Source organism: Indicator indicator, chromosome 26, assembly GCF_027791375.1.
Source record: "Indicator indicator isolate 239-I01 chromosome 26, UM_Iind_1.1, whole genome shotgun sequence".
Lineage (NCBI taxonomy): Eukaryota > Metazoa > Chordata > Aves > Piciformes > Indicatoridae > Indicator > Indicator indicator.
The window spans coordinates 15,186,958-15,257,488 of NC_072035.1; the positions used below are offsets into that span (position 1 = coordinate 15,186,958).

The 70,531-nt window shown below is 55.5% G+C and overlaps 2 protein-coding genes across 2 annotated transcripts; both read right to left on the reverse strand.

The window, feature by feature from the left end:
* Positions 1 to 941: 941 nt before the first annotated feature.
* On the reverse strand, positions 942 to 27,745 carry SCARF2 (scavenger receptor class F member 2). Its single transcript, XM_054392585.1, is given in 13 exon segments — positions 942 to 2,152; positions 2,549 to 2,701; positions 9,575 to 9,696; positions 11,618 to 11,735; positions 11,822 to 11,925; positions 16,664 to 16,792; positions 17,309 to 17,527; positions 17,650 to 18,169; positions 18,695 to 18,796; positions 20,290 to 20,348; positions 26,656 to 26,967; positions 26,969 to 27,175; positions 27,738 to 27,745. Coding segments are annotated over 13 exon segments (3,264 nt in total).
* Positions 27,746 to 30,317: 2,572 nt separating this feature from the next.
* PRODH (proline dehydrogenase 1) lies at positions 30,318 to 43,222 on the reverse strand. Its single transcript, XM_054392586.1, has 14 exons — positions 42,905 to 43,222; positions 42,048 to 42,256; positions 36,357 to 36,388; positions 35,874 to 36,017; positions 35,730 to 35,794; positions 35,252 to 35,368; positions 34,885 to 34,964; positions 33,892 to 33,973; positions 33,462 to 33,554; positions 33,214 to 33,360; positions 32,448 to 32,623; positions 32,243 to 32,341; positions 31,640 to 31,728; positions 30,318 to 30,505 (listed from the first exon to the last, which is right to left on the reverse strand). Exons 1-14 carry the CDS (start codon positions 43,220 to 43,222, stop codon positions 30,318 to 30,320), a joined length of 1,839 nt encoding a protein of 612 aa, XP_054248561.1.
* Positions 43,223 to 70,531: the final 27,309 nt, after the last annotated feature.

The following is a 70,531-nucleotide window of genomic DNA, read 5'->3' on the forward strand; positions in this document are numbered from 1 at the left end:
GGACTTGGTGATGCTGAGGCTCTTTTCCAACCTGAATGTTTCTGTGACGCTGTGATTCTGTGATCTGTCCCCTGCAGCTCGCTCAGGGGCGGTGCCCAGCACAGGGCCTGCCCGCGGGCAGAGGCGGGCACTGAGGTGGCACCCATTTAGAGAAGAAATACACATTTATTGGGGAAGCGCTCTGCAGAGGTGCCAGGCTCTGTCGTACCAAGGAATCCCTCCAGCTCCACTGGATGGGACGCGGGAACCTGAAGGGCGCCCAGCTCCGTGCTTTCCTCCCGGCCAGGAGCAACACCGGGGGCGAGGGGGAGAGGGCGGAGGGGAGGGAGGCATCGGTCGAAACCAGCTCGACCCCCACGCCGGGCATGAGACTGGCAATGGTTAGCCGTGCCCGGAGCCCAGGGTGGCTGGCTGTGGGGGTTTGCTGGTGGTGACGGGCGCAGGGCAGATCCCCGGCGATGCCCTGGGCACTGAGCAGCAGCCTCCTCCCTCTCCCGCGCTCCGTGAACCCGAGGCCGGGGCGGGGCGCGGGAAACGAGCGACCCCGTTACTGCAGGATATACCGGGGGGGAAGGGGGTCGAGTACAAGAAGCGCTGCTTATGCGGGTGATAATACTGCTAAAAAGGGGTGAGGGGGTTGGGGATGGGGGTGGTGCCACACATGCCTCCCCTCCCCCCCCCCGGCGGCCCTGCCCCTGAGCGGGGAGCGTGAGCTGCCAGACCTGGGCAGGGAGCAGGCAGCAGGGCACAGAATGGGGAGGACCAGGTCTTGCGGCGGGGAAAAGGGGATTGAGAGAGATGGAGGCTGGGGAAGTGGAAGCTTAGGGCTCTTCCAGTGCCCCCTGCCCAGTCCAGGCTTCCATGTCCGCTGGCTGTGCCAGCAAACGTCCTTCCTCCCAGTGCCCAGCTGGCCGGTGCGGGGCTGGCACCCAGCTCCCCGGTCACTGCACCGCCTGAGCGGGCACAGCGGCTGCCCTGGGCGGCTCCAGGCCGGCTTCTCGGCTCTTCTTCCTGGGAGGCTTTTTAATGGGGGTTTTCTTCACGGCTTGCTCGCTGGGCACCGCCTGCTCCTGGCTGGTGCTGCCGCTCGGCTTCTCCGCCCGCTTGGGCTCCCCGGCCGCCGGCTCGACTGCCGCGGGGATCAGTTTTTGCAGGTGGGGGGAGGTGGGCAGCAAGGGCTTGCCGGTCTTCTGCCCAGCGGCGGCTGGCGAGCGCTTGGCTTTCTGCGGAGGGGTGGGTTTCTCCCGCTGGGCACCCACGCCGTTCGCCCGGCTGCCCCCGTCCCCCTTGTTGAGGCTCTGAGTCTTTTCCTTCAGCTGGGCGGCCAGCTCGGAGGCCAGCTGCGGAGGGAGGGGCTCAGAGCGGGCTTTGCCGGCGCCGGGGCTGCGGGGAGCATCCCGGCTGTCCCCGGCGCGCCGCTCCGGCTGCTGGAAGGCTCCCATCTTGCGGAAGGCGCTCTGCACCGCCCCGTTGATGCCCTCCGTCGGTTCCAAACCGGCTTTACTCCTCTGCTTGGGCTTGGAGGGCGACTGGGGCTCCGCGCTGAGGCTGGCTTTGCCCTCCGGGCCGCCAGGCTCCTTGGGCTGCTTCTGCGCTTTCTCTTTGCCCCGCGCACCGCCCCTCTCCTCCGCCCTGCCCTGAACGCCGGCCGATGTCTCGCTCGGGCTCCTCTTCCTCTTGGCCAAGTCCTGCCCTTGCTCGGGGCTGCCGGAACGGGCAGCCGCGCGCTCCGGTGACCGACTGGGAGCCGGCAGCGAGTTGGACTGGCTGGAGCCGTACCTGCCGTGGATCCAGGAGACTTTGGGCTTTGTGGCCGGGTCCGGGGGACGAGGCTTGGTCCTTTCTGGGGATGGCGGCTTCCCGGGGCTGCGGGGGTCGGCGGCGCCCTCCTCTTCCTCCCTGGAGTGCTTGGAGTGGCGAGCGACGCGGGCGTAGAGGGCGGCGGCGGCGGCCGAGCCCGAGCCGCAGGAGGATCGTTCGCTGTCGGAGGACTTGAGCAGGGGCATCTCGCTGCTGTCAGCCGGGAAGGCTCTGACCGAGCCCGTCTCCTTCAGGAAGGTGTATTCGCCTCCTTCTTCCCCACCGGCTGGGGCCACCAGCTTGTCCCCAGGGCCGGCAGGCGTCCCCCTGTCCCTGTTGTCGCCCACGCTCTCTGTGGGAAGACGGCACAAAGGTGTCAGGCAGGGATGCGCCCCCGGGGAAAGGAAGGACTGAGGTATTGCCGCAGCAAGGTGGGACGGCATCCTACCTGCTTCCCCCCAGCACCCCAGCGTGTCCCCAGGACCCCTCGTTGCCCCTATCCCAGTCAGGGACCCCAGCACAAAGAGGGCTCTTAGAAACAACCCTGGAGCAGGAAGCACCAGAGGAAGGAGCTATGAAACTGTGTGGGAGGCCACACTGGGCACCTGCATCCCTTCCCGGCTGAGGAGCCAGAGTGACACAGTCTTACACCGCAGGGTGCAAGGGTGATGCCTCTCCATCGAGCAGGAGGTGGCCCCTGGTGGTAACCTGAAGTTGCCTGGGACAAGTGCCCCCTCCTCCTGCTCACCTTCGTGGGGCACGCAGTACACCGGCCCCTCGTCTGTGGTGTCGAAGGAGGAGAAGGAGCCGCGGGACGACCAAGATGGGGAAGGCTGCTCCACCACAGAGGGTGGCTCGATGAAGCTGCAGTTCAAGGTGTTCTCCAGGTCATGGTGGGCCACTGCAAGGCCAAGGAACTGCTGTCAGTGCCTGTTGCCCTGGGCCCTGGCAGCTTCCATGCTAGCCAGGAAGGTGGGAATGCTGCACAGCTCCTCCCTGGCCAGTGTGGTGGTGACTGCTGGGGTCATGGGCAGCAGCCCAGGTGTGGGGACAGCTCTTGCCACACATTCCTACCCACAGACAAGCACCCACAGAATGATAGAATCATAGAATTGTTAGGGTTGGAAGGGACCTCAAAGATCATCTAGTTCCAACCCCCCTGCCATGGGCAGGGACACCTCACACTACATCAGGTTGCTTACAGCCACATCCAGCCTGCCCTTAAAAACTTCCAGGGATGAGGCTTCTACCACCTCCCTGGGTAACCTGTTCCAGTGTTTCACCACCCTCATGGTGAAGAATTTCTTCCTAACATCCAGTCTGAATCTCCCCACTTCTAGATTTGCTCCATTCCCCCTGGTCCTATCATTACCTGAGACCCTAAGAAGTACCTCCCCAGCTTTCTTGTAGGCCCCCTTAAGATAGTAGAAGGCCACAATAAGGTCTCCTCAAAGTCTTCACCCATCAGTGATGGTGACAAATGGCTGTGGGCAGCAGGGCCTGTGCAAGCCTTCCATCCCCATTCCTCCCCCGCTCTCCACAGCAGGGCTTCAGTTACCCAAAGTGAGGATGAACATGGTGGAGGCATGATCCAGCCAAAACCCTGGGCCCCATGAGGACCTGGTGAGTGTCCTGGTGGTTATCCATGAGCTGCAAACCCCAACACAACCACCCCACAAAGAAAGCCTTGGCACTGTGACCATTCCCTTCCTGGGGAAAGAAATGAGCTGCCAGATTTAACTGCATGAATTCCCCCTTTAGCACCACCCCTGGTGTTTCCTCTTCCTCCCCCTTCTGCAAAAGCCAGTGGAAAAATGCTACAGAGATGCTGGCTCAGGGGAATGTCATTGCTGTTTAGAATCATGCAGTGCTTGGGGTGGAAAAGCCCTCCAAGACCATCCAGTCCAACCAACCCCCATGGCCACTAAACCACATCCACAAGTGCCATGGCCACAAATTTCCTGAACACCTCCAGGCATGGGGACTCTACCACCTCCCTGGGCAGCCTGTTCCAATCCCTGACCACACTTGCAGCAAAGAAATTTTTCCTCACCTCCAACCTAAACCTCCCCTGGCACGATTTCAGGCCATTTCCTCTCCTTCTAGGAGCTGATAGAGCCTCACTCCCCTTTCAGGTAGCTGTAGGGAGCAATAAGACCTCCCCTCAGTCTCCTTCACACTAAACATCCCCAGTTCCTCCTCACCAGCCCTGTTCTCCAGACCCTCCCCCAGTTTTGTTGCCCTTCTCTGTTCCTAACTGTGCCCCTTTCAACCCCTCTGCCAGCTCTTTCCATCCTGAAGAAGCTGCAGAGAAGCATCCCCCCTCATCCTGGAGCTGCTTGCCTTGCTGTGGGGACACCCCATAGAGAAGCTAAGAGGAAGAGAAAACCCAGGGAGGAGAAACTTCTTGTTCAAAGGACTTTCAGTTTCCATGGTTAAGAACCCAAAACTACAGAAGGTGAGCAGTGAAAGGCTGAGAAGTGGCAGTTGTCTGTGCCAGGAGGTTTTGCTGTTTGATTGTTTTGAAGGCTTTTTGCTGGCTAAGTTCATGTCCCAGCCCACCCCATGGGGATTCCCCAGGTGCCCACAGATTCAGCACTGCCCTCAGGTATGGCAGCACCTAGCTGGGTGGAGGGGGCTCAGACCTCCCAGAGAGCTGGGCACCACCAGATTGTTCCTGTGCCCTGGGATGGTGCTAAGCTGCTTCCAAGCCCAAGCAGAGCTTTGCAGCACAATCCCATGGCAAAGGCAGGATCCCCCTGCACCACACATGGGTATTTCCAGGTCTCCACAACCTGTCCTGCATGTCCCAACCATCCTGGAGTGACAGGACGAGGGGCAAGGGATTGAAGCAGGAGGAGGGCAGACTGAGACTGGAGATAAGGAGGAAATTCTTGAGAGTGAAGGTGGGGAGACACTGGAACAGGTTGCCCAGGGAAGTTGTGGCTGCTTCCTCCCTGGAGGTGTTCAAGGCCAGGCTGGATGAGGCCTTGAGCAACCTGGGCTGGTGGGAGGTGTCCCTGCCTGTGGCAGGGGGGTTGGAACTGGATGCTCTTTAAGGTCCCTTCCAACCCATTCTATGAATCTATGAAGCCATGCTGCAATTTCCTGCTTGGACTGTCTGGTTCTTGCCCCACATCCCTGTCTGCCAACAAAAACAACCCCAGGTGTGGGTGGGGGGATGCCCAGCAGAATGATTTTCCTTGCTTGGGGTGACGAGGCTGATGGCAGCCAGGACCCACCAGGCATGCACGGTTTGGAGAGAGGGAGGCCACATGAAGCTGTGATATTTAAAGAACAAAGGTTCTTGGAGAGGGGGGAAGCAGCACTTTAAACCTGGCTTTTCCCTTTGTAATGGAAACCAACATGGGAAAATGAAAAGCAGCCCACTGGAAGCAGATGAAGGGAGAGATGATTCCTGTGAGGGGGCGTGACAGAGTGGCTGGGACCTGGCCACAAGGCACCTCCAGGACTTGCAGGAGACCCAGGGCATGGCCAAAGGAGAAAGAAGGATGTGCAGCATTCCCAAAGCTGGGCTTGAAAGGTCCTGCATGGTCTCCTGGGATTTATCTCCCCAGGGCTTGATGGGGCTGGGAGAAGTGTGGCTGCTTCCCACAGGTCCTCTCCTACCACTGCTCCCAGGGTGCCAGCCCCAGGGTGCCAGTCCCAGCCCTGCCTGCACGGAAGCTGGTGGGTCTCAAGATGGATGAAACATCAAGGGGATGTGGGAGGGTGGCCTGAGAGCCTCTTGGCTGTCCCCTCCTGCTTATCCCAAGCTCCCTGCTGTCAATATTATGTTCAGGGCTGGTTAAGCTTCGCAGCTTGGAGGGGATAGGTGGTGGTGGGGTGCAGAAGCCCAGGTTAGCCCCAGGGCAACATGCAGCCAAGAGCCACACTGGTACCACTGATATCTCTTGGAGCAAAAGCCCTGTGAAACCTGCTCACACAGGGATGCCCAACCTCTGGCACCAGGAGGTGGCTGGCTGGGGTGCCAGCTTGTGTGCAATCCCCGGGGAGATGCTGCTGATCCAAAGCTGGTGCCAAGGCTGGACAGCAGTTTTCAAGGAGGGCACCTACGTTTCCAGGTACCCAATGGGCTTTATTGTGGCTTCAAGGCCTGCTCTCCCACATGGGCCCAAACATGATCATCCTCACCACGAGCAAGCACAGGCCCAGTGCTAGCAAATGCATGGCTTTGGAAGAGGCTCTGCAGGCTGTGACCAGCTACCAAGAATCCTCTGCTTCAGCCACCACCACCTTCACTATGACATCCCCACAGGGTCCTGAGCACCACCAGTGCTGACTTGGCACTTGGCATGGGGCATTTCAGCATCCCCTGAACCTTCTTGCCAGGGCAGGACCAACACAGGGAACAGGCAGCCTCTGCCACCGTGTACCTGTGACTGTGGCTTCCAGGCAGTGCCATCAGGGATGCAGCTTGCCTGATGGGTCCCCAGCAGGTCTCCCTTGCCCAGCACTGGGCAACGGAGGCATTGCTGGGACTGGGAGGTCATAGAATCATAGAATTGTTAGGGTTGGAAGGGACCTCAAGGCTCAGCCAGTTCCAAGCCCCTGCCATGGGCAGGGACACCTCACACTACAGCAGGTTGCTCACAGCCACATCCAGCCTGGCTGCAAAGACCTCCAGGGATGAGGCTTCCACCACCTCCCTGAGCAACCTGTGCCAGTGTCTCACCACCCTCATGGGGAAGAATTTTTTCCTAACACCCAATCTGAATCTACCCATTTCTACCTTTGCTCCATTCCTCCCAGTCCTATCACTCCCTGACACCCTCAAAAGTCCCTCCCCAGCTTTTCTGTAGGACCCCTTAAGATATTGGAAAGCCACAAGAAGGTCTCCTCAGAGCCTTCTCTTCTCCAGACTGAATAGCCCCAACTCTCTCAGTCTGTCTCCAGAGCAAAGCAGCTCCAGCCCTCTGCTCATCCTCATGGCCCTTCTCTGGACACCTTCCAGCACCTCCAGATCCCTCTTGGAACAGAGATGCCAAAATCCACACCAGTTCCACCATGCAGGACAACACCAAGAACACAAGGCAAGCCCTGGCCAAAGCCTTTCCCTCCAGTGAAATAAGAGCCCCCAGCCCCACAGCTAGGGACAGTCCCAACCCTGCTGGTACCTGGGATCATCCTGAGCATCCCTCTGGCACAACAGCCTTTCCTAGAGCTGCTGCCACCCTGCGTACACAGAGCAGCTGGGTGGGTGCCAGCTGCCCCTGGGCCAGTGTGGGGAAGGTACAGGCAGCCCCCTTGCCCTTGCCACACTCTGGCACCCTCTGTGCTCCCCCAAGCCCTGCTGGGCCCCTTCCACACACACGAGCCTCTGCTGTTGGCTGTTATCCTTGCAGCAGGAATGTTCATCTGGCCCCAGGGCACGTGGCACAGGGGCAGGGCTTTGCCATGTCCCATGCAGTGAGGACTCTTCCCTCCTGCTTTGATTAGGTTGTGGAGGCTCCTTCTCTGGATCCAGACTTTCAAGCCCCATCTGGATGTGTTCCTGTGTGACCTGTGCTGGATTCTATGGTCCTGCTCTGGCAGGGGGCTTGGACTCGATGACCTTCAGAGGTCCTTTCCAACCCCTAACATGCTGTGATGCTGTGATGCTGTGATGCTGTGATGCTGTGATGCTGAAGCTCAGGCATGGTGTGCCAAGATGGGGGTCACCTTCCTGCCCTACCTCTGCATCCCGCACAGAATGGGGGATCTGGCCTCATGCCGAGCTCCTGTACACCACAATGGGGCTGCTCAGAGCATCCCACCATCATCTTGATGCCCAGGGAGGTGCTGGCCTTGGGAAGCAGGGCACAGGGCTGAGCCCCAGGCCAGCAGAGAGTGGGGAGTGCTGCCTTCCCCCTGGGTTTATCCATCGAGGTCCTCTCCAAGGCAGCTCCTCGTAGCAGGACAAGCATGGGCAGGGCTCAGAGCGTGTGGGGACTGTGTCTCCCAGCTACACAGATGCAAGGAGTCTCCAAGCACAGCAACAGCTCTAGGACAGGGGCTTTGCCAGGTGCAAGCATGCCCCTACAAGCCCACTCTTTGCCCAGGCAGTGTGGGGAGCTCACCCACTCTTCGCCCCTCCACCCTCTGCTCCGCTGTGCTCAGTGGGGATGAGCAGGCTGTAGGCAGAGCCAGGGCAGGCTTAGCTCAGGACCAAAAGGGCAAATGAGGTATTCTGGTGTCTTGACAGGGACTGTTCCCCTACCCGGGGAACCTAAACCCCTCACAGAGCAGTTCAGCAGAGCTCCAGGCACTAGGTGCCCCACCCTTGCCAACACCAAGGAGCTGCAGACTGAGAAAGGGCTGAGGCAGCTCACACCAAGTACTGAGGTGGTCCAGGGGACCCTGCTCTGTGTTTGGGGCTGGAAAGGGTATTGTGATGACACTGATGAGGGGACAGAGAGTCTGCTCAGCAAGTTTGCTGATGATACCAAACTGTGAGGCTTGGCTGAGACACCTGAAGGCTGTGAGGCCATTCAGAGAAACCTGGAGAGAGAGCTGGGCAGAGAGGAACCTAATGAGGGTCAAGAAGGAGAAGTGCAGAGTCTTGCATCTGGGGAGGAAGAATAAACTGCCCCAGGACAGGTTAGGAGGGGATCTGCTGGAGAGCAGCCCTGTGGAGAAGGACCTGGCAGTGCTGGGGGGTACCAAGTTCTGCATGGGTCAGCAATGTGCCCTGGTGGCCAAGAGGCCAATGGCATCCTGGGGGGCATTCAGAGGAGTGTGGCCAGCAGAGCCAGGGAGCTTCTCCTCCCCCTCTACTCTGCCCTGCTGAGACCTCACCTGGAATATTGCATCCAGTTCTGGGCTCCCCAGTTCAGGAGGGACAGGGACCTGCTGCAGAGAGTCCAAGAGAGGCTCCCAGGATGCTTGAGGGACTGGAGCAGTGCCCTGTGAGGAGAGGCTGAGAGCCCTGGGGCTGCTTAGTCTGGAGAAGAGAAGACTGAGAGGGGATTGAAGAAATGTTTCTAAAGAGCTGAGGGCTGGGGGGCAAGAGGCAGGGGCCAGGCTCTGCTCACTTGCCCCCTGGGATAGGACAAGGGGCAATGGAGAGAAAGTGCAGTACAGGAGGTTCCACCTCAACAGGAGGAGGAACTTCTTCCCTGGGAGGCTCCCAGAGCACTGGAACAGGCTGCCCAGAGAGGTTGTGGAGTCTCCTTCTGTGGAGACCTTCCAGCCCCCTCTGGATGCATTCCTGTGTGACCTGTGCTGGATTCTATGGTCCTGCTCTGGCAGGGGGGTTGGACTCAATGACCTTCCTTCCAACCCCTAACATCCTATGAGCCTGTGAGCAGCTTCTGGGTAGTTTGGTGCCCACCAGAGCTGCCAGCATGCTGCAGATCCATCCAGGTCCTGCACCACCCTGCCTGTCCCAGCATGGAAGGTTGGGTTGGTTCTTCTGACACCCAGAGTCTGGTTGCTTTGGGATGTATTTTGTGTGCACAAGCCCTTGATTGCTTGTGGGTTGGTGCCTGTTTATGTACGTCCCACCACCTTGGTGACACTGCCAGGGAGGTCAATTTAATGGTGTGGGGGCAAATTGAGGTTCAAAAGGCCAAGTGTAAGGTCTTGCATCTCCTGCAACCCTCAATATCGATCCAGGCTGGGGGATGATGAGATGGAGAGCAGCCCTGCAGGGAAGGACCTTCGGAGGTCCCTTCCTTCCAACCCCTAACATCCTGTCACCCTGTGATCACCTGCCCTGTCAGGATTAGAGCCCCCAGATCCTGGCCCTCCTTCCCCAAGCCCAGCACCTTACCCACAACCTTGGGTAGCTTCTGGCGGCGCAGGGGGATGCGTGGCAGCTTCATGCCAATGCGGCTGAACCGCCCACACAGGCATCTGGGAGGCTTCTTGGCTGCTGCTGGGTCCTGGCTGGAGCTGCAAGTGGAGGTGACAGCCCCATCAGAGAGGCACTGGCCCCCTGCCCTGCTGTGGGGGACGGGGGGACAGGCCTGAGAGTCAGCACCTCAGGGATGCTGTGAAAGCAAAGGGGTTTTGGGACAGGTGGGGCAGCGCCAAATCAAGGAGGTGTCCATGGCACAGAGGGCCTGGGACCTGCTGCCAGCCCTGGGCACCAGGTCAGAGCAGTGCCAAGGGGTAGTGGCAAGGTCAGATCCAGCCATGGCTGTTGGGAGCACTGCTCCGAAACAGCCACAAACACCCAACTGAGCCCAGGAATCCTTGACTGAAATAAAAATCATCCCAACCCCAAAACAAACACGTGGCTTCTCTTTATTTGCTCTCTGGTTTTGAAGCCTCCTGGGGCTGAGGTTTGCAGCAATTATCTGCAGCCACAGCAGTGAGCAGCTCCCTGTGCTGATGCCAGGCAAACTGTGATGTGCTACTCCCTTGGATCCTGGCTTCAGTTTTGTGCCCCTCAAACCAAGAGGGACACTGAGGGGCTGGAGCAGGTCCAGGGAAGGGAAACAAAACTGGGGAAGGGCCTGGAGAACAGGGCTGGGGAGGAGCAGCTGAGGGAGCTGGGGATGTTCAGTCTGGAGAAGAGGAGGCTGAGACAAGACCTCATGGTTCTCTACAGCTCCCTGAAAGGAGGCTGGAGCCAGGTGGGGGTTGGGCTCTTCTCCCTGGTCTCAGGTGCTAGAAGGAGAAGAAATGGTCTGGAATTGTGCCAGGGGAGGTTCAGGTTAGAGAGGAGGAAAAATTTCTTTGCTGCAAGAGTGGTCAGGGATTGGAACAGGCTGCCCAAGGATGGAGTCCCCATGCCTGGCAGTGTTCAGGAAATTTGTGGCCACGGCACTTATGGCCATCGTTTTGGTGGCCATGGTGGTGTTGGGTTGCTGGTTGGCCTGCATGATCTCAGAGGCCTTTTCCAAGCCAAACAATTCTGTGATTCTATGCCCACTGCCACCACAGTCCCTCGGGATGCTCTGGCAAGGGCCTGCTGCTGGGACCCAGCTCTCTGGGGACACTGCAGAGGCCCAGGAGTTTCAGCACCTCCCCTCTGGCTGTAGCACAGCCCAGCAGTCAGGGCTGCTGCCTCCCTGCTTCTCTCTGCAGGGTAAGGACACCCCAGGCTCTCCCAGCCACGTGTGCCAGGCTGGGATCAAGCTGGCAGGACCGCAAGGGAAGGCTTCTGGAAAATTCCTCTGCAGCAGCTGGCAGCATGAGGGAAGGCTTCCTCTTCAGCCAGAAGAGCTCCCGGGGCTGTTGAGCCCTTGCTGAACAGTGCCAGCCCTCCCCTCGCTGCAGTGGGGCTCTCTCCATCCTTCCACAGCAGAGGTGCTGCCAAAATACTGCCAGCATCCCAACCCTGCCTCGGGAATTTGTCCCCCCGTGCCCCAGTCACCCTTATGCAGGACACCTGGCAGTGCTGCAGCCCATGCCCCCCCCCCTCCCTCCCCAGGTCCCACCCCATGGCCCAGGGGTTTGTTCTGGGGGTCTTGTCATACCTTGATGCCCTTACTGTGTTTTAGGATTCCCTGTGCAGATCATCTCCAGCCCCCTGGAGACTGGATGAGTCTCTCTCATGAAGTGATGGCTCACAAGAGGGAAAAGGGGGAAGGCGGTCCCCAGGCAAGGCTCATCCCGAGCCCCCCCCCCCCCCATCAGCCCCCTCGGTCGTGTACTGCCCTGAGGATTGCAGTGAGACCTGCTCAGACCCCGGGGACCTGACGGTGCCAGTCAGGCAGGGCTGCTCTGCCTGGTTCCCCAGGGTGGCCTCTGCGTTCCCTTACTGGTCCCAGCCCTGCAGCGGTTCTGGATGTCCCTCGCTGTCCTCAGACCCACAGGTGCCCCCCGCCCTCTGCCTGGCAAGAGCTTGCCCGGCCCTGTCACTCACCCGCGGGCTTCGTCCTTCTTGCGGCAGAGGCAGCAGCAGCATAGCAGCGACAGCAGGAGAGTGAGCAACAGCGCCAAGAGTGCTCCCGCCCCGATCACCCCCATCCGCTGGTTGGCTTCTGCAAAGGCAAAGCAGGCGGTCAGACCCGCTGGCAGCCCTGTGGCAGGCCCTGGCAGCCCGGCCCGTTCCCCTCCGGGCACTCACCCATGTGGCAGGCGCCCGTCAGGGGGTCGCAGGCACCGTCGTGGCAGCTGCAGGCTTCGGCGCAGTTGGCTCCGTAGCGGCCGGGCGGGCAGGTCAGGTTACAGCTGGGGGGAGGGATGGGCTGAGTCGGAGGGCACCCGCAGGCTGCTGCTCCTTCCCAGACCCTCCGCCCTCCAGGGAACAGTGAGGTACAATTCTTCAGGCTACTCCGACCCAGCGGGACTCCCTCATCCCCAGGGAGCAGGAGGACATTGCAGCTCAGAGGCTGCTGCTGCTCCCTGCACAGGGCTTTGCTATTACAGAAATCACAGAATTAACCAGGTTGGAAGAGACCTCCAAGATCATCAAGTCCAACCTATCACCCAACCCTATCAAAGTGCCTCATTCAGGCTCTTCTTAAACACCTCCAGGGATCCTGACCCCACCACCTCCCTGGCCAGCCCAATCCAATCACTCTTCTAAGCTCAAGTCTAAACTTCCCCCTGCACAGTTTGAGACTGTCCTCTTGTTCTGCTCCTGGTTGCCTGGGACAACCAGGAACAGCAATTAGGAAAAGTCATTAGCCCAGCAGCTTGCAGCTGGGGACACCTCAGTGGTACACAAGCGATGCCCAGCGCAGCATGGCAGGGATGTGGCTGTGGCACCCCCAAGGCCTCCCAATGCCCAGAGGCCACGAGCTGGGAAGGTGCCCACATTGATTTTAATTTGATTTCTTTGGCCTCCAAGAAAGTAAAAAATGGAGCGGACCTGAAGCATCTCCTCTGTCAGAGCAGACCCTCCTGGTGTGCTAAGCCTGACATCGAATCACAGGATCAGAGAAGGCACTGGGTTGGAAGGGACCCTCCAAGGGCATCCTGGCCAACGCCCCTGCAGGCAGCAGGGACACCTCCAGCTAGAGCAGGCTGCACAGGGACACAGCAAGGCTGAGCTTGGATGTCTCCAGGGATGGGGCCTCAAGCACAGCCCTGGGCAGCCTGTTCCAGTGTCTCCCCAGCCTCACTGTGCACAACTTCCTCCTCATGTCCAACCTCAATCTGCCTGCTCCAGTTCCAAACCATTGCCTCTCTCCTATCCCCACAGCCCCTTCTGAACAGTCCCTCCCCAGCCTTCCTGCAGGTCTCCTTCAGATCTTGAAATGCAGCTCTGAGGTCTCCCTGGAGCCTTCTCCTCTCCAGCCTGAACAGCCCCAACTCTCCCAGCCTGTCCCCACAGCAGAGGTTCTCCAGCCCTCTGATCATCTCTGTGGCCTCCTCTGGACCCTCTCCATCAGGTCCATGTCTCTCTGCTGTTGGGGGTCCCACAGCTGGACAAAGCCCTGCAGGTGAGGTCTCAGCAGAGCAGAGCAGAGGGGCAGGATCTCCTCTCTCCAGCTCTGGCCATGCTGCTTTGGATGCAGCCCAGGCTGCCATTGGCCTTCTGGGCTGCCAGTGCACATTGCTGGCTCCTGGCCAGCTTCTCTCCCACCAGCACCCCCAAGTCCTTCCCTCAGGGCTGCTCTCCATCTCATCATCCCCCAGCCTGGATCGATATTGAGGGTTGCAGGAGATGCAAGACCTTACACTTGGCCTTTTGAACCTCAATTTGCCCCCACACCATTAAATTGACCTCCCTGGCAGTGTCACCAAGGTGGTGGGACATACATAAACAGGCACCAACCCACAAGCAATCAAGGGCTTGTGCACACAAAATACATCCCAAAGCAACCAGACTCTGGGTGTCAGAAGAACCAACCCAACCTTCCATGCTGGGGCAGGCAGGGTGGTGCAGGACCTGGATGGATCTGCAGCATGCTGGCAGCTCTGGTGGGCACCAAATTACCCAGAAGCTGCTCACAGGCTCATAGGATGTTAGGGGTTGGAAGGAAGGTCATTGAGTCCAACCCCCCTGCCAGAGCAGATCCAGAGAATCCAGCACAGGTCACACAGGAATGCATCCAGAGGGGGCTGGAAAGTCTCCACAGAAGGAGACTCCACAACCTCTCTGGGCAGCCTGTTCCAGTGCTCTGGGAGCCTCCCAGGGAAGAAGTTCCTCCTCCTGTTGAGGTGGAACCTCCTGTGCTGCACTTTCTCTCCATTGCCCCTTGTCCTATCCCAGGGGGCAAGTGAGCAGAGCCTGGCCCCTGCCTCTTGCCCCCCAGCCCTCAGCTCTTTAGAAACATTTCTTCAATCCCCTCTCAGTCTTCTCTTCTCCAGACTAAGCAGCCCCAGGGCTCTCAGCCTCTCCTCACAGGGCACTGCTCCAGTCCCTCAAGCATCCTGGGAGCCTCTCTTGGACTCTCTGCAGCAGATCCCTGTCCCTCCTGAACTGGGGAGCCCAGAACTGGATGCAATATTCCAGGTGAGGTCTCAGCAGGGCAGAGTAGAGGGGGAGGAGAAGCTCCCTGGCTCTGCTGGCCACACTCCTCTGAATGCCCCCCAGGATGCCATTGGCCTCTTGGCCACCAGGGCACATTGCTGACCCATGCAGAACTTGGTACCCCCCAGCACTCCCAGGTCCTTCTCCACAGGGCTGCTCTCCAGCAGATCCCCTCCTAACCTGTCCTGGGGCAGTTTATTCTTCCTCCCCAGATGCAGGACTCTGCACTTCTCCTTCTTGACCCTCATTAGGTTCCTCTCTGCCCAGCTCTCAGCCTGTCCAGGTCTCTCTGAATGGCCTCACAGTCTTCAGGCCAATCAGCAGCAGCCTGAGCAGAGCAGCTGCAGCTGTGAAGAGCCAGCAGGCTCTAGCCCAAAGCTGCTCTCCTGGGCCCACAGCTGTCCCCAGCAGTTGGCACCGTGCCCAGGGCTGGCTCAGCCCATTTCATGCTCCGGTGACTTTCAAGGTGCCGCTGCCGATCCTCGTGCCCAGCACACCCCCTGTGCCAGCCGGGACACACGCCGAGCCCTGCTGCTCCCTGCAGCAGGATGGCAGCTGGGATGTCCTCTGGGCAACCCAAACCTCCTCACCCCACGGTTTAGATCCAGATCTTTGCCCCAGGCTGAAATTTTGGAAGAGTGGAGGAGGCTGAGTTTTCCCAAGAGGATCCAGGCACATCTGGGAGTACTGAGGGGCGGATAAGGGCTTTGGGCACCCCACAGATGCTTCAGCAGCTTCTCCTTTATCATTGGGGAGGGACTTTCCATGAGGTTGTCTAGAGACAGGCCAAGGGGGAATGATTTGAAGCTGAGGGAGAGCAGGGTTAGAGTGGAGCTTCTTCAGTAGGAGGCTGGTGAGACTCTGGCATGGGTTGCCCAGGGAGGCTGTGGATGCCTCCTCTCTGGGGGGTGTTCAAGGCCAGGCTGGATGAGGCCTTGAGCACCCAAGTCTAGTTGAGAGGTGTCCCTTTGAACCTAAGCCAGCCTAGAATTCTATGATCCTCCTGGTGCAGAGCTGAGAGGACAACCCCTGCATGGTGAGGACATCCCCAGCATGCTGAGGGGCCTGAAGCATCTCTGTGAGGAGCAAAGGCTGAGAGCCCTGGGGCTGTTGAGCCTGGAGAAGAGCAGCCCCAGAGGGGAGCTGAGCAATGCTCAGCAGGAGATAAAGGAGCTGTGGGGCGCAAGAGGCTGGGGCTGGACTCTTGGCAGTGGGGGCTGGCAACAGGACAAGGGGCAATGGGCACAAACTGGAACCCAGAAGGAGAAACATATTTGGTGTGAGGGTGCTGGAGGCCTGGAGCAGGCTGACAGAGAGGTTGTGGAGTCTCTTTCTCTTGAGAGCTTCCAACCCCACCCCAGCCATTGTGATGCTGGGCAAGCTGCTGTGGGTGCCCTGCTTTTGGGGGCAGGTGGGGGGGTGGGTGTTGGACTGGATGAGCTCGAGAGGTCCCTTCCAACCTCCACCATGCCTGGCAGGACCTGGGGGAGCTGCCTGTGTGCTCCAGCTGGGTGGGAAATGCTTTTCCTCACCTTTGCAAACAGCAGTTCAGACCCACACTGGAATAACACCTGGGGATGTGAGTAGGAAGCTGATGATCCTTGTGCCCCCTCCTTGGACAGGAGGAAAGGGGGAGGCCTGGCTGGCAGCAGGGGCACCTGGCAGATGCCATGCCCATGAGACAATTTGCTGTGCAAGGATGTGGCTTTCTCCCTCCTTTCAGGTAAAACTCCACACTGCACTTCAAAAAAGTAAACCCAGCAAACCCTGGTTTGTTGATGGCGTTTGTGTTTGCCAGAGAGGCAGTTCACAGAAAATGGAACTGCTGAGGCTGGAAGAGACTTTTGAGCTCACCAAGTCCAACAACTCCCCCAGAGCTCCCAGTCCCACCCCTGCTGCTGAGCCACTGCCACTAACCCAAGTCCTTCAGCACCACATCCACACAGCTTGGAAACACCTCCAGGGATGGGCACTCCACCACCTCCCTGGGCAGCCTGGGACAGAGCCTGAGAACCCTTGCTGGGAAAGAATTCTTCCTAATCCCCAACGTGAGCTTTCCCTGGCACAACTTGAGGTGCCTTCCTCTTGTGCTGTCACTTGGTGCATGTCAGAAGAGACCAACCCCCAGCTGGCTCCAGCCTCCTGTGAGGGAGGTGTGGAGAGCAATGAGGCCTCCCCTCAGCCTCCTCTTCTGCAGACTAAACAATTCCAGTTCCCTCAGCTGTTCCTCACAGGACTTCACCTTGGTTACTCTTCTTTGGTGACACCCCAAAGCAGGTGTCCATTCCCTAAAGCCCTTCCCTCCTCTCCCCCTCAGGGTCACCTTACTGCTGATGGCTCCCCCCAGCCTGTCCTTTCCCCTTGGCTCTAAAACCCATCTGAGTTACAAATGCCCACGAGCACTTCTGCCATGAGAAACATCTCAGCTGGCAATCACGCAGGACCCAAAGGAGCAGGAGGTGCCTGAGCACCCTGAGGGTCACTCACTAGGTGCCATGGGAGCCGGGGTGGCAGAGGCAGCGGCCGGTCTCGAAGTGGCACTGGCCGTTGGCGCAGTCGCTGCAGACGAAGGCACAGTTCTCCCCGTACGTCCCGTTCCGGCACTTGGTTTCACACCTGGGGAAGGAGGGAGGGAGGAAGAGCAGGTGGTTTGGAGCTCCCACAGCTCCTGAGGGCCTTTGGCACCCCCTCGGCCCTCCTGCCTGCTGTGTGTGCAGTCATCAGCCCTCTTGGGGTGCTGCAAAGCACCAGAAGTGATTCTAGGCATGGGAGTCTGTAGGGCAGCCTCCCAGCTGTGAGCACCCAGTGTGAGGCAGGGGCCCTGCAGGTTCTCTCTGACCCTGTGGCCATGCTAAGGGACTCAGCCTATCCCTGCCTTCCCCTCCTGGCTGCAGAACCTCCTAGGCATGAGAGTCTGCAGGACAGCATCCCGCAGCTCAGCACCCAGCGTTACCCAGGAGTGTAAGGCAGGGGCCCTGAAAGTTCTCTCTGACCCTGTGGCCATGTCAAGGGGCTCAGCGCATCCCTGCCTTCCCCTCCTGGCTGCAGAACCCCCTAGGCAGCCAGCCAGGAGCAGCAGGGGGGCTGGGCATCACTCTGCCCGAGCCCAGCCCAGTGCCCAGCCCCACTCACCGGTCTCCGATCCAGCCCGGATTGCAGTGGGAGCACTTCCCGTTGATGTGGTTGCAGGTGTGGCCGTCCTTGCAGGGGGGGCAAAGCTTCTCGCAGCCCTCTCCATAGAAGCCGGGCGAGCAGGGCTGGTCGCACTTGGTACCGTTCCAGCCCGGCTCGCAGGTCAGGCAGCGCCCATCTGCCACGGTGCACGGCTGCAGGCTCTTGCACTGCCCGCACCTGCAACGACCCCCGAGCGGGGCAAGCGAGTCACCCCCCGCTGCTGCCACCCCCTCCCGTCGCCAGCGACCCCGGAGTGCCACGGCGGGGCCGGCAGTGCTCCGCCCCGCCCGGCCACTCACCGCCTCCTGCATCCTTGGCCGTAGAAGCCGGCGGGGCAGGGCTCCCGGCAGTACTTGCCCCGGTAGCCCGGCTCGCAGGCGCAGGTGCCGTCCAGCGGGTTGCACTTGCCCTTATAGCACTGGCAGTAGCGGTCGCAGCGGGGGCCGAAGGTGCGCTCCCGGCACTGGCAGCGCCCCGTGAACTGCTCGCAGGGCGAGTTGTTGCAGGAGCATTGGTTGTTGCAGCCGCGGCCCCACCAGCCGGGCTGGCACAGGCAGTTGCCCGTCTGCTGGTCGCACTGGGAGTTGTGGCTGCAGTAGCAGGAGGTGGAGCACTGGGGGCCCCACCAGTTGGGCTCGCAGGCGCATTTCCCCGTCCGCTGGTCGCACTTGCCGTGCTTGCAGAGGCAGAGGCTCTCGCACTTGGGGCCCCAGCGGTTGGGGTTGCAGGTGCACTGGCCCGTCACGTCCTCGCACTGCCCGTTGGGGTGGCAGCTGCACATCTCCTTGCAGTCGGGACCCCAGAACTGCCGGGGACACTCTGTGGGCAGAGCTGTCAGCCCTGGGCACCGCCCCGTCAGACATCCCCAACGCTGGACTTCACGGAGAACCATCCCTCCCACCCCTCCCCACCTCCTCATCGTGGCAGCTGCTCATCTCCCTGCAGTCGGGACCCCAGAACTGCCGGGGACACTCCGTGGGCAGAGCTGTCAGCCCTGGGCACCGCCCCGTCAGACACCCCCAACGGCTGGACTTCAGTGGAGAACCCTCCCTCCCCACCCCCTTCTCTCTCCCCACCCCCTTCTCTCTCCCCCTCCTCATTCTCCCTACCTCCTCATCCTCCCCCACCTCCCCTTCCTCCCCTCACCGCCCCCAGTCCCAGTGGGATCTCTCAACCACAGCGTCCCCCCACTAAGCTCCCGGTACGTTGGATCTTAGAAGAGACTGCCCCCGAAAGGGACAAAGACAGAAGGATGGGCACGGGCAGAGCTCTGGAATGAGCCAACAGCCCGGGGTGACCCCGGGGAGCCCCGCCGAGGACACGCGGGTGGCCGCGGGTACTCACTGGTGTCGCAGGTGGCACCGAAGTACCCATGGCGGCAGCGGCACTCGCCAGGCCGGACACACACCTCGTTTTCCTTGCAGGTGAAGTTGCCCTCGCACACAGCTGGATGGACAGACAGACAGACAGGTGGCAGGCATGAGCACAAGCACCGCTGGGCTCCTTCCTGCTCCTTCCCAGTCCCGCGGAGCAGAAGGGGAGGGGGCATGGTGGCACTCCAGGTGCTGCTGAGTTGTGGCACTGTGGCCGCCCTGGCAAGCGGCCGAGGCAGGCTGGATAGGAGCCTTGCCAGAAAAACTGTCACCAGCCTCCTGCCCACCCCTCTCAGCTCCATCCTAGCCACCAGCCTCCCACAACCCAGCCCGGCCCAGTCCCTGGCACCAGCCGTGCCCAGGAGCAGTGTCCCTAACTCAGCTCCATATCGCTGGCAGAGGCAGCTCCAGGGAAGCACAGGGACATGAGGTGAGGAGGCTGCAGGCAGCAACGAGCACAGTCCCCCTGTCCCCTTCCCTGCTTTCCTTACAGCATCACTGCCACCCACACATCTCCAAGCCCTCTCCTGATGAGGGGACTTGGTGCTGGGGTCAGTGCCCAGAGCAGGGCAGGAGGTTGAACTGGCAGCGCTGGCAGATCCTGCGTGGCCCTGGGTGAGCCTCCTTAGCCATCAGGAGGAGAGGGAGAGCAGAACCACACCACACCACCCCTCCCCCCATCCACCTTACCTGGGAGTTCTTAGACCTACGGTGATGGATACTATAGAACCCCCTAAAATAGACAGAGTTACACAGGTTAGGAGCAGTGAGTCAAAGGGTTAGAAGCAGGTTGAAAGGGGGAAAGGAGATGGGCACAGCTGGCTGGTGGGAACATCCTCCCCCCTGCTGGTCCTGGAACACCCTGTCCTGGCTCTTCCTGCTGGCACAACAAGAGGGTCCCTGTCCTGTTCCCAGCACACAGGCACCCCGTGCATGCAGCGAGCAGTTATGGGGGGCTCATGCACGGTGGGTTAGTTGGTTACTCAATTTTTGCTGGTGGCTGCAAACAGCTGGCAAGATGGACTGGTGCACAGAGCTTCTACAGCCCTCCTGGGGCCAGCCCAGAACTGTGGGGAACAGCAGAGGAGCCCCCAAACAACCTCCTGCGTTGTGTTGTAGTGCAGAGGATGAGTGAGATCCGCCCCCCCGTGCCCAGGGAGGTTGTCCTGCCTGCAGGTTTGAGGGGCCCCCACCTGCCAGGCACCCCTCTGCCTCAGCAGCTTCTCCCCAGTGGAGCCACGACAGACATGAGCCAGGTCCTGGCAGCTTCTCCTCCACCAGCAGCTCTGGCTTGGCTCCCCACACTGCTGCAGAATCTCTTGGTCCCATCCCTGAAGCTGCACATCTGGCTGTCCTTTGGGTCTCAGAGAAGCACCTGCACCATCTAGGGAGGCAGGACAGCCTCCAGCAGCCCTGGAGCCCAGGTCAGCCAGAGGTCCTCAGGACAGGGAGTCCTTGCTGTAGGACACATTGGGGTGGCCACTGACAGCAGTGGTGAAGCCAGGAGGGCTCAGTAGAGAACAGGCAGATGAGCAGTGCCCAATGAAGCAAACCACTGGTGCTTACCTATCAAACATTCACTTCCTTGCTGCCTCCATCCTGGGCAGCACACGAGCACTGAGGAGCTGCAGGGGCAAAAACAAAACAAACCAAAACACCAGAGATGGTTACAGCCCTCAGAGAGCCCTGGTGCTTCCCAAAACCCCACCAAGAGAACTGAAGTTGGGATGGTGAGAGGTCCTGCTGTCAGCTGAACCATGGCTGGGGGCTGCTGCAGCCCCCTGGGGCAAAGGAAGCTGTTGGCTCTTTCTCTACCATGGCAGGGAGCACAGATCTGGTGGAGGAGGGGGAGCTCCTGTGGGTACTGGCTTGAGGTGCCCCACCAGCCAGCTGAGGGCAGGATCAGTTTCCCCCCATCAATCAGGAGCCATGAGACAACAAAAGTTGAGTTTCCAACTGCTATTGTCAGAAAAATTCCAAAGACTCCCAAAAGCTGGGAAAAAAACCAAACCAAACCAAACCAAAACAAAAAAGGGAAGGCTGCAAATGTCCCAGGGGATAACCAACTGCTCTGCCTCAAGGGTCTGGCAAAGCTGCCTGCTCCAGGAAGGGATGGCAGGCTGCCTGCTGCCAGATTCCTGGTTGTTTCTCTGCTCAGGAAGGTGCTGGTGTGAGTGTGGGCTGGCAGTGCCCACATCAGCAGCATCCCCCATGCTCTGCCTGCCTGCAGCCTGATGCCAGCATGCACCCTCCATGCCAGGTGCCAGCAGGAGCTGGGAGCAGGCTGGGAAGGACACAGGCAGCACCAGCAGCACCTTCAAACCCTCATGGGTGCAGGGCTGGCAAACAAATCTCCCCTCAGCTCAGCCCTGCCCTGCCTGCAACTCAAGGGACTTGCTTGGTGCTGCCTGACTGCTGCAGGAAGACTCAGCATGGCCCAAAGCCCAAGTTCACTGCTCAGTGCCCTGGGGATGGTGCCCAAAGGCAGGCTGGAACCTCTCTGCTGGGATGGCTGCAGCATAGCCAGCTCCCAGGGGGTGTTCCCCAGGTACCAGCTGGGCAATGCTAGCTGCAGGCAGCCGGGAGCCCTTGTGTGACCCTGAGTGGTGTCACCTCCAGGGAGCACCATGCACAGGATCATTAGCCATAGAATGATAGAATCACAGAATGTTAGGGGTTGGAAGGGACCTCCAGAGATCATCCAGTCCAGCTTCCCTGCCAGAGCAGGGTCATCCAGGGCAGCTCACACAGGAACACAGCCAGGTGGGCTTGAAAAGGCTCCAGAGAAGGAGACTCCACAACCTCTCTGGGAAGCCTGCTCCAGGGCTCCAGCATCCCTCACAGAAAAGAAGTTTCTCCTCATATTGAGGTGGAACTTGCTGGGTTCCTGAAGTTGAAGCACTTTTGGTGCAAGCCTGACTCCCAGACAACACTGACACAAGGTCTCAGACCCCCATCAGAGCCCTCAACCACAGATGCTCAGCTCCCTGCTGGCATGGGACAGGCAGTGACCAAGCAGGGCGACCTCACAACACTTATTCAATGCCCTCCCCTAAAAGCTGGAGGACTCACAACACTGAAGCCCAGGAATGGGGAGCACCACAGGGATCCCTTGGGCTGAGGGACTCCTGCCCATCCCTAGGGTGACCTATTCGACCTCGGGGGTCCGGCAGGCACTGCCTGGTCCCTGCTGGTGACACGGGAACGATGCTGAAGGGTCGCAAACAGCCCGAGCGGCTGCTGCAGGCAGGGACAGCCTCGGGCCGGGCCGGGGCTGGCGGCAGGGCCTGGAATGCGCTTGGGTGTTTTTTTTTTTTTCCCTTCCCCTTTTCCTCTTTCTATGTAACAAACGCAGCAGAGGAGGAGGAGACAGCGAGGAAGCATTCGCTCTAACCCAGCGAAGTCACAGGACCGCGTCTGGCTGCCAGACCGCCTCGTCCTGGGGCCGAGGAAGGAGCTGCCAGCAGCCCCCCAGCCAGATGCGGGCACTGGAAGCACTGGGGGCGGGGGGAAGGGGAGGGGAGGGGGCGCTGAAGGCAGCTCCTAGCAGTGGCCCCAGGGCGGGCAGCAGCGGCGGGGCTGAGGCGGCAGCACCGCGTCCCATTTTTCGCGGCGGACGGTGAAAAAATTGGAAAGGAGGCAGAAAAGAACCACAAAAATGATTCAAGGCCTGGAAAAAATGCCTTGCAGCTGGAGCCCAAAATAGCTCCATCTCTGCAGCCCCTGGAAGCGGTCGCAAGGCGCTGCAATGGCGGCTAGAGGGTACCCCCCACGCAGAGACCCCCAGGGCTTGAGTGGGGGTGGGGGGGCGCTCAGCTCCGGCCAAGCATGCAAGGGATGTTAACAGCAAAGTGGGGGGCGGGGAGGGGGTGGGGTGGTCAAGGACCAAACCACTTCCTCAGGGATTGGGTAAACTGGAGACAAGGTTCTTCTCTGCAAGAGGCTTCAGACAGGCCACCCCAAAACGCCAGGTCTGCTGCGTTGGGATGCTTGGGAACAGGCAGGGCAGTGGCCCTGGTGCCCTGAGCCTGCCATGGCACAGCCAAGGGCACAGGCTGTCCCAACCCGGGGTTGCTTTCACCACTCCACCCTTTAGAAACTCAGTGTTTGGTGGGTTGTTTTTTTTTCTTTCAGATGAAAACACCACAGGTTTGCAAAGAGAATCTCCTCTGCTTGCCTTGAACAGCTCATCCTGGACACTGAAAGAGGCATCACAGGGGATGCACCAAAACGCTGACGACAGGAAGCCACAAAAAACCACAGTGGCAGGAGGCTAAAACCCTTCCCCTGCTGTGAGATGGAGGAGGTCAGCAGGACCACGACCACCACCAGCCAGACCCTGGCCCACGGGGTTGGTGCTTATCTCTGCGCTGATAACTCTGATAACTAATCTCCCCTTCCCCGTGCCTGCCACCCACCTCCACACCCCTCTTGCTCAGCTCCCCTCTCACTTATCAGCAGCTTTTGACAGCAAATAAATCCTCTCCCAGTGCAAGCAGAGGCAGCTGGGATGCGGTACTGGGTAACTGATGCTGCCAGTGTGGCATAGGGACTGGCCCCTGAGCACGGCCAGCCCCAGGGAGGGGTTGGTGCTGGCCAGAGGTGACCAGTACCCATCAGGGTGCGGTGCTGGCTGTCAGAGGTGACCAGCACCCATCAGGGTGTGAGTCTTAACCATGTCTTGTGGTCTCAGCTTCTCCAAAGTGGGCTTGCTCCACGTGCCCTGGGAGTTATGGTGGACCCATTGCATGGTCAAATCCACCACAGACAGGCACAGTGCAAAGACTTTTCCCCTTTTCTTCAAAGCACTACAGTGCTGGGGGGGGGGGGTAGGGGGAGGAATAAAAAGAAGAAAGAAAAGTTGCCTCTGAGATGTGGCTGGGGCTGGATGTGGAGGAGGAGGAGGGGGTATATGGGCAGAGCCACGACCTGCAGGGACAAGCGCTCGGCACCATCATTACCCCTCCTGCCACATGGCCACATCCTGCTAACGATGTGGGGCAGCAGTAGGACCTCTGCAGATGTTCTGAGAGTTTCTATCGAGGCTGAGTGTTTTTTTTTCTTGCAGATGCATCTCCTGCATTGCTCCCTGGAGCACATCCTTTTTACTGTGGCTATGGAGAGGGGTCCCCACGCAGGCTCTTTATCTAGACTGCTGCAGAACCCCCTGAACAATGAGGAGCAATCTCACCCCCTCCCTTAAAAGCAGGAGAGAGACCCTGGGGCTTGGGTGGGAGCCACTGCTTGTGGTGACATCTCCCTGCTCTCAACCTGCTGGGCAGAGCTGCAGAGGAGCCCTGCAGGTGCACAGTGTCCCCCCAAACCTCACAGCACTGCGTCACCTTCCCCAGCCACACAGCCACCCACGGTGTTCCTCTCCCCTATGCTCCTCTGAGCATCACCCTGGTGCTGAGCTCCTTCCTTCTCCCTGTCACCCGTTCCTCAGTGCCACACAGCTCTCCCCAGGTGGCACACAGGGCTTTTGGGACCACTAGGCCAGCAGCATTCCCTACAACCGATGCCAGCTGCAGCTGCCTGACCCAAGCCTTGGGGCACAGGCAAAAGAGAGCTCCCCTGGGGCAAGCAGGAGCAGGATCGTGTGTGGAAAAGGGACTTCAGGGCAGAGTGAAAAGGAAAATGAGGGAAAACTCAAAGATGACCCAAAGAGAACGTTGGTGAGAGCAGGCCAGGGGCAGCAGGGCCCACGTGTGCAGGGCTTTGCCAGCACCCCAAAGGGCAGCTCTGGGGGAGGGTGACCCCAACTTGCAACTGAGTATAAAAGCTGCAGATTCAGGAGCAGGTTGCATGCAGCACAAACTGCTGCAACACCAAACTGCTCCTGCATAGGCCCTTTTCTTTCACCCCAAGCAGCTTCTGGCTCACTAGCCAGGTCTCAGGAGTTTCAAGGAAGGGCTGAAGCAGAATCCTCTGGAGCCCTCCGAAACCCAAAGCTGGCACCTCTGATGGATGTCCACCTGTGCCAAGAGCCACATGGCCAAGAGTCCAACCATCAGCTTTATCAAGCTTGGGTGGAGGACACTGGGACCTCCTCCTCAAGCCACCCCCAGCCCAGTGGTCCCTGTCCCCAGGTCCTGCAGCACCTGTGCTGGGTTCTTGGGGCCACCAAGGTGAATTTGGATGGTGACACCTGGGGTGTCCTCCAGAGAGGAACAGCACAATAAAGACAAAGGTGTGGGTGGGGAAGGAAGAAGGGTCTGCAGAAGGGTGAGGGGTGGAAAATGATGCCCACATCACCTCAGCAGCCTCCTAGGGACTGTCTCATCCCACCTTGCCTGGCTCCTAGGCTGCCTTCAGGACCCACTCAGCACAGAAGGATGGACAGCACCCACCTGCCCATCCTGTGCACCCTGCCCTGCTTGCCAGCCAGTGTTCCTGTGCACCCCAGGGCACTGATGGGTGGGCACAAGGAGCTGGTCTGAGCCCTGTAGTGCTGGGTACAGCATCTCCCCTCACCTCCATCCAGCAGATGGGTGGTATCCCTGTGCAAGGGAGAGCCCCCAGGCACCCCATTCCCAGCACGTGGGGTGGGATACACCCCCAACAAGGGTGGGGGACACTGCTCACATCCCCTCTGCCACCCTGGGTCGTGGTGGCAATTTTGCTGGGAACTGAGTCCGGTAGATCATCGGCAGCCAGGGAGGGTCCACTCCCCTCATCCTCCCCTGGCGAGCAACAGCAGGGCCGGGAGCCGCGGGTGCTCTGGTTCCTGAAAAATCTCCTTAGGAAAGCCAGGCTGTAATTTGAGGAGGGGGCACCAGCGCCCCGCGGCCCGGCTGAATGGAGCCTTTATGCGGCCCCTCTGGCTCGCAGCACATGTTTTCTTTGTGGACTCGCCTGACCTCACGGTGCGATGTAAAGGTGCATTTATGGCTTGGGCCCCCCAGCAAGGGCCGGGGCTCAGCTCTCCCGGCCGGGCGGGAGCGGCTGCGGGCTCGCTGCCACCCGGGCTGGAGCCAGCCTGGAGAAGTGCCCGGCCAGCACCAAACCCAGCGCTGCGGTGAAGCGCTCGGCCCGAGGTGATGCCCTGCTCCACACTGCACACAGGGCGCTGGGAGCACGGAAAAGGCGGTGCTAGCTCCCACGGTTTCGTCCCCGGCCGGGCAGGCACGATGTGACCCCAGGACACAGACAGGCAATGCCAGCACCCACTTTCTGAAGCCAAGCCCGAGGGTCAGGGAGCTGCCAACTCCATCATCCCAAGCATCCCGGGGCATCTCCACCAGGATACCCAGAGCATCCTGCATCCTGCCAACCCAGGGGGTGCAGGACCGGCCCCTCCCAGTGCAACCCGATCCCCGGAGGCACCCAGGACCGGCTGCCCACAACGGAACTGGCTCCCGGAATGCAGGATTGGTCCCCTCACAGCACCGATTCGATCCTCAAAGACCATTCACCGATTCGAGCACCAAAGACCAGCTCCCCCCGGCGGAACCGGCCCCGGGGGCATCCAGGAGCGGTCCTGGGGGCATCTTGGACCCTCTCCCCGCAACATCCTCACCCTGTGGTGTGCAGGACCGGCCCCGGGTCGCTCAGGACCGACTCCCCGCAGCAGGACTGACCCATGGGCAGCGGCAGAACCGGCCCCGGTCTGCCCAAGGACCAGGTCCCCGCTTAAAGCCCAACGATCAGGATCTGCCCAACGGCCCCCCCGCTCTCGGCCCCGTTCGGGCTGAGCTCCTCGTCGTTCCTCGGTGCCTTGCTCCCCCCACCGCAGCCCCGCACAAGTCGACTTTGTCTGGGACGGCGACCAGAGGAGCGGCTCGGGAGCGGAGAGAGGGAGGAGCAGGGACCCGGTCCTGATCCCCTGGTCCCGCCGCATCCCTCCGCACCCTGGGCCCCGATCCGCGGGGTCGGGGGGTCCCGTCCCGTCCCGTCCCGCCCCGCCACACCTGCCCGCCCCGCCGCTCCTACCCGCCGGCCCTGCAGACGTTCCTGCCGCGGGGGCTCAGATCCTGCGCGGCTCCGCGGCTCGGCAGCAGCAGCAGCGGCAGCGGCAGCAGCAGCGGCAGCAGCAGCGAGGCTCCGGCCCGGGCGCGGCGGGGCGGGCGCAGCCCAGGGGCCGCCATGGCCATCGGAGCGGCGGGGCCCGGCCTGACCCGGCCCATCCCATGCGGGGCCGGGCGCTCTGCCCTCGCACCCCCGCCCGCCGCTGCTCCGCCGTGCCCGGTGCCCGCCCTGCCCCGGCCGCTGCTCGGCGGGCGGAAGCCGCAGTGCGAGCTCCGCCGCCGCCTCCCCCGCGCCCCTCTCGGCAGCGGCGGGAGGGGCCCCGCCGCCAGCCAGGAAATTCCGCATTGGTTCCCCTGACGCCGGGCCAGGCTCCGGGGGCCGCCGACCACCGCCTCCCCACCGCGGGGAACCCGCCGCCCCGACGGCCCCGACCGGCGCGGGAGTCTCCGCCGGTGAGGCGGCCGCGGAGAGAGTGGTGGAGGCTCTGCCGAGTGTTCCCAGTCACGGCCGAATCCTGGCTTCCAGTTCAGCCCGGGGGTCCAGTAGCTCCCGGGTGCCCGGGAGTCCTGGGAGTCCAACGGCTCTCGGGGTCTGGGGTGCCCCCAGGGCCCGGCAGCACCAGGGGTAGGTTATCATGCTGCTTTGGAGGCTCCGGGAGCCCCGGGGATCCTTCAGCTCCAGGAAATCAACAGCCCCGGGTGACAAAGAACACCAGGGTCTGACTGCCCCCCTGGTCTGGCAGCTCCAGGTCCCTGGGAGTCTCGCAGCTCCAGGTCCCAGCTGTGCCAGACGTGCAACCGCTTCAGAATCTGTCTGACCTGGGGATCCAGCAGCTCCAAGGCTCCCACAGCCCTGGGTGCAAGAGCCCTGAGGTCCAGCTGTCCTGGGGATCCTGCAGCCTCAGATATGTGACAGGACTGGGATGTGGCTGTGTTAGGGGTCCAGTGGGCCCAGGTGCCCGACAGCCACGGTATCTGGCTGTCCTGGAGGTCTGGTAGCCCCAGGTATGTGACAGCTCCAAGGTCCAGCTGTCCTGGGGATCTTGCATCTCCATGTGTCCAGCAGTCCCAAGTGTCTGTCTCTCAGCCCCTGAACCAGTCATGCAAGAACTGATGGGAGCCAAGATGTGCCTGCAGTGGCAGAGCCAAGGGACCATAACCCTGAGCAGGAACAGAAGGGCTTCAGGAGAGCTGATGGTAAAGCCACCATAAGGACACAGCTGGGCATTGGGGACACACACTGGGCACCTGCAGTGGTCTCACACCTCTAGAGCCCAGTGGGGGCAGCGTGGTCAATGAGCTTCTGCTGGCTGACTGTACAGCAATACTGAATGGGCAAAGGGCTTCCTCAGCCACCACCCTGTGCCAGCTGGCTCTTCAGCTTTGTGGTCACTGCAAGAGGTGGCTCAAGCTTGCCTGAGCTCTAAGAGTATCACAGAACCACAGCAATGCCCAGATTGGAAAAGACCTTTAAGATCACTGAGTCAACATGAGGAGGAACTTCTTCACTGTGAGGGTCACAGAGCACTGGAACAGGCTGCCCAGGGAGGTGGTGGAGTCTCCTTCTCTGCAGACTTTCAAGACCCATCTGGATGTGTTCCTGTGTGACTTGTGTTAGATTCTATGGTCCTTGTTCTGGCAGGGGGGTTGGACTTGGTGATCTTTGAAGGCCCCTTCCAACCCCTATGATTCTATGAGTCCAATCATTAGCCTAACACTGACAAGACCTCAGCTAAACCATATCCCTAAGCTCTACATCTACACAACTCTTAAACCCCTCCAGGGATGGTGACTCCACCACCCCCTTGGGCAGCCTGGGCCAGTGCCTGAGAAGCCTTTCACTGAAGAAATTCTTCCTAATATCTAACCTGAACTTCCCTTGGTACAACTTGAAGCCTATGATTTGCTACTTGGTTGAACAGACCAACCCCCACCTCTCTCCAACCTCCTTTCAGGGAGCTGTATAGAGGTAGAAGATCTCCCCCCTCTGCCTCCTCTTCTGAAGACTAAATAACCCCGGGTCCCTCAGCTGTTCCTCCCCAGCCCTGTTTTCCAGACCCTTCCCCAGCTTTGTTGGCCTTCTCTGGACCTGCTCCAGCCCCTCAGTGTCCTTCTTGTTGTGAGGGGCACAAAAGTGAACCCAGTATTCAAGATATGGCTTCAGCAGTGCTGAGTATAGGGGTAAGAGCAGATCCCTAGGCTTGCTGGTGTAGCTGATAGCTGCAGGGTGAAAGCATGTTTGGAAGACACTCCATCATCTCCCATGTGACAGCACAAATGCAGATAAATGGTTGCATCAGTTTCCTGCTGAGTGCTGCCTGCATCCAAAGGGCCAGGGAAGGATGTGTGGACAGTGTGCACCTCCTATGGAGCTGGGGCTGAGGGTCACATACATTTGGGATCTTCCTCTGGATGTGGAGCCTCCATCACACTAAGCAAACTGGACAGCATCCTCCAGGCAGATCTCAGGGTGGGGAGAGGCTCTGCCACAGCTGTTCCCTCCCTGTTCCTGCAGGTTAGCCTTGTTGAGTTGGCCAGGGAGTTGTCCTGCTCCATCTGCAGGTAGTAGGATGCCCCAGGGCTCCCAGCTCTCCCCAGACCCATCACAGGCAGCTCCATAGCTTTTTCATTCCCAGGCCCAGGGAAGTTCAGCCTCACTTGGCACAGCCCACCTCTGGCTCTTTTCCCCAAGCCCTGGTCCCAGCCCAGGCCCAAGTGGTGCAGCTGGACGGGGTGGAGAGCAGCACCAAGCCCTCCTTGAGACCAAGGAGTGAAGCACAGCCTGGGCTGCCCAAGAACTCCACCAGAGAGGCTGGAGCAAGAACAGTTCTGATTTAATCATCACCATTCTCAACAAATCCAGTGTAGAACAGAGCTGAGCTTGTGGTCTGGCTCCTGGTGCTCCCACAGCCACCACCCCTGCCTGCAGCAGAGCCCTGGCCCAGCACTGGGGCCAAGGACAGAGGACAGAGCAGTGGAAAGGGCAGGGCCAGGGCCAGCCAGCTGTCCCCTTGGATGTGTGCCTGAGGATGGACTACTCCAGACAGCTTTGGCTCTTCTTAGCCCCAGTGGGATGAGGGAGAGCTTGGTCTTGCCCAGGACCAGCCCAGCTCTGGTCAGTGCAAAGCTGGTGAGCAGGCAAGCAGTGGCTGCCCTGGGAGGGGCAGCAGGTCACTGGCCCTGCCCAGTGACCCTTCACAGATCACTGTGTCCTCTGCTTTGGCATCTGCCTCCACGGAGCTGGAAGAGACCAAGCCCTGGCAGAGGCTGGAGGAGCTTCTGGCCGAGGGCAGCTTGTCCCCACGCCACCCTGGACCTGAGCTTATGACACAAAGCAGGCAGCCAGATCTCTTCTTGTGTTCTGGTAAAGGGGAAAACCCCTGGCAGGGCGATCGCTGAGGCAGGGGGAGCCCCAGCACCACCAGAGGGACAGCAGGGGGACATCCCTCGGGGGCAGTGCCAGCTGGGGCAACCTACAGCAGGTTCAAACAGCAACAAGGACGTGTCTCTTCCCGGCGGGCAGAGGGTACTGAGGGGGAAACTGCAGCAGAACTGGGACAGGACCGGCAAGAGCGGTGACGGCTTGAAGGCACAGGGCAGCCGCCCGGGCCGGGGGTAGGGCCGGCGCTAGCGGCCGGGGCTGAAGAGGCTGCCGGCCAGGAGCCGCCTCTTGACCTCTCCCCAGAGCAGGTCCCGCTCCCGAGTCACCCTCTGCATGAAGTGGCGGTTCTCCTGCGCCCGCCGGGACAGGTAGGGCAGCACCTCATGCACCGGCCCGTACGGAACGTACTTGTACACCGGGAAGCCTGCCTGGCCTGGGGGGAGAGGGGAGGAAAAGGGGAGAGAGGCGAGAAAAGGGACGGGGGAGGGAGGCGATATAAATGGGGGGGGGAGAGAGGCAAAAAAAAAGGGGAAAGGGGGAGGCAAAAAAAAAGGGGGGGAGGCGGGAGAGGAAAAAGGGGGGGAGGAGGGAGAGGAAAAAGGGGGGGGAAGAGGGAGAGGAAAAAAAAGGAGCAGGGGGAAGAGGGAGAAAAAAAAAAGGAAGGGAGGAGAGAGAAGAAAATGGGGGGATCAGAAGGTGCCTGCCTTTCCTTGCAGGTGCCCCTGTCCCCCAGGCTGTGACAAAGCACCATGAGACTGGGGGGCACACACAGGACCTTTCCTCTCCAGCCTAGCAGGAGAGGTCTGGGATGTGCCAAGGTCACCAGGAGCTGGTACTGCCACAGCCAGTGCCAGGGCAATGCTGGTGGCCTTCAGCCAGAACCATCATGGTCACACATTTATCCAGTGTGACCCTGGGGATCAGGCAGCCAAACTCTGCCCAGGGAGCTCCAGCAGCCACCCTGGACAGCTGCCCAGTCCACCTCCTGCTATTCTGGCCTTGGGTCCCTGCTCCAGACACTGGTGTGGGAAGGGGGATCAGCCCCTGGCCTGAGATGGGCTACTTGGATTCTTGTGTGGCCATCTGTCCTTGCATGTCACTGTGTCTGGGCACCTCGGAGCTCTGCTCCACTGCTTGGGCCAGCAGCAGAAGGCAGGACAAGGTCACACTAAAGGTGGTTGCCACCCTGGTAGTGAGGAGCCCAGGACTTGGTGTGCTCCCAGTCCAAGGGGTTTGTTGCCTTCCAGCACCAGTCTCTGGCCCACCCAGGAGTATCCTGATCTCAGCACCTAGTCCAAAGCAGGAACCTCCCTGCCCAGCCATCGTGGTCCCACAGAGCCACCAGCAGGAGCCAGATGTGATTGCCCAAACCTTATGTGGGGGTCACAGCATTCCCCACAGCAGGGGAGAGGCAGCAAGGCAGTCCTCAGATAGCCCTGCTCTGACAGAGCTCTGGCCTGGCTCTATCCATCCCTTAGAAGCTGCAGCAGCTGCTCAGGGTGACCCCTGAGGGGTCAAGGTGGGGCAGGAGCAAGTCTGCCAAGTGCCCCCTGCTGCCAGCACTCACCCAGGGGGAAGGTGATCTGGTCACACATGCCCAGCAGCTGCCCGAAGCAAACCTTCTTCTCCGAGGGGTGGATCCCAAGCTCCCTCATCCTGCAAGCCAAGCCCCAGCCTTAGGCACAGTGGAAGGAGCTGAGCAGGCAAGGACAGCCTCACCCAGCAGAGAGCAGGGATCAGCTCCCAGCACAAGGGCACAGCACTGCCCCCTTCCCACATGGATGCTGGGAGGGGAGGCCTTCTGGGATGTGTTTGTGAAACAGGTTGGGGAATGGGGAGAGCTCTGTGCCCACTGCCAGCAGCCACACTGCACCCCAGCTCTGTGCCCACCATAACCTCCCACACTGCACCCCAGCTCTGTGCCCACCATCACCTCCCACACTGCACCCCAGCTCTGTGCCCACCATCACCTCCCACACTACACACCAGCTCCAAGTGCCAGCTGAAGCCTTGAACACCAGCTGAGAAACAAGATTCCCACCAGGATAAGCAGGGAGAGGAGCTGACAAGGCAGAGCACACCAGGCCACCTCTCTGCTGAGCTCTCCTATCCCTTGAGACCCGCAGCCCCCTGCTCCTCCCCCCTCCCCCTCTGCCCCCCCAGGGCCCACCTGTGCAGGGTGAATGTGACAGTGTCCTCGTTGTGGGAGGCCACCATCACGCTGGCCTTCCCAGAGTGCTTGATCTCCTCCAGGATGTGGTCCAGGCACCTGCAGGACAGTGTTTGGGGCCCTGCTGTCAGACTGGCCTGAGCCCTGTGCCCGGTGTGGTGGGGAGGAAGGAGAGGGCAGAGGGCTGCCAGCCTGCCTGCCCTACCTGTAGTACATCTCGTTGGTCTTCTCATAGGTGGGGTTGATGGGGTCCTCATAGCCCATCCTGGCTGCCCTCTCCCTTTCTTGCTCCATGTAGGCACCACGGACCAGTTTGGTGCCAAAGTGCCAGCCCTCCCGGCGGGACAGTGCCAGGTCCACGGTCACATTGTCATAAGCCTCCTGGCACCAGATGGAAGGAAGAAAGGGCAGCAGATGGAGGAAAGGGAGGGCAGCAGATGGAGGAAAGGGAGGGCAGCAGCTGGAAGGAAGAGAGGGCAGCAGCTGGAAGGAAGAGAGGGCAGCAGCTGGAGGAAAGAGAGGGCAGCAGCTGGAGGAAAGAGAGGGCAGCAGCTGGAGGAAAGAGAGGGCAGCAGCTGGAGGAAAGAGAGGGCAGCAGCTCATGGGAGGAGAGGGCAGCAGCTCATGGGAGGAGAGGGCAGCAGCTCATGGGAGGAGAGGGCAGCAGCTCATGGGAGGAGAGGGCAGCAGCTAGAGGGAAGAGAGGGCAGCAGCTCATGGGAAGAGAGGGCAGCAGCTCATGGGAAGAGAGGGCAGCAGCTAGAGGGAAGAGAGGGCAGCAGCTAGAGGGAAGAGAGGGCAGCAGCTAGAGGGAAGAGAGGGCAGCAGCTCATCTGCCCGGTGGCACCTCTCTGCCCTGCCCCTTCAGGTGGGCAGCCTCCAGGCTTGTGCCATGGCTTCATGAGCCAGGGGCTCCATCCAGCTGCTCCAGCAGGCCCTTCCTGCCTGGTGCCCTGCCAGCCCTCCCTCACCTTCAGGTAGCACTGGTAGGTGTTGAAGATGACAGCCTGGTCCCTGTTGAAGCGCCGCTGCACCTCCAGGGTGAGGCGGCTGATGGCTGGCTGGAAGTAGCTCTGCTCTGCGTCCACCATCAGCCTCACACCCTTCTCTATGGCTCTCTGAGGGGGAGGGAGGGGGCCAGTGACACACAGGTTGGCTTCATGGGGCCACCTGCTATGTGGCCAGCAGCCATGCCCGGCTCTCCCAGCACCCCCCTTACCCTGGCCAGGACATCCAAGCGCTGCAGGACTCGCTGCATCTGCAGGTCCTCCTCCTCGCTGAAGCGAGACAGCAGTGGCTCAAGCTGCCTGGTCTGAAAGGACAAGAGCTGGTGGCACCCTGCCTGTAGGCTGTGGTGTGGGGACCCCAGAGAGACACAAACACCTCCCAGAGGATGCCCATCCCCAGAGCTGCTGCCCACCCCACCTCCCCAGCACCCAGCAGCCTGCACGCCGCACCCAGGGGTCCTGCCAGCTGGGGAGCTGAGTGTGGCAGATCGCAGCACGGCCAGCACAGATGCCAGCCACCAGCAAAGCCACCAGAAAGCTACCAGGCAGGGCTTGGGGGCAGCAGACCCAGACCCTGCTCTCCCAAGCTCTCAGTGGCCTCACTGTGGGGCTGCTCCATGGGTAGCACAGATGGGTACCCACCTGCATGTTGGGCACGACCAGCAGCTTGGAGAGCTTGGGACGCCTGTCGACCAGGCTGCTCCAGTCCAACAGGTCCACAGTGCTGGGAGGAAAGAACCAGGTCCACCTTGGTCTGTTGCAGGTCTCCACCAGCTCCCAACCCCCATCCCCTCCAGCAAGCAGGGTGTCCAGCACGTTCCACCCTGAGCTGTCTTGTCACTTCACACTGAATCACAGAATCAACCAGGTTGGAAGAGACCTCAGAGATCAAGTCCAACCTATTACCTAACACCTCCTGACAACTAAGCCATGGCTCCAAGTGCCACATCCAAGCTTTTTTTGCACATCTCCAGGGACAGAGACTCCACCATCTCCCTGGGCAGTACATTCCAGGGCCAATTCCTCTTGCTGGGAAGAACTTTCTCCTCACCTCCAGCCTAAACCTCCCCCTGCTGCAGCTTGAGACTGTGTCCTCTTGTTCTGCTGCTGCTTGCCTGGGAGAAGAGCCCAACCCCCACCTGGCTACAGCCTCCCTTCAGGGAGCTGTAGACAGCAATGAGGTCTCCCCTGAGCCTCCTCTTCTCCAGGCTGAACACCCCCAGCTCCCTCAGCCTCTCCTCACAGGGCTGTGCTCCAGACCCCTCCCCAGCCTCATTGCCCTTCTCTGGACACCTTCCAGCATCTCAATGTCCTTCTTAAACTGAGGAGCCCAGAACTGGACACAGCACTCAAGGTGTGGCCTGAGCAGAGCTGAGTCCAGGACAGAATGACTTCCCTGCTCCTGCTGGCCACTCTATTCCTGGTGCAGGCCAGGATGCCATTGGCCTTCTTGGCCACCTGGGCACACTGCTGGCTCTTGTTCAGCCTCCTGTCAACCAGTCGGCTTCCACCCAAACCTTCTCTGTACTGAGCCAGCTCTGGCCTTTGAAGACCTCCCCTTGCTGTTGCCCCACTGTCCCCAGAAACAGGGACAGGAACCCAGGGACAAGGCTCTCCAGGTGACAGGCAGCTTACCCACTCATGCCCAGCTTCTCTCCAGTGAACCACTGCTGGCTCTCTTCCTTGGTGGCAATGCCAAGTTTGGCCAAGGCCTCCTGCCACCAAAAAGAGCATCAGTGTCATGGGGCTCCAGGGCTTCACAGATTGCAGTGGGCTGGAAGGGACCCTCCAAGGGTATCTTGTCCAACCCCCCCTGCAGTCAGCAGGGACACCTCCGACTTAGAGCCCCCAGGGCCACAGCAAGTCTGATCTTGGCTGTCTTCAGGGACGGAGACTCAACCACAGATCTTCCTGCTTCAGGCTCAGGGCTGCTGCGGGACCTCTCCAGCCACTGGCCACCTTCAGCAGCACAGACTCCTCCTTCAGACCCCACCTGCCTCACCTGCAGCTTCTCCACCTTCATCTTCATGGCCAGTGCTGGCTGCCCAGCCTGGCCCTGCTCCACAGCCAGCTGGTGGAAGAACCTCCGCCACTTCACCAGCACCTCTGAGAGCCGCACCTGTTCGGGGGACAGGACTGCTTTGCCAGGGTTTTGCAAGGTCACACTCAACCAGTGAAGCCTCTTGACTCTACAGCAGGGCACCTTGGCCAAGCAGGGGGCCAAGCCTAGCAATACAGACCTTCCATGCCCTCACCTTGGGACCTTTACATTTCTGTGCTCTTCCTGCGCTCCCAAACATCGAGGCAGGGTCTCCAGAGGGGTATTGGGCACACAGGTGATAGCCCCTTGCTGCCCACTCCTCTTGTCACCAGTAGAGGTGCCACTGCAGCAAGCCTGGCACCCTGAAGCCCTCCTAGCTGCATCACCTGTGGGCCCAGGCTCTGCCCAACCTCACCCTGGTCCCAGCCCTGTCACTCACCAGGAACCGAGGTATGCCCAGTGCAGTCATCTTGATGGCTGAGAAGCCATTCTCGGAGCTGCCACCTGGAGGGAGCCACAGAGTCAGAGCTGGCCTGAGAGGCAGCTGAGATGCAGTGGACCCAGGCAAGAGTGGAGCACACACCTGAGGCATCGATGCAGCGGAGGAAGGTCTCCATGTGCTGGTCACACTTGGCCTCGTCAGCATAGACATAGGTGTGGGTGCTGCTGGCCCCACCGCGGCGCTCCCCAAAGCCTGGCTGCTGCTTCTCCTCCCTTTGTTCTGCTCCTGGTGTGGAAGAAGATGGAGATGGGCCATGCAGCCCTGCCAAGCTCCTAAAAGCCTCCCCAGGAGCTTCCTGCTGTGGGCACAAGGGACAGGAGCTCTGGCTAGGACCTCCAAAGAGCCCTGAGGGCTGCCACGTGCCCTCCTGCCTGCTCTCTTGCCCAAGCAGAAGCTGAGCCTTTGCTGAGGAGCAGAGCTGGCCAAGAACCAAGGTGTTCCTCAATCCACCTTGTGTTTTGAGGCTCTGGGAGCTGAGATCTTTCCCCACTCCAGGCCCACAGTGCCTGGATCAAGTGAACCTCCAGGCTGTCTCCTGTCAGCAGGAGAGGTTGGGTCACTCACCTCCCATCTTCTCAGCTGCAGAGGTGCCGGAGCTAAGAAGAGAAACAGGGAAGATAAGGGCCAGGTCAGCAATCCCCTGCAACCCCCTGCTGGTGGCCAGGGCAGCTCTGAGGCTCCCCTGCTGCCAGCCTGGCACTGGACCCTGCTCTTCCCTCACTATCCCATCACCAGTGGGTCAAATGCTGCTCAGTGTGAGCTCTGCTGGCAAGTCAGGTGCCCCAAACCCACCTGTGGAAGGCTACAGGGTTTCAACATCCAGGCAGGTGTTACCTGGAGTACCTCAGCAGCACAGGGAGGATGTTCTGTCCCAGGGTCCAGAGCTGCTCTCCAACAGCCCACCCTTGCAAGGACAAGGTCAGCCCTGGTGGGGCTGGATGCTCTTGTCTTCAATCACACCAGGCCAAGTTCTCACTGTGGTGGCACCAGATCTCAGCTCAACATCTCCCCACCTTACAGGCACCAGCAGCTGCAACAAGTCCCTCCAGAACCAGGGGGCATCAAGCTATGATGCCCCATGCTCCTCTGTGCCCTGGCATCAGCCAACAGCTTACAAAGGAGGTCTCAGCTGTAACTCCAGCTGACCTCAGATGTCACTTCAAGCCCAGGCCCTTACCCAGGGAGACAACAGGGCTCTGACAGCCTGGTGGACGCTGGCCAAGTCATGAGACCCTCTTTGAGCTTGAGCAGCTAAACCTTCTTGCTGACAACCCCAATCCAGCCTGCAGATGCAGGGTTTCACCTGGGACACTTCCAGGTCCCTCAGGAGCATCCCTGAGTGGCAGCAGAGCCATCTCCTACAGGAGATCTCTGCCTTGGGGTCACTGTGCCCAGAAGTAGGGAATCACACTGTGAGTACAAGCAGCAAAGCCACTGTCAGAGGACTGGTACAAGGCAGCAGAGGCACTTGGCATGGTCCCCAGAACATGTTGTCCCCCATGGAAACCCTGTGACAGGGATTAGGGGCTGCTGGAAGAAGCAGAGCCAAACCCTTCTTTCCTGCTGTCCAGAGCCAGCAACAGCCCCACACTGCTCAAAGCACAGCAAAGCTTGGTGGGAAGCAGGGCAGGAGCAGCCAGAGCTCCTGGGGAGCAGCAGCAGGTACCACCTCTAGCAGGCTCTGCTCTGTCAATCTGCCACCCTGAGGACAGGTTGAGAGCTTTCTGCCCCCAAAATACAGAGAGGGTGGTGGAAAGGAAGGCAGGGACCTCATGAACCCAGGGGTGGGATGTTACAGCAAAGCTGGCAGTGGATGGCAGCTCTCAGGATGGAAGGACTGCAGAAGGCAGCATGAGGCAGGGAAAGGCTCCAGCTGGACACACTGCTGTGACCTGAGAGTACGCTGAGAGATGGGTCATGGATTGCAACAGGTTGGAAGGGACCCTCCAAGGGCAGCTTGGCCGAACCCCCTGCAGACAGCAGGGACACCTCCAGCTAGAGCAGGCTGCACAGGGACACAGCAAGGCTGAGCTTGGATGTCTCCAGGGATGGGGCCTCAAGCACAGCCCTGGGCAGCCTGTTCCAGTGTCTCCCCAGCCTCACTGTGCACAACTTCCTCCTGATGGCCAACCTCAATCTGCCCTGCTCCAGTTCCAAACCATTGCCTCTCCTCCTATCCCCACAGCCCCTTCTGAACAGTCCCTCCCCAGCCTTCCTGGAGGTCCCCTTCAGATCTTGAAATGCAGCTCTGAGGTCTCCCTGGAGCTTTCTCTTCTCCAGGCTGAACAGCAGGTCCCAGCCACAGCACAGGACAGCACCGAACCCCAGAGCACATCTTGGATCCAACATCCAAGGGGGTTGGACCTTCAGAGGTCCCTTCCAACCCAGACCACTCTGTGATGCTATGATCTGAGAGACGCTGGGGACAAGCAGTGGGGAACAAAGCCTCCTCTGACCTTCCCCAGGGTGCCTGCACTCCACTGGACTAGCAAAGCACCCTCGACTATGAAGTGTTTGGAGTTGCTGCAGGCAAACAGAGCCCTGCCAAGCACATTCCTGCGGTGTGACTACTCCCAGCCCTTCCTGCCCGCGGGGGGCAGGCCCAAGCAGTGCCATGGGGCTGGCTTCGTTCTTCTGCAGCAAGCAAAACACAGGAAGCTCCTTCCAGCTGAAGAAACAGCTCTTCCTGGATGTCATCTGCTCTCTTTGCAATGTTAGTCTTGGCCAGCAAAGCCATTTCTGCACCAACCAAGTGCCACTTAACCCCAAGCTAACACGTGGCTGCCCGCTCCCTCCAACCAAGTCTCCCAGAGCCAGGCGCTGGCCAAACGCTTCTGGCAGGCTGTGGTCAGAAAGAAGGCACCTGCAAGGCATGCTCAGGACCTTGGGAGTTTGTCCTCACCCAAAGCATGCCCGAAGGAGGACCTGTAAAGGGCTGCAAGACTTGGATTGCTGGGGAGAGTGATGCAGCTGACACAGCAGGCTGGGCACGTTCAGGAAGGTATCAGGCTCAGGTGAAACTGTCTCAGGAGGAGCACAAAGGTCTCCCTGTCAGAAATAAGCAGGGCAATGATGCATTTTGCCCTGGTGGTGACCAGAAGGGTCAGACCAGCAAATGGGTCTGGCAAAAGGGACGAGAAGCATCAGGAAGAATCTGTCCCTGAATTACCACATCCACGAAGCCTGGACTGAAGCTATGGGTGATGCTTAAAACCCTGCAGGGTTGGAATAAAGTGAAGCTGTTGGCAGATGCCCTTCAAGTCTGCCCAGTGCATGAGCTGGCAGTAGGCACCAGCCCAGGACTACTGCAGGACCTCCTTGCACAGCTTCAAGCTAAACAGTAACCACCCCATGATCCCTGCAGCACGTGCTGGCAGAGCACTGGCAGCAGTGGCAGAAGGGGAGGCAGTGGCTCTGGGAGGCTGATTGGCCAGGCTGGATCATCAATCCCACACTGGGGCAGGTACCAAGTACTCACCCAAGAAATCTCTAGGGGAAGCAAAGTCCACGTGCTGTGTGGCAGAGCCATGCAGGGTGCCTGACAACCCTCTGTTGTCCTCACCCATGTTCCTCACCTCCTGGCTTGGGATGCCCACAGGACAGCAATGGCTCCAAGGCTGCAAGGGGACCACAGCCTCCCCCACTAGTGGGGGGCTCTTTGTTTTACCCCACAGGCAACAGAAACCCCTGCCCAGCCACAGTGCTGCCTCTCCACACCTACCCAGGGCTGACCCCCCATCCCCAAGCCCCCAGCCCACCTACTGCCCCAGGGAGCAACACCCAGGCTCTGCTGCCCACAGGACCTTTCTCCAGCTGTGTCACTGTGACCTAGCAGCAGCCTTCAGCACATGGCCAAGGACTCTTGGGACAAGCAGGCAGAGCTCTGGATGCCAGCCCAGGCAGGGCAGGGCAGGTATGAGCCTGCAGCAGGCAGGATCAACCAGTGCCTGCCTGAGCTGTGATGGTGTTCCCTACCAGGAATCCTGTTAGGAGGAGTGACCAGGGCCCATTGCTGGGGAGGAAAGGGCATCTCCCTGCTGTTATCTCTAGCTTGCTCCAGAAGAGCAGGCTGCACTCCTAAGCCCAGCATGGCTCTGCCTGGGACAAACAACAGCAGATGGCACCATGAGACCAAAGAAACCACTGGCTGCATCTGATTTGTATCTCTGCTTCCCAGCTGGCAGTGGGTTAAAGCCCTGAAGTGCTCAAGGGAGGGAAAGATGCAGCTCTGGAGTCCGGCAGACACCAGCCCTTGACTGCTGCTCATCTCTCTCATCCACACACAGCCCAGTTGGGCACCATCCCTGGCAGGAACAGTGGCACTTTAGGGGTTTGCCCCTAAGCAGAGCAAAGGGGCAATGCTTGGCGTGGTCCAACACATCCCTTTAGATGCTACTCACAACCCCCTGGGCTTTACCCCTGCTCCATGACATGCCTGGCATTCCCACTCAAAGGGGCACAGACCACGAGCAGAGTGCAGAGAGCTCCCACACCTGCCTTGCTGTGAGCAGGCAAGGAGCCTGCTGGTGAAAGCCCTCAGTGGTCAGCCACAGCAAAGCACTCAGCACTGGCCCAGCCAGACCAAGAAGGGCAGCAGTGCAAACACCACCACTGCAACCTCAGCTGCCCCATGGGCATGCTGAGCAATGTGGCAGGATAATGGCTGTGTGCCAAGGGAAGAAATCAGCCCCTCCAGGAAACACCACTGCTCCCTGGTTTCAGAGGAGCCACCTCCCTGCCCAGGCTGCAGTGGGGAGTTTGGAAGCTTTCCTGTAAAAATAACGAAGTCTGCAGCTTAATCTGCAAGGGGCTGCAGCCCCATTCCCCACTGTGAGCCCTCACATCAGCACTGCCCTCCTGAGCTGCCTGGGGATGGGCAGGGCCCTTTGCCCTGAATGAGTATTTCCAGCAGCAGTGGCAAGGGGCAAGAGAGGGTCCCCGATAAGCAGCAGGTGGGGAGCAGAGATAAGTCTCTAGTGGCAGCTGGGAGGAGTCACAGGATCACAGGATGTTAGGGGTTGGAAGGGACCTCAGGAAAGCATTGAGTCCAACCCCCCCTGCCAGAGCAGGACCATAGAATCCAGCAGTAGCACCCCACAACCCCACTTGCAATACCCCCCCTAACTCCCCCCACCCCCCAAAAAAAGGCATTTCTGCTGTCTTTTGCTGTTTTGAATAGGGTTGGACAAGCATGTGGCAGCTGGACGGTGTCCCTGACTGCCACAGGGACACAGAGTTGTGACAGCCTCCTGTTGCATCCCCTCTGGCAGGGCCACTTTGTCCTGGGTGTGGGAAACACACCACCCACCCTGGTGACTGTGGGGTGCCAGCCAGCAACCCATTGATTGGGCAAGCAGAGGCACCCGGAAATGGAGCCTTAATGGTGGAAAGTTACTGATGGCTTCAGGCCAGAGCCTGCCCTTGGCAGGGGCAGCAGGCAGGGAAGGTTGCCCAGGGTGGGAACCGCCATGTGGGAAGAAGGTGTGACCTGGGTAGGGGGTGGAAATGGTGGGGGGGAGGTGGAAATGGTGGGGGGCAGCAGCACCCCAGTGTGTGCCTGGTTGGGGGGTGGGGTAGAGGGGACAGGACCCTAAGGGAAGAATGGGGGTGGGGGAGGTGGCAGCATCTCAGTGTGGGGTAGAAGGGAGACTAGTGGGGTTGCAGCACATCGGTGTGTGCAGGGGTGGTGTGGGGAAAACGACAGCACCCCAGCTGGGGGGGGAAGGGGAAGAGGGGTGGCAGGCAGCACCTTGGTGAGGGTAAGGGAAAGGAGGACAGGAGGCCAGCACCCCAGCGGGAGTGGGTCAAGAAGGTGGCATCCCAGGGGCAAGGGGAAATGGGGGTGGGGGGGTGGGGCAGGGGAAAGCTGCACCTCGGTGTGCACAGAGAGATGGAGAGTGTGTGTGTGTGTGGACTTCATCCCAGTGTGGGGGAGTGGGTGGGAGGCAGCATCCTGTGTGTGCTGGGGTGTTGAGAGGGACAGGACTCCCGGCAAGGGGGGGTGGGGGACCACACAGGACCCCCGGGAAGGCAGATGGAGGCCAGGGGTGAGAAGCGCCCACCGTGTTTGGGGCGGGTGGGGGGCGGCACCCGGGGGCGGGGCTGTGACGCACAACAACCCCAGCGCCCAGCCAATGGAAGCGGGGGGCTGGGCGGCGACAGCCAATAGCAAGGCGGCCAAGTCCCGCTCCCGCGCTCGGCGCCCGCCGCGCCCCCGGCCGCGGGCCCAGTCCCAATCCCCAGCCCCGCACTCACCGCCGTTCCGAGCGCTCGGCCTCCCCGGAGCCCAGGTCCTCCTCCACGCTGTAGTCCAGCACGGCGCCCACGCCGAAGGCTTGGTTGCGCCGGATGAGCGGTTTGATGGCCTCCTGGTCCTCCCCGGCCACGAACTGCCCGTAGAAGGTCATCTTCATCAGCCGCTCGAACATCGCCTGCCCCAGCACTTTCTGGCATAGCTGCAGCAGCTGCGGGACAAGGGCAACTCAGCGCCCGCACCGGTACCCCTCCGGAACGGGCAACCCTTTGCTCAGCTGGGGCCCGGCAGTGCTTCTGGAGCGGGCACCCCCCTGCCTGAAACAAGCAGCCCACCCCGGAACGAGAAGTTCTCCTCTGTCTCAGATCGGCAACCCCGGGAGCGGGCAGCCCCCTAGCCGGCTGGGCATCCCCCCCTGGACTGGGCAGATCCCTAGCCCGACATCCTACCCGGAGGGGCAACCCCCTTGCCCGGAACCGGCATCCTTCTCGCCCCCTCCCACCCGAAGATGCCAAGTCAGAGACCAGCAACCTCCGGAGCACCCCCGGCCCAGATGGGGACCAGCATCCCCGCTGGACTGGGCACCCCCTGCTCGAGTCTAGCAGGAGCGGGAACCTTCTTGAACGACAGCCTACCGTTGCCCGTGACTGGCTCCCCTCCGGAGCCCCCGGTAGGGGAACCCCATGTCCAGGACTGGCACCCTCCTTGCCCTCTCCCGGTCCAGCTCCGGCAACTTCCCCGCCAAGCGAGTGACCAACACCGCCCCTGGAGCAGGCAGCACCCCTAGGCCCAGCGGCCCACCCGCAGCGGGAATCCCCTTCCGCCCCCGGGCCGGTGCCCGCCCTGCGCCGCCGCGCACCTCCCGGTTGTGCTCCACCAGCGGCCCCACGGCGCAGAGCCCCAGCACCAGCAGCCCCCGCAGCAGCTCGGCGCTGCTCTTGCTGCGGAACGCTTCCTCCGGGTCCCCGAAGTCCACGGCGGGCGGTGGTGGCGGCGGGGGACCTCGCTCCGCACCCCGCGGAGGGATCGGCGGCTGCACCGGCCTTGCCTCCCTGTCCTCGGCCGGCGGTGGGGCGGCCCCGCGGGGCGCGGCGGCGGGCGCGGAGCGGGGGCGGCGCGGGACGCTCAGGCGGGAGACGGCGGCGCAGAGCGCCCTGGCCGCGTTCGGCGGAGCCATAGGCACGATGGGGCCGCCCGCTCCGCGCTGCCGCCTTAAGTAGGGCCGCCCGGCACCGCCCCGCCGGGCTCCCCGCCGAGTTTTCCGCCGGCACCGCCGCGCCCGCCGAGGCTGCGGGACCGCCGCTCCTCTCCACGACCGGGCTATGGGCCGGCACCGAGACCGCGACCGCAATCATCCTTCCCGCCTTACCCCTCTCCCGCAGTCCCCAGTCCAGTTCCCGTTCTCCGCGTTCCCCCGTTCCCATGCTCTTGGAACAGCCCGCCCCGGCGGCGCTTCCTTTCCAAGCAGCCCCGGGGAGGGTAAAGAAGGGCAGAGGTGGCCCCGGGGGAGCCGTGTGTGGGGCGAAGAGAGCTGCATGCCCATGGAGCAGTCCTGGGAAGGAGTGAACACAACCTTATCCCTTGGAGCAGTCCTGGGGAGGAGGGTCACGGCAGGGAGGGCAAAGAGAGCCCCATGCCGTTGGGCAAGTGCTGGGGAGGGGTAAAGAGAGCCCTATCCCCTTGGAGGACCCCCAGGGAGAGCTATGGAGGTGCCAAGGAAGACCTGGAATGGTCCCCATCACATGTGAAGGATGCTGAAGGGAGCACCAGAGCCTACCCTTCAGGGCTAAGGGGTTCTGACCCCTTAGAGTGGCCTCAGGGAGGGTCAAAGGGTCCCTGTAGCCTCATAGCAATCCTTTGGCCAGGCTGTGGCATGTCCAGCCTGCAGAACTGGGAGGCCCTTAGGGAGGGTATCTCAGCCCCTGGACGACCTGTCATGGGAGAGAAGTTGTTGCAAGCTCCTGTTCTTGCTCCTCCTGGTCCATGCACGAACCATGGGATTGCAGCTGAATCCTCCTTTGTTTGGTCAGGGTTCACGGGTGGTAGGGTGCTTGGGGCAGCTGGGGTCAGCAGACCAGCTTGGGCTGGGGAGTTTGGGCTTTGCCTGCCCTGTGGAGCCCTCTGGGAGAGGGCTGGGAGGGCCTTGGGAGGTTCCCAGGCAGGGTCCAGTGATCCTGCTGCTCCTGGCAGGCGTTTCTCTGAACTGTTCCTCCCAGGCACACCCGGTGCTGAACTCCACAGTTCACCCAGCACCTCCCTGGCACCCTGTGGCCTGACTCTTGGCCCTGGGGAGCAGAGAGCAGGGACCTCCCTTCCTTTTGCAGGGCCATTTCACAGCAGCAAGTGTCACAGCTGCATCCCCTCTCTGTGGCCATTCTGCCTGCCGACTTTTCCAGCCCCAGTATTGCAGTGGCTCCTGGAGGGTGACTCTGAGCAGCTGCAGACCTGCCCAAACCCTGCTCCTCAAAGATATCTTCTGCCTGGGGCTACCAGCACAGGCAGCATCAGCTGGGGGGAGTGGGGGGCAGGGGGGGAGGGGTGGGTGGGAAACCATATCCTGAGAGGGATGGAGAGGAAGAGTCCAGAGCTCTGAGAAAACTCCAGCAGCTGCAATGCAAAACTTCCCATTTCCAAAGTGACCCCCAGCCCAGCAAAGCACAGCATAGGTCTGGCTGCCTCAGTGTGGCCACCACAGGCCCATCAGTGTGGAACAAAGAGCTGCAGCAAATGCTTCTGCCCCACCACTGGCAGTGCTCAGCATTCAGATGGAGATAACTGACAAGTGGTGCTCCTCTGGGCTACCTGATCTAGTGGAAAGTGTCCCTGCCCATGCTGGGGGGCTTGCACCTAGATGATCCTTGAACCCCCTTCCAACCCTGACAATTCTGTGACTTTGTGATTTCTGTCTTGGGGAAGCCCCCCTCTCCCCCCTACCCCCCAAGCTGCCCCTCTGAAGGGTGAGCACCCAGGAGAAGGGCTGGATGCTTCCCCCCCAGGAGCAAGGTCCCATAACAGCTGAAAAAAAAGAAAAAAAAGCAGCAAGCAGAGTTGTGAACAGGTTGACTTGTCTGGGTTCATCCTACCCCTCTGGGCTCAGCCTCCCTCAGCAGGAGCAAGCAGCTTGCCAGCTCCTGGAGGTGGAGAGAGGGCTGCTCGAGGGCCCTGTGGTCCTCATCCTCCCACCAGCACTGCGACCACACCAGGTGCATCCTGGGGGGACCTTCAGGGACAAATTAAGGAGGAAAAGAGTAAAGTGATGAGGCTGCAGTTGCCTGCCTCCCTCTCCAGGGTATCCAAGCCATGCATTCTCTGGCAGGCCAGCTGGACACTGCTCTATGCCCACTGCATCCTCATCTTCCCCTTGTCCCCCCCAGCACTGATACCAGCACCGCAGGGCCAGGGGGTGCTTAGAGGGGGTTCAGCCACTCCTGCATCTTCAACATCCCTTGGTGTTAGGGGCCGGCCCCGAACCCACATGCAGACTCACATCTCCTTGCTTCCCATCACAGGCTGCAGCTCCTTGCTGACTTACCCACATCTTTTCTTACCATTTATACCTCCTGTGTGGCCCCCACCTCTGTGCCCTTTACCTGCCAAACCATCTCTTTGCTTCCCCATGGCCTTTCCATGTATTTGCCTTTCCCCAGGTGAGGTCTTTGCAGTTTGCTTTTGTAGCTGCCAGAAGAACAAGGGTCAGAGCTGAGGTGCTGCTCTGGGGTGTCATTTCACTGCTCCTTTCTCCTACCACAGCACTTGCTGCCCATCTGCAAGAGTTTGGCACCAAACAGAGCAGGGCATGCAGGTGGTGGCATCCTTCTCATCACCCAAATGTCCCCCTGCTTTCCCCATCCTGGGCTCATGCCACCGCCCAGAGGTGCTGAATTTCCGAAGGCCAATCCTATCTTTCTCTCTGGTGGTTGTGTGGCTTCATTTTGCACACTCAAAGTTCCTTCTGGTCAGGCTTTCAGCAGTAGTTAATTAGTTCTTTTCCTGGGGAAGTATCAGAGGGAGCATCCCTCCTCAGAGAGATTCCTGCCATGGCTTGATCTAAATCTCCTCCAAGGGAGAGGCCAGCCTGGAGAGGACTCTGCAACTCTGAGCCCTGTTGCTGCTGTCTCACAGCTGTGACAGCCACCCTAGGACCACAGGATGAGGGAGATCTCAGGATGGAGCCTGTCCTTGTGCTTTGGAGGATTGCTCCCCGCAGTGACACCAGGTGTGGGGCAGCAGTGCTGGCAGCTGCCACCAAAATTCACACCCTAAACTTCTGAGCTCTCAAATCACTTTTTTTCCCCCCCAGTGTCACCAAGCCACATTTCTGCAGATTTTCCTGGGGGACAGAAGAAGGCAACATTCCAAGTCCCCATTCCGCAAGCTGGGTGACAGGTTTCCACCAGAGTAACTGATTTATTTATTTATTTATTTCCCCTCTTCTTAATTGCAGGGCAAACAAAGACATTTTGTCTCCTCAGAGCTGCTGACCCAGCTGAAAAAAAAAAAAAAGCGAGTTTGCTCTCTGGAAGTTCATCTGCTGCTCCAGTGCAGGGCACGGTCCCCCTGGTGGTTGGTGGCCCCAGCCTCAACACTCTGCATCCCTCTGGCTGGGACTGTTTGCACTGAAACCTGTGACCATGAAGCAGTTGAATTTAAGATCCTCAGGGCAGCCAGAAGGACATATTCTAAGCTTATGACCCGAGACTTTAGGCGTGCAGACTTTGATGGCTTCAGGGATCTCTACAAAATCAGAACAGGGTAACTCTTAGTGGAGCAGGGAGTTTGATACCCTCCCATCAGCAAGCCTCTCAGCCTCCATGCAGTAATCCACATGAGCAGGGCCAATGGGAACAGGTCTCTGCCAGAAGGAAGAAATGCAAAAGCAGCAAGCCTGCTACTTTAAGCAGCACTCTGCCTGCAGTGCACCTACAGAATAGGTTTGAGGCTCTGCAGGAGGAACAGGTCGTAGGTAAGGGTGAGGATCAAGAAGGTCAGAAGCTGCACCAATGACAGGTTGCCACAGTCCAGCCAGCAAAACTAATCCTGGAAAGAAACCTCGTAGGGTCATTGTTAGAGGAGACTCCCTGCTGAAGGCAGCAGAGGGCCCAATATGCAGCCCAAACCCACTTCAGAGAGAGGTCTGCTGCCTCCCTGGTGCCCAGGTAAGGGACACTGTAGGTAAAGTTCCTGACCTTGTGAGTCCTTCAGACTACTACCCACTTCTGGGCTTTCAGGTGGGTAGTGATGATGTATCAATGAGAGGCTCACAATCAATTCAAAGAGACTTCAGAACCTTGGGGCAACTGCTAAAGGGATCAGGAGCTCAAGTTGTGTTCTCCTCTATCCCTCTAACCTCAGGGATGGACAAGGGAATATATAGGAAGAGCCAAGAGGTCAATTCATGGCTCCGGGGCTGGTGTCATCCACAGGGCTTTGGGTTCTACAATCACAGCTCCCTTTACAAGGCACAGAGCTGCAAACAACTAATGGGATGCACTTGTGCCAGAGGGGGAAAAGGATCCTGGGGCAGGAATTGGCAGGGCTCATTGATAGGGCTTTAAACTAGATTTGAAGGGGGAAGGGATTAACAGTCTCCTGCTGGCCAGTGACAAACAGAGGGGCAGCTCACCAGAGGCAGAGGCATGGAGAGCTACTGAGGGCTCTCCACTTGCTGCCCTGAGGCCAGCCACGAATGATGCACCAGGACACTCTGTGGAAATCAAGGGGAGTTGGCACAAGAGGGTGCCAGGGCCAGCCCAGCTGAAGTGCCTCTGGGAAAATGCACCCAGCTTGGGCAACAAACAGGATGAATTAAGGGCACTGTGCTGCTGGGATGTCATGACATAGTGGCTATTACTGACACTTGGTGGGATGATTCCCAGGACTGGAATGCAGGGATAGATGGGTACAAGCTCTTTAGGAAGGACAGGCAGGGAAGGAGAGGAGGAGGTGTTGGCCTCTATGTCAGTGAGCAGCTGGAATCAGTGCAGCTCCACCTGGGGAAGGATGAAGAGCTGGTTGAGAGTGTATGGGTTAAAATGAAAGGCAAGAGAGGGGAAGGAGATGTTACTGTAGGGGTCTGCTCCAGGCCACCTGACCAGCAGAGCCAAGCAGATGAGGCCCTCCACAGGCAAACAGAAGTGGCTTCCAGGTCACAAGCCCTGGTCCTCATGGGGCATTTCAACCACCCTGACATCTGCTGGAGGGACAACACAGCAAGGCACCAGCAATCCAGGATGTTCCTGCATCGCAGAGATGACAACTTCCTCCTCCAAATGGTAGAGGAACCAACAAGAAAAGGTGCTATGCTGGAGCTTGTTCTCACCAACAGGGAAGGGCTGGTGACCAATGTGGGGCTCAGAGACAGCCTTGACTGCAGGGACCATGAAGCAGTTGAATTTAAGATCCTCAGGGCAACCAGGAGGATGTATTCTAAGCTTACGACCCTGGACTTTAGGCATGCAGACTTTGATGGCTTCAGGGATCTGCTGGCCAAAGGGTCGTGGGACAAAGCCCCAGAGGGAAGAGGGGCCCAGGGCAGCTGCTCAGTATTCAAGGACCACCTCCTCTGTGTCCAGGAGCAATGTATCCCAACAAAGAGAAAAGCAGGGAAGAATGCTGGGAGGCCTGCCTGGATGAGCAAGGAGCTGCTGGACACACTATCACTTAAAAGGAAGCTCTACAAGGAGTGGAGGAAAGGACAGCTGGAATGGGGGGATATAAGGAAGCTGCCCCAGCAGCAAGAGACCTGCTTGGGAAAGCCAAAGCACAGCTTGAATTGAATCTAGCCAGGCAGCTCAAAGGGAACACGAAGAATTTCTACAGGTATATTAATGGTCAAAAGAAGCCTAGGGAAGGTGTGGGCCCCTCAGAAAGGAAACAGTGAAATGGTCACAAGGGACCTGGAAAAGGCTGAGGTTCTCAAGGACTTCTTTACCTCAGTCTTCACTGCAAGGGCCTCCAGCCACACTCCTGGAATAGTCATGGAAGCTAATGGCAAGAAGCAGAAGGAAGAACTGCCCATCATAAGTGAAGAGCAGGTTGGTGATCACCTGAAGAACCTGAAAGTGTTCAAGTCCATGGGACCTGATGGGATACACCCAGGGGTACTGAGAGAACTGGCAGAGGAGGTTGCTCAACCTCTCTCTATTATATTCCAAAAGTCCTGGCAGTCTGGGGAAGTCCCCACTGACTGGAAAAGGGCAAACTCCCATTACTCCCATTTTCAGAAAGGGGAAGAAGGAAGAACCAGGGAACTGCAGGCCAGGCAGTCTCACCTCTGTGCCTGCTAAGATCATGGAGCAGATTCTCCTGCAGGCACTACTGAGACAGAAGAATAGTCAAGAGGTGATTGGGTACAGTCAGCATGGGGTTCCCAAGGGCAAATCCTGCCTGACAAACCTGGTGGCCTTCTAAGAACAGGTCACAACCTTAATAGATGAGGGGAGAGCAACTGATGGCATTGACCTGGACCTGAGCAAAGCCTTCCACACTGTCCCACACCACAGCCTGGTCTCCAAACTGGTGACACATGGCTTGGATGGGTGGACCACAAGATGGATAAAGAACTGGCTTGATGGTCACACCCAAAGAGTGGCTGTCAATGGCTCCATGTCCCAGTGCAGGCCAGGGACAAGTGGAGTCCCTCAGGGCTCAGTCCTGGGACCAGGCTTGTTCAACATCTTTGTCAGTGCCATGGGCAGTGGCATTGAGTGCACCCTCAGCAAGTTTTCTTTCTTTTCAACCACTCTTTTATTATCCTCATCCATTCATTCTTCCTTTAACCAACATCTTACCCATTCCCTTCTTTATGCTTATATCCCATTCACAACCTCCTTATTCAACACCATACCACTTTTCAATTACCATCATCTTTTCATTTCAAATCCAATCACACCACCATCATTTCATTTACTTTACATTCTCTCATCCCATCTTATTATTTACTTTTTTGTTCTTTTTTATTATAATCTCAAACCCTTCTCCCCTCCTTCTCCACCATTCCATCCCTCTTCATCCACTATCTCCATTTCATCCTCATTATAATATTTTCCCTCCTTCCATTTATTTTCTAACCCCCTCATCACTCACTCAATCTCCCCCCCCCATTTATACCTTCAAACCCTATCTTTCTACCCATAACCCATTTTTATCTATCCATTCATTAATTATACCTCTCATGTCACGCTAGGAAGAGTACATTACAGTTCTTTTATAGGATGTTTATGCGTGTTAACTGGATGATTTGTGATCGTTGTGTGTGTGTGATATCCTTCGATATTCGTCCTTGTGTTAACATACAATGATGTAGGTGTACATGTATCTAGTTCTATTATTAATGTGTGTGCGTATCTTGAATACTGATAGAGGTGGAGTGATGATATGAGATAGGAGATTTCTGGAGCGGCTTTTGTCTCCAGTGAGAGTGTGTGTTCTACAATTTTCCTTTCATGTTCATACTACTTGTGTAATCAGGATAGCTCTACACATTATGTGCATCAGAGTTGCAGAAGAGGTCGCTCTTGTGTGTCTGTGTCTATGATTCCATCGCGTGCCAGATCGACACGCTAGGACTAGTGTGCGCATAGCGTGTCAGCGAACGTGCAGAACAAAGACAGTTGGTAGCCACGTGGGCCGATGTCTCTAACTATAGCTTCTCGGCTATCTCGCTCGCTCGACTATCAGAATGAATTCAATATCAGTGCTAAATATAATCTACAGTCGTCAGAATGTTATGTGCCATGTGTTGAACGACATGTAATATTTGGTGCTCTCGCAATTTCTATATGGGTGGCTAGTTTGGCTACTTGCGTGCTGTATCACATTCAGAGAAGGAGAGTAAGTCTAGACATTTCATAGACGCCAGCGAGCATGGAGCCGTGCTAACTGCAACTTCTCCGACTAATCTCGCCTTCGTCCTATAAGTGCAGGCTAGTCTCGCTTGGTTGTGTATACTGGCTAGCGTGGTCACCAGTGTGATAGATGTGGTGCTATCTCTCTCTTATCGCTGTGATTCGGATTTCTGGGCGGATCTCAGAGAATGTGATAGTGTGAGCTTCTTTAGAGAGTAGGCTGGTTCGCGCGAGGCCACTGGAGACTCTCAGTCGTCCTCGGGCCTAGAGTCCGTACTATTTCGTCGTACCTTCTCTTGACACGTAGAAGAATCCGTTCCCTGTGGCTCGAGCTCTTTGGCATAGCTACTCGGAGCATCATCTAGACTCAATGCTAGTAGTGTCGTATCTCTCACAAGCTCGAGTACGTTACTGAGATTTTCTGGTGCTTTCTCTGATTCTCGCACTGACTGCAAGCTGTCATCACTGCGAGTGCGGTCTGTCGTAGCTCGTCCTCACACTCAAGAGCTGTCTGTTATTATGAGCTCTCGCAGCCTCTCTGTCGAGTGCCGAGGCCCGCCTCTGTCGTCGTGGCTCTAGTCGCTGCCGTGCATCCATGCGCGCAGCTCCTCAGTGTCGAGCTTGCACAAGTTCCATAACTCCCAGGGACAGAGGTGACCGCGAAGAGCGCGGCTCGTCGTAGGCACGCATGGGCTACGCTGCGCTCGTGCCCAGACACGTCCATGTGCGGTAGGGTGAAGAAACTCTGTCGGATGCATACGTGGCACTCTGCACGCAATCTAGTGTGTGGCAGACTGGTGTCTGCTTCTGCTCGATACTAGAGCCATTGGCTGACGCAGTGCCTTTCCTGTTGTCCTGCTAAGGTGGCCTGATTCCGGGAATAAGATGCTCGTCTCTCCTCACAGCGCATAGGCGCAGATGTGGCGCCTGCAGATGTCGTGTGTTCATGACGGCAGTCGCAGGGTGGCAGGCGCGCTTAGGCCGTGCGTCATGCTAGTTCGCCAGTGACTTATCAGACACGTGGCACTAGAGTCTGCTGCTGATCAGCTGTCTCTGCCTAGTTCGAGCGCTGGTGAGTCCTCTGTGTGTGCACTGGTCAGCTCGACTGAGTGTCTCAGTTTCCTGGCGCCTTCACATATCATGGCGCACATCAGTGCTGACTGCTCACGTGAGTCGTGCCTGTACCCTGCTGGACCGTGAGTGGTGCTAAGGCTACACTCTGTCTATATCAGTATCTGACGAGTGTCCTGTGCATCTGCTGCAGCTGAGCACTGCGAATATCCAGAGTCGTGCACGAAGTATGTGTGTGCTCGCACTACTAGCCACTAGTGTGGGAATCGCCTTTGCTTCCTCAGTGTGAGCCTGCGATGTTGTGCAGTATAGTGCTGGCTCCGTTGGAGTCTGCGACATATACCGTCCGCATACGAGCGTCGTTCCTGCTGCTTATCTGCTCAATCGAGATGTTTTCACACCTCAGAGCCTGGTCGTGTGGGTGTATCGCGTGGACGACACACACATACAGAGACTTGTGACCAACTGTGGTTTGCGGACTTCTCAACTCTAACGTTGTCGTGCGATGCTCTGTTGAGGAGCTGTGGCACATAGTCGCGCAGCTAGAGAGACTAGAATCTCAGCTAAGACCTCCACAGTTATCACGTTGTCGTGGATGCATTGCATGCTACGCATTACGCTCTGTGGTGAATACGCCGCGGCTCGTGACATGAACGCTAGTCTGCCTAGAGATAGACAGAGATAGGTTGAGATGAGGATGTGAAGAGAGCTGGCATCCTCGAGCCGCCGTCTTGCCAGCCTTGAGCCCTGTTCCTGCTGTCACACAGCTGTGACAGTCATCCCAGGGCCACAGAATAACCATGCCAGGACCACCCCAGTGCTCTGGAGGGTGCTCCCACCTGCTCCAGCCCCTCAAAGTCCTTCTTGGAGTGAGGGGCCCAAAACTGACCCCAGTATTTGAGGTGTGGCCTCACCAGTGCCCAGTACAGGAGGATGACCCTTGCCCTGTTCCTGCTGGCCACACCATTGATGATCCAGGCCAGGATGCTGGTGGCCTTCTTGGCCACCTGGGTACTGCTGGCTTGTCCTTAGCCAGTTGTCAACCAGCAGCCCCTGATCCTCTTCAGCTGGGCACCCTCAGTATTAGTTTTGGGTTAAATTAACGAGGTGGGAATTATAAAACATAGTTATTTTTATTTTCCCAAAAACCCCACCCCAAAACTCTGTACAAATCTGATGAAATTATTTACAGGTTCTATTGGGTCCTAAATTCTTCCAGGATGCTTAATGGCAATTTTGACACAATTTAGAGAGTTCAGAGACTGGAAAAGCTCTGACACAAATAGCTTCACCCACTGAAACCAAAGGCCAACCAATAACCCTTAGGAAGATCTGATCAGATCAGGATTTACTCACAAGATTACAGTGGAATTTTGAGATGGTCCCTGGCTCTTTCTCTTCTGACCAGGCTCCAGAACTTGCCTGTTTGTAATCCAGTTCCAGGCTCAGGCTTTATCCCAGTTCCCAGGATCAGGCACTTTGAATCATTGCATTACACTTTTCTACCACCATTCTATTATTTATTAATCTTTCATCCAATAATTTATCCTTTCATTATCACATTCATATCTTATCTAATTTTAATATCTCATTTATTCCCCATTTCTCCCCCCTCCACAATTATATCTAACAAACATCCATATTTCCCAATCTCACTCTTATCCTACCTCCTTATAATTTTGATTCTATTATCACTTTAACCCTTTTCATATTATTTAACACTACTATTCTTTTTCTCCATTTTTCACCATCACACCCTCCCTATACTCTCATCCATTACCCTCCCTTCTCAATCTTCTTCATCCACACCTCACACCCACATCCTATTTTCACCATTTTTCCATCCAACATACCATTTCCATCACCTTTCCCATTTCACCCTCCATCTCCTTTCACATTAGAGATATAGAATATCACAACAGTCATATGTCTTCTGACGTGATCATTCCATTGATGCATGCATTGACAGTGTTATACTATGATGTCCAACGTAAGTGAGTATGCTCATCGCACTCCGTCGCACTATACTAAATGTGACTCACTAGTCTCACCCACAATACTCGCGCATGAGATAAGTTCAATGCTCAAAGTGTACTAGTGAAGTGTCATCAATATCACTACAAGTGATGAGTGAAGTACTATGTATACGTGTTCTCCAATCATGTGATGTGTCTGTCACGAACTGTGAGTATTGCCAATAGTGTCAAATGTGTGCCCCATTCTCCTCAAGCTCCATTAGAGACACGTGATGTACTCTTCCTAACTCTGCAACTCTTGTAATGTGCCCCTATAAGACCTGTAGAATTGCTGCTAGTGATGATCAACACCACATCTTCTCACCTTACATCTCGTAGTGCGTTGTGAATGTCAAGAAAATCACTCACTGTCCCACATCATACTCTATCACGCCACTATCCGTGTACCATGTCAACACTCCTTTGATCATCACGCTCCACAGCTCTATATCTAACTCGACTGTGTCAGCGTCGCTGAAGTCTTGTAAATATCAAGATCAGTCCTGTGCTCCAGTGATGCAAATTCATGTTACCTGCCATACCTCTCACATCTAATATACGTATCAATGTACCTTGCAAGCTAACAACCACGACCACCCTCCCACATCACTCATGTCTCCTATGTGCACGATCCGTCGTCACCCTGTACCATCTGTCCAAATGACTAGCGAATCATAAGTTGAGACTAGTTCCCTCTGCACCATGTAAAGTATAATTCACTAACTGACTTCGTGTATCACTAGTCAATCACTATGTCCATCAAATCACAACAATGTACGTATTCCTGTACATTAGTCTACTAGCCTGTCCCCAATAGTCTTGTTACCGTTCTCACCTCACTGCCGTCACAACAAGCGTACCCATGTTGTGTCTACTTTCCATGCACCTTCTTACCATTTCCGTTCGTTAGTTTAATAGTCTGATATACATTGTTTCATCTAGCTGATATAATGCACATTCCTGCCATTTAGTGTTGTAGACCCTGATGATGCCACACCCCTTCTCTATATTGTGCGCACTTCGTTACCTCTACTGCAACTACTGCGTTGTCTTGTCAATATAGATAGTGGCTGTTCACATCATGCTTGACAATAGCCCTCTCCCCTAGTGTGTATCTACTTCCTGTGCGCCATAATATCTGTTGCATGTCAATGTGGTCAATCTTACCATGTTATTTGTGTTATGTACAATCGCCACAACTTATGAACTCGTCACGTATCAAGTTGTAATATCCATTCCTCCAACCATTAACCCTGATGTCCCACCTTCTCTGCTCCCTTCCCATTATCATAATACCAAACACTTCCACTTACACAAAATACATATATAATCATTAGTGTCTCAGAGACATATTTGATGAATTGTGGATTCTGTGTGAGTGTGCCACCCCTACCCCTACTCGCTGTATACTGACTCTCCCCACCTATTCTGTTTGCCTACTGTCCGTGCTCCTTGAGTGTCCGCTATCTTGCCAACATCGCGTAGATACATCCACAAGGTGAACTGCTCATTCAAGCACCCACATGTCCGTACATATTGTCTTTGTGGCTCATGTGTCACAAAGTATCAGTCCATATGTCCGTCGCAGACAGTAGACATCTCTGCTTCCTTCCTGTGTGTCGCATATGTGTCATCAGTATATATGTGCCTCCCGGTCCTGCCAGTCTGTGCCTACGCTAATTCTGTCCCACTAGTTATGTCAATCATATTGCAGAGTCTACCTCCCACCTATCATCCCCCAATCCATCATATATATACCCCTCACCATGCTCCTTTACACATATTACCAACCTTCCCTACCATTACCACCTCCTGATCTCTATACTACCACCCTTATTCTCCTCCGTTGTTATCGAAGATGTTTAACAGAGATGAGTATGACACCACGACCACAACGTCTCATCCACCCTGTTCATACGCATGACGACGCTATGGTATGAACTTGCGATGACTCATGTCCTAATGCATTGTAATACAGCTCCGCGTCATCATCAGTCATAGATTATACAGTATCATGCAGTGTCCACCTACACTGTACATCCTCGCGTGTTCCCCTTATGCCCCGTTGTCGTCAGTGCGCCTATAGTTAATTACAATACAGATCACCAACTGTTACTGCTAGCCTGCCAATTAGCGTCACCCAGACATTACCTATCCCCTAATCCACACTGTCCTATCGAGCCATCCTTGACATCACCTACAGTCCCTCCCAATGCTCTTGTTCCCTTCATCCCACATAGATGTGTATTGCCTCCACCACTCACATGCCCTACTAAGTGCATCAATGTGACACAAATTCAGTGAACATCTAGCCCACATCTATCTGTGACCCATGCTGCAGTTAATATTCGCGATCACTCGCACTCCCTTCGTTGCCATGCCTAGACTTACCTCTATATTTGTCGTCGTCGTGCACTACCCTTCCACGTACCCCCCTTGTCCAACTCTCACCAATTAATAACTCGTAGATGCACTGTGTCTCGGATCTAATTGCATGAGACCTGAGGTCTAATATGCATCCTGATCCACATCATGATCTCGTGTGATCTAGTCCTCCGTGCACCCATTCATTTCCTGGACGTCACTGAAGATTGCCGTGCTCTGTCTTCACTATTCACTTTAATAAAATGTGATCCTCACTGTTACTAATACAAAAATCTCGTCTCTCCTGTTTGTTTCCATCCTCCCCTGATGTGGATGTGCAGAAGTTACAACACTAGTTTTCACCTCGCCCAGACTCTGTAGATCATCTCATTTTACAGTAGATGTACTGTTGTTGTCTGTTCCTGTGTAGCAGACTTCCCAGAGTACATCCTCTCCCCCCTACCTATGCGTGACTCTGTGCCTCGTCTGAATACTCTGTCTATCATGTTAACAAACGCCTGATCTCCCTGTGAGCACTCAGTGAGTGTCTGAACCACTCCTATCTAACCTCACACATATGACTTTTCCCTCTCCATCTGTGTACATACAGTATCTCTTGTGCCAGCGCAGTATTAGCAATCGCGTGACTCTAGACCCAAAACTCCGTCTACTCTCCCTCATGTCGTGCCACTACGTACCAAAACTATCTTGTACTGCCTAGTTCATGTGCATAGACCTAATACAAGTCAATCCACAATACTGGTCATTCTCATATACTCGTGATATTCTCATTCGTGTGTTCACCAAGTCAGTGATCTCCTGACTACGCGCTTGTGAGATCGCTCCCCAATGTCCACACGTTAACTAAGAGATCACATGCGATCACCGTACATCTGTGAGCAGAAATGATCCGACACCACTCCACGTTCCCACTACTGTTTCTCTGTACCACAGTGTTGTAAACTGTGATCTCTGCTGCGCGATTCAGATGACACATGCTCATATCCACTCGCATGTGTATATATAGTGCATCGTCAAGTCCCCTTGACTCCACTCACATCAATGCGCCCTATCCGTCGCCAACCTTAAGTGAGCAAATCCCAATACAATCAACATCCCCCCCCATCCATGTGTCCGTATGCCAACTTGCTTTAAGTGTAAGTACTAGATCGAACAGTATGAAGACTCCACTGAATTAAATCACATCTCTGTGTGTGTAGTCACTCTCACCCCTACTCTCTCTCCCTGTTGTTTCACTATAGGACACACACGCCTGTGTAGTTCATCATTGGCTCTACTCATGTACCCTGCTCCCATAAGATTCCTCCTCAGTCACACTATAGTGTGCAACCCGCTGTGCGTTGAATCGCGTGCATCATCTCAGAGCACCCGCCCATGTCTACCATGTAACCCTCACATTATACACTCAGTCGTGTACACGCATGTCAAGTCCAGTCTTCTCTAGAGACAAATGCAGTATGAGTACATATCTAAACAGTGTGAAGATAGACCCGTTCAGTGTGTTAGTCACATCTTCTACCATTGATCACCTATGAGTGATGACCACCTCTCTCTGTTGTATGTCCTATGCGTCACTCACCATATACTCATGCTCCCGGAACATTCACCCTCTTTACTTTTTGAGAAGAGAGCTTCACAGAGAGTCTATTGATGCCACATTTGTGTGTGAACTCACACATTATGCGTTCTCTGTGACCCTGAGAGTGCCTGACTGTGTCCCATCTCTCACACGTGTGATCCCTCTCACTCACACGCACAGACTCTCTCTCAATTGTGACCACTCCTGTCCAACACCATACCATTGCCAGTCCCCAGTTGCCCTCCTATATCGTCTGAATGTCAAAACATCTGTCGATGTAAACCACTCACACTTCAACTGAATCCTGCAACGACGTATCATCCTTTCCGCGCCAACTGTGACCGTTCCACCTTTCCTATCACCCAGAGCCTCTTCTCCCCTGTTCTGCACTAGCACCTCTCAGCCCATAGTGTTTTCCCACTACATCATCAGCATATCTTCCTTACTGTATCACAAGCTTTTGCCCTACACACGTGCATTCAGCGCAACTCTCAAGCCCTGCATGATTGTGCCACTTAACATCCAACGTCTCTATGTCGCATGTACACAGCTAATGTGAATATTGATATTGAAACATCTTTCTACTACATAATTACTCCTCTAAATTCAGACCACTCACGTGTATCGCTAGCCTGATCACTCCCTTGTATCAGCAGATTACCACACCCGTTATCGTCCAGACCATATCAATCAGATGCTATCTACAATACACCGACTCAGTGTCACTAGTAAAAGAGTCTACCCCCCCCTCACATACCTAACACCAACATACAATCTCGCTCCGCTCAATATATATGCTTATCTCGCTCCTCTCTGCACTCTTACTCCTGTGTGAATATAATCAGCTCTCACTCACCTTAATTTTATACCTAGCGCGTCTCATGAGAAAGACACTCTTCCTTCATATCACATTGCCGATAACCATGTGATGATATCATACAGTCCTGACTCTATCATATATCACAACAATCATATCAACCCCCCCCCCCGCCGTACAAATGTGCCACAAATCTCGCACCATGGTCTGTTCTTATTGCCTGTCACCAGTGATCTCACCACCTCACTGACAGCTGAACACCCAACATCATCCGTACAGCTGTACGTGTATACACCAAGCCCAACATGCCTATTTGTCGTATCACAAGAGAGCACACACACAACTCTTTGCCTGAACTCAACTGCACAAAGGCGAACAAACATCATGTCCCTCCGTCAACGTCACCACACACTATACTTCTCCTGTGTACTCTCTCATCTCACACCCGCCACCCCCCCTACATTACTATGCACACACTCCACATCTGTCTCCTCGCATGCATAGAAATCCAAAAATCACCCAAGTGAACCACTCCGCCTATTTTAATAACAATAACACAAAAAAAATCAACCTTACCTTCCTCTTCTCTATACATCATCAACATCACATACTATAACCCCAAAAAAAACCAAAAAAAAAAATCCTTCACCACCATTACAACATAGATCCATCACAATGAGCCATATGAGATAAAACATCCATATGTGGTGTTCTTGAAGTCTTCAGGTCTGACTTCCGTCACGATCGTATCCACCACCATATCTGTACTCACATGACATCAGCAGATGTCTAGCTCCCGCCATACGATTCTGACCTATCTATCTTACGTGTTTCTACCCTTTTCACAATCTTATTCTATCTCACAACATCTACAACGCTGTCACTGTGTGCACACCAATTGATCTCTGAGAATACTAGCTAATGTATCTCATGTTGTGTTCTCTCTTCAATCATCCGCTCAATCACAATCTTCTCTAATCACCAGCCGGTGTATGTGATTGCCCCCTATATTATTTACATTTTCGCCAACCTACACACTACCTCAACACTCGCCACACGTTCGATCCTTGATAAACACCACTCCTATGTGCTCGCAAATCCAACCTCGTTTGCGCTGCACTCCACTCTCCACCTTCCCGTATCTCAACCTCGCTTACTTGTTTTCCCTCTGTACTAATATTGATCCTCACAGTAATATGCCACCTCCTTGCACCTAGAAGACCATGAAATTATATGTACACTCTTCTACCGTGTCTACAGCTCCATGACTTGATGTGATCTCCATGCATATCGAAATACCCTCCTCCCTCCATTGTCATACATCACGTTTCCAGATAACTCTCATAAACTCCCTGACACCTACCACTGCCTGTTAAGATCTGTCAGATAGCTTGTTTTACTCGCGCACTAGTACCTAGTGTACTGGCATTAGACACTGACTCTCTGCCAATCTCCGAGACTCCTCCAGTATTAACACTCCTCTTGACATCTTCCCCCCCACTATCCCCATTGTCCTCCTCTATCATCCACACGTGTTGGTCCACACATCGTGTGTACACACATCCTAGTGTCATGTCATCCGACGTGCCCTATACAACCACACCCAAAATACACTGCACCACGCGTAGTGTTAGACTCATTGATGTATCTACTGTATTCATTCCACAGCCCGCATCATCACACCATCCAATACCACTTCACATATAATATATCCTGCCAGCTGTGAGTGTCCCATGCTGTGTGTCCAATGTGTCCCCCTGTGCTGACCCACAATTGCTATTTCCTGTCGCGCGTGTCACCACTTGATGCCAATATGACTGTTAAATCAACAGTGTCCTACATGGTCATAACCGTGTAGTCCTAGTGAGTGTTGTCTTAATACGCCAATACTACAATTTACTAATAAGGTCTGACTGTGTATGCATTATAATCTTAAGTTAATATACCTTACTATATATAGATATAAGTAGACAAATCCATTATACTTAGAGAATATTGATGTCGTCTGCGCTCAGAGCTGACTCATTGTCATTCTAGACGTGTACAGAACAATGCTATAGTAGAACTGTCGTATATATTCTTGTTGTTGTGTGTGACTGATACGATATCTTTCCATAGGTGTATGTCTCATCCGTTACATGAATATCTGCCTTTAACTTCAGTCCATAGTGCGTGTGGTATAATCCGTAGTACCTGAACTGTCTCTAGTAAGATTCCTATACCGCGAGAATTGTGTCGTACATTGGTCCTTTGCCTTACATGAAGTCGATGCCTTGTGTGTTCCCCCCTATCACCCCACCATGATTCAATGATTGACTTATCCTCTACACTGTAACTACATGTATCGAGCTCTCCACTGATACAGTTGCTAGTGCATGTCATAGCACTCACGCATCTCCAAAAATGCATCGCAACCGGACTGATACATATCCCCACAAACCAAATCATTATAACCCCACCCATCTAAACCATGCTCGTTCATGCAATAAGAAGTACCCATCTCTGAGCTGGTGTACCTGCATACGTAGATACCATCCCCATTCCTAGTACTCACATAGGATGTGTCATATGTACCATTTCCTCTCATTGTGTCCCACAACTCTGATATTCCACAGTGTGTCACATACGATATCATGTGTTATAGAAATAATTTCAGCAATGTCAATTTCTTTCTCCTTATCAGACTCAGTCTGAACTTGTATGTGTAGACCCCCAAACTACCATGACTTTGTCTCGATGTATACTCTCTGAATCGTGCAGTCCACCACCTAATCTATCACAAAATCTGTCGTCTATTTGATTAGATGTACGTCGCTGACTCACAAAGTCGCCTGTTTTGTCAGACTTCTCCGCGCACTGCACACTATGTCCTAATCACCGCTTGAGCGAATCACAACACCTCCTAACCTCTATATCAACATATCTTGCCAACCGGCTGAACTCACTGTAGATCTGTGAGTAACTATCTTCGCAGCGATCACCTAGATGTCATATTGTGTCGCGTGCTCTCATCTGACATTCATATCCATACCCCTGTACCCTGTGCATTGAGTAGCACTGTGCGCTTCTTGTGCTCGTATAGCACGCCTGTGTAGAAATTGTATTTGTGAATCACAATCCCCTTCCCTAATGATCCACCTCATCTCAATACACCTGTAAACTAGATTAAGATGTCCGTAAAATTTGTTCCACTACTAACGTACACTTCCTTATCATCATCACATACTGTGTGTTATCTGTAACCCGTGTCTGTGTGTAATGAAATGTGTATAGACCACTTCCTTTACTCAATAGATGCATGCGCTACCTCACCGGCTCTTGAATACCATTGACACCATCGTCTGTGTTCCACAACACTACGCGCCCTACACGTGTGATAGACTGTGTAGTCATTGTTTACTTCATCACCCACTATCTCTAAAGTGTAAACTCTAAGAAAAACTTTGTATCTATACGACCAAATCTAATTTTCAGTATATCACTGCACATACTGTGTGTCCACCATATACTCTACGTGATCTTTGCTCTTGCCGTTGTGTTTGCTTATCTTCAGATTCCCTCAGATCGCACTACACACTACTACTAGTCTACACTGTCCACCACTTGTCTAGTTAGTAGTCGTTCCCCTTGAGACCCCCCAACGTAGTTGTGTCTATCGTGATCCATGTTCTCGTGCATGTACACTCATAAACTCAACAATCATCTGCCAGCACCCAACCACAATTGCCTGCAAGATTGACACATGGACACCACCAACACTACATAACATCCCCCGTGTTGTTCTGCGTTCCCTCCCACAGTACCTCAAGTATAAAATGTCCCCGATATTCACTCTCTGTATGCGTCACCAAGTGCTAGCTCATTAAACGTCTCTGTGTTGTGTGTGTACATACATTGCCCATACCACTCACTCCCATATAGCTCTCAGTAGTTCCAGTGTACACCCCCCCACTTGACACTCTGAGTCAGGTCCTGTGTCGTCGTCAGTGTGTTTGTAAGAGTCATCTTGACCACTCATCCCCACTGTTGCTGTTTACAGCAATGATACCTAATCTATAGTGTGTATTGTACCTGTGCACACTAACTCTGCTAGTCTTCTAATTTCTCTTAGTGATGCGTTACACCTCTCCACTTCACATATTGCTGTTTGACTGTGTATATGTCTTATACTCCACTCACTCGCACATCTACCCATAACCACACCACTTCTGACATTCACTTCGTGCTGTACCATGAGAGTCTATTCTACATGACAACGTATTTGTGACTATTTGACATCAATATCTGCAGTCAAGATAGATAGACAGTAATCTCCTGCCAATTTCCCATTCTCATTATGTGTTATTTATCCCTAAGACCAACTCTTCACGGTACTTCTATTCTTGTTAGACATGTACCTAAGACAACAACTTTCTACCTACGCCGTACAACCTCCATGCAGCACCGAACGTGTGTTGCACTATGTGTCAACTCATAGATGCATAATCTCACATCAAACTATATGTGAGATCATACACGCCCTCCAACTCATCATTGTAATCGAGTTTACCCGTGTGAGTGTAAAGCACAACTCCATACTAGATCTCACTAATGTACTCGTATGTGCCACCATATACGATGTAGACATACTCTACGTTGCTTCAGACAAATAACTATCATCTATCTCAGAAACGCTAATATGTCGGAACGCTCTGAGCGACCACTCTAGTTTCTTAACATTGTCCTCAGATGAAACAATATCCCTCTTTGTAGTGCTAATCTCCCCTTCGCCTCGCACGTGCCTATCAATACATGAGAATCTGCATCCTTATCTTCACAGTATTCTGTTCCAAAGCGTTACTGTGTATCTCCATGTGCGTTGTACTCGTGCACACCTTGCTGTGTCTGTCGACTCCTCTCAGTTGACTTGATACACACTCACTGTGTGTGTGTGTGTATGTGTGCGCGGTTACCCCCTAATCTCTCCATGTATCGTTTGAGTACATTGTTAATATTACAAATATTCTACTCCGGACATTGTCTCCAACATCAGGCTGCCCTGTTGCACGAGTTCTCCTCTCATCTACATAGTCGTCAATCTCGCAGCACTGTGCAATACACTGCCTAGACTACGTACGCTTCACATCTCTCCTCTGTCGCACCTGTGAGCATAGCTTGTGTACAGCCTACCATTCAATGATTTGATCATCAGATTCAGCTGTGTACACTTCGTTGTTACATAAACCTTATTATTTTCTACATTCACCACGCCCATCTCACACTCTATGTGTGCCTCGAAAAAACCCCTCGTGACTCACTATGTAATCACTACGATGCGACCACCTCTTTGACCCATAATCCTCCTCTACAGTGCTACCTCCTCGTGACAATAGTAAATCCAATTACATTCTTGTATGTCTCGACGATACAACTACTATATCCACACCTTGTTACTTGTCTGTGCCAATCGATACTATTCTAATCTCAACCTTGATTGCCAGATGATTTCTATCCTACCTCCGCACAGCTTCTACCAGTAAAGTTTGTTTGCTCACTCTTGTGAGCTGATGAGACCACTAATCCCTACCCTGTGACTAAAGTCTGACGTCATACGACTGTCAGCCTTAGAAATATGAATGTGTTCTCACTCTAAATAACGTTTAGTTGAATATGTGATTCCGCGCTTATCTTCATGTTATGATCTACCTGCACCTACTCTTCACGATCAACACCAGTTGTGAAACCCACGAATTGATCGTGTGCGTTATGTCCGTCCGTTGTATATCACATGCTTGGCTCAGATCCAGACTGTGATCCCTTCTATGTATGTAGTCACTCGAACTAATCCTTTCAACACCAACTGTTCCTCTGTATTGACCCTCTCATCATCAGAGATGATGATAAGTCGCCCCAAACCGTGATTCTCTTGCGAGAGATAATCCTGTGTGCCGTCTGCACACCACGTTAGTGCCATACTCTACCCTTCAAACTCTGCATATTGTAGCGTGACATGCTATCTGTACCTCTCTTTATATATCTTAACTTTCTCCAAGCTGTATCAGTGTCACTTATATATGACATGCATATAGCACACGTCTACTCCCTGTGAGTGTGTAAGAAATGTAGCATGCCAACATCGCACCAAGTAAAGTCCACCTCTCATCACTGATCTCTGCACTGCTGTAGCCTCCTGTTAATCCCACGCCAATTCCGCTCTAACAAGTGTGCAGATCCACCACACTCTCTCTTTCATAGTGTTGCAGACATACTAATGAGTGTGTGTTCTTTCAACGAGATGTTGTCCTTCTAGCTGTGACTCTGTGCTACCGATAAGCACAGCTCTCCTTCATTCCACCACCTTATGTCCATCAGTCCTGACCGACCCTATGCGAGTGATAATGTTTGCTATGAGAGTGTCTTCCCTACGCGTGTCTCTGCTATAACACCAGTGACCTATCAAGTGTTCTTCTTTTGGTATACAGACCTTTATAGTTAGCCCTCGCGCTAAAGAGTGCTCATTGTACCGATAAATTGCTAGTGCGTCGCTATAAATCTCATGGTCTTGTGTTTGTCATTCCTGAAATCCTATCAGTACTGATCCACATCGTACTTTAAGTGTGTGTCATGTGCACCGCATATGTAAACCTCTATCGCAACTCTGCATTACTCAGTCAACGTGAGATTTGTAGTATGTGATGTTATTGTGATGTATGTCTTACCCTCTCATGTCCACATGTACCCAAGAATAGTGCCCCTTGATGAGTGCCCTCATTACTAATTCAATTTATCACGCTAGAGATAGAGATGTCGTTAGCTCACTCTCTCGTATCACCACAATTTTATTCACTCAATGTCGCCATCTGATGTCATTCAAGAACAAGCTCACACTAGAATACACCCATAGTAAACCCTAAAGATCCTTGTACTCCTACTGAATGCCATATAGCCACGCGCATGCAACAGTCACTCATGTACACTCAGCATTCCTTATTTACCGGTGTGCATTCGTATGTTTGTGTATCATTCCTTCAAAAAATCTTTCTCTCCTGTTCGCTGTTACAAAACAGAAGTTCATATCTTTAAAGAATCGTTCCACCCCAAAGCTTCATGTGCTGCTGAATGTATTCTCATCTTTTGTATTCCAAGATGCTCTCTATGTTTCTGTAACTTGTCTTGAGACAGATCTTAACAGAGCATCCATGTTTGTGGTTTGTAGCTTCTGTCTATCACTCCATGTATACTCCACCTCACAACTCTCAATATCAGTGCCTATATTACAAGTACTGCAACCATTACACATTCGTGATGTGCACTGACAGCCCCACTCCCACTGACTCAGTCAGTATGCTCTGATCTGATGGCGAATTTGTCCTTATGCTCCATCTGCCACTCATCGCCCCTAATACTCTTACTGATAATGAGTCTCCTTTACAGACACTAAAAACACTGCACACAACTGTCACTCACTTCTCTCTAGAGTGTAGGTCGCGTTAGCATGCTCATTGTGTCCTCATCTATTCAGTCCCCACTCTAATCTCCATACAATAAGATATGAGTCCTGTTTTCATCCATGACCTGTGTGCGTGTCCGATCTGCTGCATCGCTCTGACCATTAGAGAATGTATTATGTGTACAACTCTATGTAAGAGAGACTCGACCACATCATACCCCTCTCTGTGAACAAGACCACATCCTTGTAGTGTGTGTAGAATGTGCCCACATTAACCAGTACTCCTCATAGATCTGTCATCACACACAACCGCTGTCTGCATTGTCTCATGTTCACTCGTCTACAGATTCAATACATATTACACTCCACAGTCCTGAAAGGTATGTCAAAGACATGCGTAACCATGTGTCTGACCTATGTGTCACGTTTCATACTCTAATCGCAATTGACTCCGCATGTAAGACATGATCGACCACCCTGTTTGTATACCCGATACCCTACTCTCTATCCCCCAGTGACACCTATTCTTGTGCAACCTACCCTGATGTGTGTGTGTGCCCGCGCGCAGATCCCATATCAAAACCTCGATTACCAATGTCACACACCATCCTTCACGCGGCTAAGTGCTCTCGCAGATGTTTATTAAAGGTTAAGAATAGAGATGTGTTCCCAACATCCCAATCATCCCTCACGTTCTCCAGTATCAGTATGCAGTCCCAGTCACACATAGTGTCTTGTCTTATCTGCCGTCGCTATAACTAATCCTATCTTTCATATGTGTCTTCAGTCTCTCTCGTATGCCTGTCCATCGCTGTGAGACTGACTATACAGTACTTACACTACGAAAGTCGTCCCCAACCCTCATTCCTAGAACTCTATCACAATCTAGATGAGTGTTAGAAATAATGAGTTACAATGTTTAACAAACTTGTTCTACCTCACGTTCATCTACAAGCCTAGTGAGAATTATTAATTTGACTACCGCCCTACAGTGTGTCACGTCACATACGCGCCGGCCTATGTGTGGTAATAGATCTTTCATCTCAATCTGACATAGTCCATATACGAAGTGTCCCACCATCGTCCGTCCCTACCTCACTCACTGTCATGTGTCGCATTCTATTTTGTTATATCAGCGCGTGCCCCGCGCCGTGTCCCACCATCCTCCATATCCAGAGAATGATTGAATACTAGTTATCATCTCATGTGATTCTCCCAGTGTATAGTGTAGTAGGCTCTATGTGTCCATCACTAGATGTGTTGCGCCAGTCCATGTGCTCTCATGTCATCGAGTCGAGTGCTCCCCATAACTACATGTCTTGATTTGACTTACATGTGACTAAGATCGAGTGCACATTACAATACCACGTGTGCATAGATATGTGCCTCTGTATACAGTGTTTTGTCACAATTGCAAATGATCTCAACTTCCTATGTGTTGTCTAGATTCATTCTCATCTACTATTATTGTGCATGTCCACCATGTGAGTGCTTTTCCCTTTACATTAACCAGAGTGTAGTGACGCGCCCTAGATCTACACCAGCTGTTCCTTTATCATACATAAGTGTGATAGCTTTGTCGATGTACCATTTTCAGTGCCGACACACTGACCTACATTTTGTGAATTCACCTCTACCCAGATAGCTATTGACGAATGCTTCTCCTCCTACATCCACTTTCGTAATTGTTACATCATCGAGTGTGATGATGATTAGTCTGTGCCTTTCCGTTTCAAGCATTCTCCAATCTCGCACATCGCGATAGAGAACGAAAGTATTTCTTAGACCACTACTGTTGAAATTCTCTTGATCTAGCCTGAGGAGGACTTCTCCTGAATTTTGAGGTATACACTATATCTGTTGGTCTGTGTCTAACACATCCGACACTCTCACAGTGCAACACCTGCTCGAGATCACATCATGATAGAGCTTTGAGTCAACATTCCTCCGTGATAATATTATCTTCTCAAGTGCTTAACTACTCTAAATGTCAAAAATTCCACTGGTGACAACATACGTCCCGGCACTTAAGACACGTAGTGCGTGTGGCCGGAAATGCGCGATAGTGCGTGACACATCCCATGTGTTATTTACGCTATATAGAGGACGCATAATGGTGTGTTATAGTCCTACGCTCTTTATACAAATCTCTGATGTAATCGCAGCCATGTCTCCCAGAATGTTTTCGCTGAAATAATCAAGGTCTATGAGCTCGCTCTCATTGAGTCAGCTCTTTTCTTTATATGGTACCATTATTTCATAGGAGGTTGATTTGCAGACTTACTAATGTAGGTCCATCAGCGCAGTGTTCCGCGCATTGTGGAGTAGGGATCGAAGCTCTAGAATATTGGCATGTCTAGTGCAATCTGCATCTTCTAGCTCTCGTTGTCTCTGTCTCTCCTTTGAGTCAGACGCATGTGAATCCTGCCATAGCGTCTGATCAAGGATCCTCACCTGTGCGGCGTGATATCGAGCTGTCATGTATCCATGTGGCTCCGTATGATAGCGCATGATTTAGGCTGGTGAATGCTATAGTTAAGAATGCATCGACAAATTCCTCATAGTAAGTGAGAGAGTATAGGGTCATTAGCAAGAAAAGGAGGTTGTGTGGCTACACTCTAATGTGATCGGTTATCGACTTTGGATGTGCACTCGTGATTTGAACGCATTCCGCTCGGGCTCACTAGAGTGTCTGCCTATATGTTTGCACTGGATCGTTCTGTGTATGGCGATCTAGCACAGTCTATTGACAGGTGAGTGACTGTTCGTGTGATGTGTTTTCTGTTCCGGCCTGTATCTTCTCTGTAGGACACATTCGACTGAGATAGATATGGAGATCATAGTTTGCACAACTTAAAGTAATGCTCATGATAGTTCCCAGGACGTCGCGATATGACCGATCACTGGTTGAGACTCTCCAGCCTCTTGTGTCTCGGCTCGAGGAGAATGAGCTCCATAGAGAGTCCGTTGAGAGAGGAGAGAAGGAAGATATAAGAAGTATGGGATGTTGAGAATGCGAATGAGTAGGCGAGAATAGATCGACTAGACGTCTGTGCCTGATCTGAGTGAATATGAATAACGTTCGCTGCCTCTAGAGAGCATGAGTAGTTAGGTGTAGACTAATGCCGAAGATAGAGAATGGTAGTATACCGAGCATCTATATCTGGTCTCAAGATGGGCTACTAATGTACATACATGTGATCACTGACTTTGATATACTCAACGATCGCTTCATTATGTCACTGTCGGTTGAGGCGCAGGCTGCCGCTCCAGTTGAGAGACACGATGCTGTTATGTTGTGGAGGCCAGCGACACGTGGATGAGGTCGCGTGTTCGAAGATCGGCAAGATTGTCGGTCACTCAAGGCACGCCATTTCGTAGTAGCCCACATGCCCTGTCGACGCGCAGTCAGCGCACTCAAGGAGGCCTGTCAAGGCTGACACTCTGCTGACTCCCTGCTGCGTGTAATGTTTAGCCAGTACCTAGTGTAGGGGGAGGTCTCCCAGTCAGAGAGAAGTCAGCTTGCTCGCGGATAGTCTGATATGGTGTCATCTCATGCCTCGTTCTCCACTCCTAACGTTGAGTCTTTGTGTCTGCTTAGATGTTAGCTCCTCTCATCTTGTACTTTGTCTCGTGCGCCTCAATGGTGACTCTGTCGCTTCACGCTAGTGGGGAGGGCTAATAGGTGTCGGCAGTTTTTCTCTCATGGGTTGGCTTGCTGACTATTTGCTAGAGCGGTGGGATGTCAATAATGGGGTCATGGGGTTTGGGGTGCTCCGAAGGGGAGTAGTGGTGTGCGGAGTGCCACACCTGAAGAGAGGCATCGAGAGATTAGATGTTCCAAAGTGATAGATTGCTGATCCTATGTAGTTCAGAGCGGTTGCAATTACGCGCCGATTGGTCACATAACGGGGAGACATATGTCGTCGGTGGCGTTAGAGGAGAGCTCCACCTCTGTACGCCAAGAGGAGGCAAGGAGGATCGATAGAGAGAATAAATTACAATGAGAAAGTCATAGAAAAAAAACTGAAAATTCTCAGAACTGGTCCCTAGGAAGTACGACGTAGCATTCGAGAGAGAGAGCTAGAGCTACCGCGATATGTAGATTTCAGTGACTAACTGATCTGAAGTAGCTGATAGAGCGAGCAGAGGTGCTGACGCTCGCTCGCAGTGGGAGTGCTCGCACTAGAGATGTTGAGTCGCAGAGCTCATGCATGAAACGCTTCGGCTGGTTCCAATCTATTTAGTGATGGGACGCGTAGGGACTGTGAGACAATAATGCTACGCGCACATAGTATCGAACTGCGATCTCGTGCTGCGCTAGTTTGGCGTACGGCCGTGCGT

Bases quoted from the DNA above. Each gene is read 5' to 3' on its own strand.
- PRODH (XM_054392586.1), bottom strand. From the start codon at position 43,222: ATGGCTCCGCCGAACGCGGCCAGGGCGCTCTGCGCCGCCGTCTCCCGC. The intron at 35,369-35,729 runs GTGAGTGACAGG...TCCCCCGAACAG, and splicing joins TGGGCATACCTCGGTTCCTG to GTGCGGCTCTCAGAGGTGCT. The intron at 32,624-33,213 runs GTGAGGGAGGGC...ATCTGGTGCCAG, and splicing joins CCTACCAGTGCTACCTGAAG to GAGGCTTATGACAATGTGAC.